This window comes from Podarcis pityusensis (assembly GCF_964106645.2).
Source record: "Podarcis pityusensis genome assembly, chromosome: 7".
In the NCBI taxonomy this organism is placed as follows: Eukaryota; Metazoa; Chordata; class Lepidosauria; order Squamata; family Lacertidae; genus Podarcis; species Podarcis pityusensis.
In genome coordinates, this window is record NC_138031.1 from 64,033,955 (window position 1) to 64,106,043 (window position 72,089).

Consider the following 72,089-nt stretch of genomic DNA (forward strand, 5'->3'; position numbering starts at 1 on the left):
ATAGCAAGGGAGAGATCAACCTGGCTCCAGCTGTCAGCCAAAGAAGGAGCAGCTGCAGGGAGTTTGCTTCCTACTCTTTCTCCCTGCCTGAACTTCTAGTTGCCCTGGGACTACAGAAGCAAGGGGAAAGCACATTCCGGCTCTATCCACTGGCCAAGAGAACAATAGCCACCAGCTGCTAGTCAAACAATAACTCCTGCTCATGACTTGGTACTTCATACTGGCCTTGAACAACTGCTCTTTCTCCTCTGCGTATCCCCTCCCTTTCCTTTCTGTGTCTTGACTTTTTAATTTGTAAGCTTAATGACAGAACCATTCTCTCTCTCTCTCTCTCTCTCTCTCTCTCTCTCTCTCTTTCATGCTCTCTTTTTATTATGCATGGGAGCCACTATTGGGAGACAATAATGGTCTGAAAAGCAGGATAAAAATATAGGAAGCAAGCAGATAAATAGTGCACAGCTGGGCCAGAGATGCTAAAGCAATAGTGTCACTCACCTCGAACCGACATCCCTAGCCTACGAGCCAGAAACACAGCTATACATCTGTGAGACTTCAAAGTATGTCCATCACATTTTTCATTTGACGTGTGTACAGTCTGTGCATCTGTACACAAACAGCTGAGCAGTTGTAACGATTACAATGTTAATCACAAGTAATGTTCAAGAAGTGTGTAGTCTATGCACCCTGGGTCCAGCAGGGCTTCCCAGTATGGCACCTCTGTGCACCACTACCTCAAATGGCATTCACAAAACATCACAGTAAACAATTCCTCAAAAATTCCAATGCATGGGAGATTTTTTTTTTGCTGCTCCTCCTCATTTCCTGTTTGTATGGGGATCAGCCTCTCCTACACTGAACACACGCACAACCCTTAAACATATCCACATTTCACTGGATACCAAAGTTGGGCACCCACTCTCTTCCTTTCTGAAGTGAGAAGTGCAAAGAACATCTCAATATGAGCGAGCATGGACAACTCATGCGAAGAGTCACCCTTTTCTGGATAACTATATTCCAGATTGAACAGAGGGAGATCAGCAACACTGCACAGAAAGGATGTATGCAATGTATATGCTGACATTGGAAACTGGACCAAAATAAAGCCTAGATCTGATTAGGTTTTCATATTAATTAGTATTAATTATGTTACAGAAATCATCATTCAGTTTGGGTACCTAAATTAAAAATTAAGATACCATGAAAACTGTCTTTACAGTAGTATCTCAGGTTAAGAACTTAATTTGTTCTGGAGGTCCGTTCTTAACCTGAAACTGTTCTTAACCTGAGGTACCACTTTAGCTAATGGTGCCTCCCGCTGCCGCCGCGCGATTTCTGTTCTCATCCTGAAGCAAAGTTCTTAACCCGAGGTGCTATTTCTGGGTTAGCAGAGTCTGTAACCTGAAGCATATGTAACCCGAGGTACCACTGTATTACTGTTATTATTATTTCATACAATTTATACGTCACTTTGTTCCTTTAAAAACAACAACACATCCGCAAAGTGGTTTACATATATACTAAATGCTGAGTATTTGGAGTTTAAGGGTGGAGAGAAAGCGAAATGAAGAATTCTAGAAACAGAAGCATGCCGCAGGTCTCACTTGTACAAAACGATTTAAAACGTGAATTGGATTAACATATGATACATACCCCTTATGTCTATTTCTAAGGCATGTTAAAGCAGTCACTCAGCTTCCTTTCATAACCATTTCTGTGGGAGACCTGGAGGTACACATCCTAAAGGAAATGAACTGTTTTGACTTTTCCGTTTGCAGATGGGGCAAGAAACACCAGCACCCTCCCTCTCCTCCAAAGTCATATTAAAATGATCTATTGTGTTCCTTAGGAGATTTCATTTCACCATCTTTTTAACCTTATCAGCAAGACACTAGAAGAAAGGATGTGCGCAGGGCAATTTTCTCGGTACACCATATCTATACCTCAGAGTTATCCAGATCAGAGGCATTTACTGAAAACTATGATGTGTTGTTATGGAACTTCAAAATACACTGCATCAATGATTTGTGACTGGATAGAACAGCGGTAGCTGCACTTTGCAACAAAGTGCATTTTTGTAGGACTGGTGGTGATGCAAGAGACACAGATAGTAGCTGACAGAAATCCTGTGTCCATGTTTTAAGATAACAGATCTTAGAGGAGCTGTAAGGCTGGTGGAGCTGTAAGGTTATTATGCCAAACAAACAAACAAAACATTACAGTTTGATTACACTTTCTGAGTTTCATCAGGTTCGTACTGGTAACGCAACCATTTTAAATGTGTCTGATTGACACATGAGTGCCAACGTGCAGGTCCTTTTTGACCCGGAAGAGGGAGGAATGGGGGCAGGATGGGGGTTGGCTTATGAACGCCCCACCGATGCAGGTCTTGACTCAGAACGCAACCCCCACGGAAATGGGGAGTTGTCTGTAGTCCCTTGCATATGTTTCTGGCTGAGAGTTGTCCTGCACTATGAGTTTTCTTGTAGGGATATTTCACCGTAAATTTTTGGAAGAAGGTTGCTGCAGCTGCCAATCTGCTAGTCAGAAGCATTCTCTGAAGACACGCTTTCAGCCCTAATAGTAGTAGTAGTAGTAGTAGTAATAACTGTACCCCATCCATCCGACTGGGTTGCCCCAGCCACTCTGTGTGGCTTCCAGGATATATAAAAACATAATAAAACATTAAACCTTTTTTTTTTTTTAGTTAATATTTATTAAAGTTTCACAGAAAAGGAATCACATTAATAAAAAAGAAAAATTTAAAAATAAAAAGTAAAATACACAATACAAAATACAAAAAGGAAAAAGAAAAAAACAATTAAAAACAATTCCGTCTTTTCATAACTTCTTTTACATTTACTTGTTTTCCGGACCTCCTCATACCCCCCTCTTTTGTATTCCAATTCAGTTTGTTAGTCCAGCAATTTCTTTCCCTCCTTTTTAGTCCCAATCCTTAATCCTAATATATTATAACATTAAGTTTTTACCTATTAAAAACCAATTTTTCCATTCGTTTAACCTTTTTAATCCTAATCCTTAATCTTGATATATTTATAACTTTAAAACCTGTACAGCTAGAAGCCACTTAACTTCAATCCAACATCACTCTAACATTCATTAATTTTGCAATATTTCTGTAAATAATCTTTAAATTTCTTCCAATCTTCTTCCACCAACTCTTCTCCCTGGTCACGGATTCTGCCAGTCATTTCCGCCAATTCCATGTAGTCCATCATTTTCATCTGCCATTCCTCCAGTGTGGGTAGCTCTTGTGTCTTCCAATACTTTGCGATGAGTATTCTTGCTGCTGTTGTAGCATACATAAAAAAAGTTCTATCCTTTTTTAACACCAATTGGCCAACTATACCCAGGAGAAAGGCCTCTGGTTTCTTCAAGAAGGTATATTTAAATACCTTTTTTAATTCATTATATATCATCTCCCAGAAAGCCTTAATCTTTGGGCACGTCCACCAAAGGTGAAAAAATGTACCTTCAGTTCCTTTACATTTCCAACATTTATTATCAGGCAAATGGTAGATTTTTGCAAGCTTGACTGGTGTTATGTACCACCTGTATATCATTTTCATAATATTCTCTCTTAGGTCATTACATGCCGTAAACTTCATACCTGTGGTCCATAACTGTTCCCAGTCAGCGAACATGATGTTATGTCCAACATCTTGTGCCCATTTAATCATAGCAGATTTCACCGTTTCATCCTGAGTATTCCATTTCAGCAGCAAGTTATACATTCTTGACAAATTCTTAGTTTTGGGTTCTAACAGTTCTGTTTCTAATTTTGATTTTTCCACCTGGAAGCCAATTTTCTTATCCAATAAAACATTAAACCTTAAAGAGCTCCCCTATACAGGGCTGCCTTCCTAAACGTTATATAATTACTCATCTCCTTAACATCTGATGGGAGGGCGCCACTACCGAGAAGGCTCTCTGCCTGGCTCCCTGTATCTTCCCTTCTTGTAGTGTGGAAACCATCAGAAGGCCCTCAGTGCTGGATCTCAGTGTCCTGGCTGAACGATGGGGGTGGAGACGCTCCTTCAGGTATACTGGGCCGAGGCCTTTTAGGGCTTTGAAGGTGAGCAACAACACTTTGAATTGTCCTCGGGGAAATACTGGGAGTCAATGTAGGTATTTCAGGAGCAGTGTTATATGGTCTTGACGGCTGCTCCCGTTCACCAGTCTCCCTGCCAATTCTGTATTAGTTGTAATTTCCGAGTCACCTTCAAAGGTAGCCCCGCATAGAGTGCAATGCAGTAGTCCAAGTAGTACTGGGAGCCAAGTGGAACATGTATTTGTTTTCCTTTCTGTTCTGCCTGGTGACCCCTTTTGTGACACTTTAAGCCTTTAACAGCCACCTGAGCTATTCCAGTTAAACGGCTCATGACCACAATTCCTCAAGGACCGCTTCTCCCCATATAAATCAACCCAGACCCTGCGAGCATCATCAGAGGCCCTTCTTCGTGTGCCTCCTCCATGAGAGGTTTTGGAGAGTGGCAACATGAGAACAGACCTTTTCTGCAGCGGCTCCCCATTTGTGGAATGCTCTCCCCAGGGAGGTTTGCCTGGCACCTTCATTAAACATCTTTAGGCACCAAGCAAAAACGTTCCTCTTCAACTGGACCTTTGGCTGATTGATATTCTACAAACCTTTTAAATGTGTTGGGGGGTTTTATTTTTTTGTTCTGCTTTGTTTTATTCTGACTATTTATTTATGCTTTTATCCTGTATTTTTTTTTCTTTGGAACTGAGATATTTGGATGATGTTTAGTATAGAAATTTAATAAATAAATTTTTTTAAAAAATATCTAAAAAGTGAGGAGCTCCAAAACTGCCCAGCCTACCCGCTCAATTAGCTCTGTCCTAAGGTATACTGGCCCCTTCATGGATCACTGCCTTGCCGTGGCGAAGGGGCTTGAAGAACTCAGAGAAGCTATGAACTATGCCGAGCAGGGCACCCAAGATGAACAGGTCATAGTGGAGAGTTTTGACCAAACGTGATCCACCTGGAGTAGGAACCGGCAAGCCACTCCAGTATCCCTGCCAAGAAAACTCCATGGACAAAGACAACAGGCATATAAAAGTTATGACGCTGGAAGATGAGCCCCTCAGGTCGGAAGGTGTCCAACATGCTACTGGGGAAGAGCGGAGGACAAGTACAAGTAGATCCAGAGCTGATGAAGCGGCTGGGCCAAAGCCGAAAGGACGCTCAGTTGTGGATATGCATGGAAGCGAAAGGAAAGTCCAATGCTGTAAAGAAAAATATTGCATAGGAACCTGGAATGTAAGAACCATGAACCTGGGTAAGTTGGATGTGGTCAAAAATGAGATGGCAAGAATAAATATTGACATCCTGGGCATCAGTGAGCTAAAATGGACGGGAATGGGCGAATTCAGTTCGGATGACTATCATATCTACTACTGTGGGCAAGAAATCCGTAAAAGAAATGGAGTGGCCCTCATAGTCAACAAAAGAGTGGCGAAAGCTGTACTGGGATGCAGTCTCAAAAATGATAGAATGATCTCGATACGAATCCAAGGCAGACCTTTTAACATCACAGTAATCCAAGTTTATGCACCAACTACTGGTGCTGAAGAAACTGAAATTGACCAATTCTATGAAGACTTACAAGACCTTATAGAAGTGACACCAAAGAAGGATGTTCTTCTCATTATAGGGGATTGGAATGCTAAAGTAGGGAATCAAGAGATAAAAGGAACAACTGGCAAGTTTGGCCTTGGAGATCAAAATGAAGCAGGGCAAAGGCTAATAGAGTTCTGTCAAGCGAACAAGCTGGTCATCACAAACACGCTTTTCCAACAACACAAGAGACGACTCTACACATGGACATCACCAGACGGGCAACATCGAAATCAGATTGATTATATTCTCTGCAGCCAAAGATGGAGAAGCTCTATACAGTCAGCAAAAACAAGACCTGGAGCTGACTGTGGCTCAGATCATCAGCTTCTTATAGCAAAATTCAAGCTTAAACTGAAGAAAGTAGGAAAAACCACTGGGCCGGTAAGATACAATCTAAATCAAATCCCTTATGAATACACAGTGGAAGTGAGGAACAGGTTTAAGGATTTAGATTTGCTGGACAGAGTGCCTGAAGAACTATGGGTGGAGGCTCGCAACATTATACAGGAGGCAGCAACTAAAACCATCCCAATGGAAAAGAAATGCAAGAAAGCAAAGTGGCTGTCCAACGAGGCCTTACAAATAGCGGGGGAGAGAAGGCAAGCAAAATGCAAGGGAGATAGTGAAAGATACAGGAAATTGAATGCAGATTTCCAAAGAATAGCAAGGAGAGACAAGAAGGCCTTCTTAAACGAGCAATGCAAAGAAATAGAGGAAAACAACAGAATGGGAAGAACCAGAGATCTGTTCAAGAAAATCGGAAATATGAAAGGAACATTTCGTACAAAGATTACCATAATAAAGGACAAAAGTGGTAAAGACCTAACTGAAGCAGAAGACATCAATAAGAGGTGGCAAGAATACACAGAGGAATTATACCAGAAAGATATGGATGTCTCGTACACCCCAGGTAGTGGGGTTGCTGACCTTGAGCCAGACATCCTGGAGAGTGAAGTCAAATGGGCCTTAGAAAGCACTGCAAATAACAAGGCCAGTGGAAGTGATGGTATTCCAGCTGAACTATTTAAAATTTTAAAAGATGATGCTGTTAAGGTGCTACACTCAATATGCCAGCAAGTTTGGAAAACTCAGCAGTGGCCAGAGGATTGGAGAAGATCAGTCTACATCCCAATCCCAAAGAAGGGCAGTGCCAAAGAATGCTCCAACTACCGCACAATTTCACTCATTTCACATGCTAGCAAGGTTATGCTTAAAATTCTACAAGGAAGGCTCAAGCAGTATGTGGACCGAGAACTCCCAGAAGTGCAAGCTGGATTTAGAAGAGGCAGAGGAACCAGAGACCAAATTGCAAACATGCGCTGGATTATGGAGAAAGCTAGAGAGTTCCAGAAAGACATCTACTTCTGCTTCATTGACTATGCAAAAGCCTTTGACTGTGTCGACCACAGCAAACTATGGCAAGTTCTTAAAGAAATGGGAGTGCCTGATCACCTCATCTGTCTCCTGAGAAATCTCTATGTGGGACAAGAAGCTACAGTTAGAACTGGATATGGAACAACTGATTGGTTCAAAATTGGGAAAGGAGTACGGCAAGGCTGTATATTGTCTCCCTGCTTATTTAACTTATATGCAGAATTCATCATGCGAAAGGCTGGGCTGGATGAATCCCAAGCCGGAATTAAGATCGACGGAAGAAATATCAACAACCTCAGATATGCAGATGACACAACCTTGATGGCAGAAAGTGAAGAGGAATTAAAGAAACTTTTAATGAGGGTGAAAGAGCAGAGCGCAAAATATGGTCTGAAGCTTAACATCAAAAAAACGAAGATCATGGCCACTGGGCCCATCACCTCCTGGCAAATAGAAGGGGAAGAAATGGAGGCAGTGAGAGATTTTACTTTCTTGGGCTCCATGATCACTGCAGATGGTGACAGCAGTCACGAAATTAAAAGACGCCTGCTCCTTGGGAGAAAGGCGATGGCAAACCTAGACAACATCTTAAAAAGCAGAGACATCACCTTGCCAACAAAGGTCCGTATAGTAAAAGCCATGGTTTTCCCAGTAGTGATGTATGGAAGTGAGAGCTGGACCATAAAGAAGGCTGATCGCCGAAGAATTGATGCTTTTGAATTATGGTGCTGGAGGAGACTCTTGAGAGTCCCATGGACTGCAAGAAGATCAAACCTCTCCATTCTTAAGGAAATCAGCCCTGAGTGCTCACTGGAAGGACAGATCCTGAAGCTGAGGCTCCAATACTTTGGCCACCTCATGAGAAGAGAAGACTCCCTGGAAAAGACCCTGATGTTGGGAAAGATGGAGGGCACAAGGAGAAGGGGACGACAGAGAATGAGATGGTTGGATGGTGTTCTTGAAGCTACCAGCATGAGTTTGATCAAACTGCGGGAGGCAGTGGAGGACAGAAGTGCCTGGCGTGCTCTGGTCCATGGGGTCACGAAGAGTCGGACACGACTAAACGACTAAACAACAACAACAACAAGGTATACTGGAAGGGACGTGGGTGGCGCTGTGGGTTAAACCACAGAGCCTAGGACTTGCTGATCAGAAGGTCAGTGGTTCGAATCCCCGCAACGGGGTGAGCTCCATTGCTCAGTCCCTGCTCCTGCCAACCTAGCAGTTCAAAAGCACGTCAAAGTGCAAGTAGATAAATAGGTACCGCTCTGGCGGGAAGGTAAACGGCGTTTTCGTGCACTGCTCTGGTTCGCCAGAAGCGGCTTAGTCATGCTGGCCACATGACCCGGAAGCTGTATGCCGGCTCCCTGAGCCAATAAAGCGAGATGAGCACCACAACCCCAGAGTTGGCCACGACTGGACCTAATGGTCAGGGGTCCCTTTACCTTTACCTTTAAGGTACACTGGCAGCACATCCCAACATTTAAAGCACATCCAACACACATTTGAAGCCCAGGACCCTCTTCCAAAGAACCCTGGGAACTGCAGTTAGTTAAGGGTATTATGAACTGTAGGTCTGTGGGGAAGGGAACTACAATTCCCAGGATCAATTGGGGGTAAATCATAGGCTTTAAATGTGTGTTGAATGCACTTCAGATTAGCCCTAAACCTGTGATGTGTGTATTCAAGCTGCCCCAGTCCTTGCTAGCTAGCCCACCTCCAACATTGCCCCTTCTCTACATTTTTCAGTCTAGGCACCTCTTAATCACTTTTCTATGGGCACCAACAGGGGCAAATCCTGCAATGCCTGTTTTTTTGTACCAACACTGTCTCAGAGTAGAGGTTCACTGTGCCTCCTTTTGTGCGGTAGTTGTGTGCGCACACGTTGTTTTTAAGAGCACACTATTTTTGGCAAGGGCTTTTTCCTCGTTCCCCTTTGTCAAAAGATATTGGATATTGGCACAATGCAAAATCCAAATGAGGAGCCACCACTGGCCAAATAACAAAGGGCTACTGTGCTTGGGAGGTGCAATGAATATCTGTCATCATTGCTTAAAGAAATGTGCTCAAGCCCTAAGGACAACTCTAGCTTTTGCCGCAAGCGAAGCAAGTCTCGGAATCTGGTGAAGCGATGATATGGTAAAAAGATGCATTTGTTTCCCTTCCCTGAAGGCGTGCTGAATTTTTACGGACATTTATCTGACCACTAGGCTGTGTGAGAGAGAGAAGGCGGGAGGTGGGCACAGTACAGGAAGGTGGAGTTATGAAGGGAAGGATTTCAGAGCAGCATAGTCACTGAGCACTCAGTTAAGTCTTTGCCATTTTTTGATACGAGCAGCGAGGTATTAAAATGCCCCCACAGAGAACTACGAGAGGGGTGGCGAGTGATTCAAACTCTTCTATATTTGTACAGTAGACAAATTATTGGACAGTTCTGCTTTATTGCTGACATTCTGCTTTAGCTGAGGGTAACAAGGCTGCTGTTAAGACATAAAGTCTTACAGCTTTGCCGTATCCAAGAGGTCCTCCCTTCCAGTTCTACGATTCTGTGGGGGGGAAAGGCCTCCGTGGCTGACTGACATTAAATTTGGTGTCCTATGAAGAAACATTCCCTTGCTTTGTGTTATGGCTCTCCTTTTCTCATACCTACAGAATGCCAAGAGCTTTCAAAATGCATTACCATGCAAATATCTTGGGTCCCTTTACTACACATTTATATTGCAGGGTAATCAATAAATTATTATTTCAATATTTATTGGAATCCCAGAATAAGAAAGAAGACAGATTACACAAATCCATCTCGGTTGATTAATGGCTGCTCCAGCAACAGGCATACACTGATGGAGTGGGTCAGTATGCAGACTATATTACTGAATATTTCAGCTGGGTTGTAAATATAGTATCTGTTTCTCTTAGGGACTGTCACACTGAGTGCAGTATAAAAGGCTATAAATTTCAACAGATTAATTAACTCTTTGGTTACTGGGGCTGTGTGTCACCTATCCTGGCACCTAATAAAAAATCCTTTAATGCCACGACATAAAGAAGGGCCTCTTTGGAAATGAGTTATTAACAGCATTTTGTGAATAGATGGAGAAATTGTAGCCCAGCCATTTAAGTGTCATAAAGTGCAGCGAGGGCTGCTAGAGGCCTCAGAGGGATGCCAAGCAATACCATAACAATCAAATCTGAGATGGAAGAGGGATTGAGCTGTCCACTCAGAATTTTTATATTGTCAAAGAGCAGCGAGGAAATAATGTGATCAAGAAGTGAATTAACCTTGTGTGTGGAAGGAAAGGGGATGATCTGATGGAAAAGGCAGTAAAGTAAAAATCACTCCATAATGTCGACATTGCAAGCTGGCCATCAGGGGCTCCTAATGTCTGCAGGCTCTCGGAGAACAGATCCAATCCTCTAAGTACCATAAACCTATTACCTACATTAGGTGGTAATTGGAATCCATTTATTCATGCTTTTTAAGTTCTTAAGGGGTCCTGCTGTTGTACACCCGTAACACATTAATTTCAACAAACAGTTTATCTTTTTTTTAGAAGAAGGAAAAAAACCTTGAAAAGACCGCGGTAGGCATTCTATGGGGGACAATTAATACTCCATGATGAATGAAAGAATTATGTACAGAATAAAAATGTGAATTCATTAGCCTATCATACCAGAGGATTTAATCCAGGTTTGTAGGCAACATTGCTCTCCATGTCCACCTCTCCTGGCAATAAATCCTAAAGGGCCATTACTGTGATTTATTTGATAAATCTTTATTTGAGAGCTGTATCAGGAGGAACAGTGTTCACAACTCAACCCCGTGACACGGAATCAGTTTTGGCGCTTCTGCAAAACAAGTAGGATGAAGCCAAACTTGATAAACAAATAAGAAGATGCATTCAGATGTCAGCTCATTAATACTTATTTATGTATGAAATTTCTTACTCTTCCTTTACCGTAATGTCCCAAGGCAGGTTACAACCACGACATGCACAACTAGAAAACAATTCTGACCATAAAACAAGGTAAAAGCAATAAAGAAATCAGTTCCATGTATAAAACAATTCAAATCAATTGCATATATAAAAACAGTTAAAACAGGTCCAATACAGATGCAGGCTGGGATAAAGATCTCCACTTAAAAGCTTTGTTGGAAACGGACGGTCTTGAGTTGCCAAAAGGCAACAGAGACAGGACTTGTCTAATGGGAGGGAATCCCCAAAGGGGAGGTACAACCATGCAAAAGTCCCGATTCATATGCCATATGGAACGGACCTCCCGATAACATGCTATCTATCTGCAGGAGGCCCTATTCTGCAGAGCACAGTGATCAGTTGGATATCTAAAGGATGACACAATATTTTAGGTAAAGAATCTTTTAGGTGTGCCCAAGCTGTATAGGGCTTTGTACACAGGTGACAGCACCTTGAACTGAGCTTGGTATCTAACTGGCAGTCCTATCCCTGTATCGTATGGAATGGTCTTTCTCATCGGATGGTATCGGCAAGAGGCCCTCTCCTGCAGAGCACAGTATATCACACAGAGTGCGTACAACTCTAACATGTTGAGTCCCCAAACCAGGGTACGAGTATTCCCGGCCGTGCTCCTGTAGAGGTCATGTGACCCACGCGAGATCATGTAGCCCAAAAGATACACTTTCTTCAGGGCCATACATTTTGGGGTACCATGCGAGATCGCTGCCCCGAAAAAATGTGCTTTTGGGGGAGGCCAGATCTTGGTGCAAAACTGTGCAAGATCATAACACCCAAAATGGCTGGTTACTGCCAGCTGGACTTAACTGTTATTCCCAAGCATGCTGCCTTTCACATTTATAGCATGGATCCCAGCTGGTTGGACAAATGAGTCAGGCTGTACACGCAGAGATACCTTTAAAGCACATTTTGCACCTCAAAGAATTCTGGGCATGGTAGTTAGGCATTACTGGGAATTAGGTGAACTAGTGTCCAGAATACTTTCAGAGAAAAAATGGGGTTCAAATGTGAAGTCCAGAGGAGAAATGACCGCTGGGAGGAGCGAAGAGAAAAGAAAGGCCATGGTACACCTGCAACAGCACAAGCAGACGCCTTCATCTGCCCCTGCTGCAACAAAACATGTCTCTCCTTTATCAGTCTCTACAGCCACAGCAGGCGCTGTAACCTTCCAACAGTTTGACTTCACTTCCAAAGGTACACTTTGCCATTGTCTCCCAAGACAGACGGATGCCAGCTGTTCAAGAGTATGGAGTAAAGTGAGAGCGGTTAAAGAAAATAAATGAGTGATTTTCCTAAGGTCTGTATGATGGTTTGGTGACCATAGTCAACAGATGATCCTAGCTAGTCAATAAATTTACATAGCAGAGCCCCCACTGACAAATGTGGAACTTGGGATATATTTCTGAAACCAACATCAGGTGAAGGTGAACGGAAGCAAAAGCATGTTCAAAGCTATTTATTTTATGCCAGGAGTTCCAGAAAGGTGGGGGAGGCTGGCATGCAGGAAATAGGAATTTGACTGGGTCACCTCCTACACGAATACACTATGACACCTCCCTTAGCTGATGGAATAATTCTTGAGAGGTGAAAACCTGAGGAGTTACTTTTCTTCCTGATAGATTGCTTTTGGAATTATGAGGGAAAGAGACTTGGTTGATGGTGGGGCGAAAGAGCCTATGGCACATAATGATTTCTTCAAAGGAGATTATGAATATTATCAGCTGTCCTATCAAATCAGAACCGATATAGCATCATCATTCCCAAGTTCTTTATTCACTTTCAAATATGTTTGTTGTTGTTGTTTAGTCGTTTAGTCGTGTCCGACTCTTTGTGACCCCATGGACCAGAGCACGCCAGGCACTCCTGTCTTCCACTGCCCCCGCAATTTGGTCAAACTCATGCTGGTAGCTTCGAGAACACTATCCAACCATCTTGTCCTCTGTCGTCCCTTCTCCTTGTGCCCTCCATCTTTCCCAACATCGGGGTCTTTTCCAGGGAGTCTTCTCTTCTCATGAGGTGGCTAAAGTATTGGGGCCTCAGCTTCACAATCTGTCCTTCCAGTGAGCACTCAGGGCTGATTTCCTTAAGAATGGATAGGTTTGATCTTCTTGCAGTCCATGGGACTCTCAAGAGTCTCCTCCAGCACCATCAAATATGTTTATCACCCACCAAACCAGACCTTGACTTTCATATTGTCACATAACATCTTTTTTATACTATCTACTTCCCACCTGTTCTGGAGCATCCAAGGACAAGAGAGTCACTCATAATCCTATTGTATATTTGTTTTCTGTCCTAGAAATGTTTACTTCCTGTTCAGTCTCTGCAAAATAGCTAGATCCAGAAACATCAGACTTTTGCAGGGTTTCAGTTACACCTCATATTGCAAACTTTGGCTTACATTCAGAGAATCCCATTCTTCATTGTTTGAAAACAAACAAGACTCTGCCTGGAGGGTGCAGACATAGACACCCATGAAAGCGAAGACTCGACTGCTAATAGCTTTATCTAGTTCTTCTACTGAAGAGCCAGAGAATGGACTGAATGCTTAGTTTAGTTCCATTTCCAACATGGAATACACAAATGGGTGACATGCTAGGAATCTCAACTATACATCTTGAAGCTCGCTGAAGGAAGGGTAATGTGGCAAATGTAGAGTCTGAATCCAGAGAAAGTTATTTCTTCTTTCTCTTCCAAGTATGCCATCAATTCCACTAACTCCCAGCCCATTCAATGCTATGCCATTTTCAAGCTGCACATAACTTTGAATTTGCAGCATAGAATCACAGAATTACAGAATTGTAGAGTTGGAAGGGACCCTGAGAGTCATCTAGTCCATCCCTCTGCAATGCAGGAATCTCAACATACGGTCCCCTGCCCAAATTGAAACCATACTGCACCCCAGAGCTGTGGGATGCAGGGGACATAATTGGAATAATTGTACAACAGGACTTATTTCTTAATGCATACGCTTGCCCTGTAAGATGGCGCTTCAAATTCAGTGTAATGGTTTCTCCAGTTGTTAATCAGGGTTGCACAGTGATTGAACAAATCATATAAATTCACTTATTTGGCTCCGTTTGTGGAATGCTCTCCAGAGGGAGGTTTACCTGGCGCCATCATTATACACCTTTAGGTCCCAGGTGACCTTCAACCAGGCCTTTGACCAATTGACATCTGTTGCCCTTTTAAATATGCTGTGGGAGGGAGGGGACTATAGGTTTGGCTTTGTTTTTATTATGTATTTTGTGCTTTTTACGGTGTAATTGTATGCTGCAAACTGCCCTGAGATCCACCAATGAAGGGTGGCCTGCAAATTTAATAAATAAAACGAATAATAATAAACAATGATTTGTCCAGAATGACAAGTGACCTGGATGAAAAGTTCAAAAGTACGAATGATATAAAACCACCGACTGCCCCTTACTTTATCCAGAATGGCAAGTGACCTGAAAGGCATCCCAGGAGAAAGAAATGAGCCCGGGTTAAACAAGACTTACTCCCAGGTCAGGAGGCACAGGAGCCAGGGTTGGGCAACCTGCATAGGTGGAAAGCTATTCTGAAAAGTTTCTTCTGTGATGTGCAATGCATTTCAGTCCCAGCAGCAACCAACACAAACCATTTAGCCCCAGGGACATTAATAATAATAATAATAATAATAGAATCCTAGAGTTGGAAGGGACCACAAGGACCATCTAGTCCAATCCTCTGCAATGAAGGAAAATTTTGCCCAATTTGGGGCTTAAATTATGAGTCTCATACTCTACCAACTGAGCTAGGCTGAATTGTTGTTGTTGTTGTTGTTTATACCTCGCCCATGTGGCTGGGTTTCCCTAGCCACTCTGGGCAGTTTACAACACATAAAAAATCGTAAAAACTTTTTTTTTTGTTAGCCCCAAAAATGGAAAACAAGCTGACAGAAAATGCAACTTAAGCTTGCAGACTTACCATATAGAATAAGAAAACAATAAGAACATACATTCAGAGAAGAAATAATTGTGTACACCTGAAAACGTTGGCAGCATTAAGCTAAATCCAAGTGTAAATTAGTTTTGATGGATACAGTAATGGAATATTGAATGGTTTGGTTTTTGTACAGTATGCAGGGATTTATGATATGCAAAAAGAACCATGGAAAGAGAAGGGAAATCACTGATAATTTAAGGATGTTAAAATGAGCATTTTAAAATGTAAAACAGAAAATTTAATAAAAATTATTTTTATGCATGTGTGTTTGTGTGTAGTAAAATATGAGGCATTAAAAAATTGAAGAAGAAGCCTAGACAACAAGGTGGTGGAGAAAGATGAGGGGAAGCATGCCCAGAGCATGCTTGGATCCCTGGAAAGATCTCTAGCTCGATGCGCGCTGCAGGGTCGACGTGGCTCGCGCCTGCCCCGCCCGCACAAGGCAGAGGCAGCGCCAGCGCCGCCAGCTCCCGCTTTGAAAGGCCGCTTCCAAGCCGCGGCGAGCGGCGCCAGGCGGAGCCGCAAGAGCGCCGAGCAACCAACCCGACGCTCGATGAGCTCGGCGCTCCCCGCCATTTTGGCCGCTTGAGGGGGAGCGGCGGCGGCGGCGGCGGGGGCCGGAGCGACGGTGTCCGGCTGCTTGCGCTCCTCTTCCCCGCCGCGGCCCCATCCAGCCCGCCTCTGCGGGTTCAGGTACTGGCATGGGCGCGGGGGGAGGAGGCGGCGGCGTGGGGGGGAGGGAGGAAGGGCCGCTTCCGGGAGGGCATCTCCCGAAGTTGGGCGGGGAAGGGAAGGCTGAGCCACGCCTGGCTGGGGGGGGGGCGGGTGGTCCGCGGCTGTTTCTTCTTGCGGCTTCCTCCACCCTCGGCTGCCCTACAATCACAGAAGGGACCTCCAAGGGTCATCTAGTCCAACCCCCCTGCGATCCTTCCCACCGCCGACCCTGGGTGGCCTCGAGCCACCAACCTTCTGCTTTAATAGCCAGAGGCTTTCCTCCCTTTCCACACCTTTTATTTGCAAACAACATTTGTTTTTAACCATTTTAAAACATTGCATTTTTAGGCTTCAGCTCTGAAAGAAACAGAAGCGATTTCTCTCTTTATTTAAAAAGTGTGAATCGCGTTTATTTTGTTTGCTTGAAGGTGTAAAAGGATTTAGCATTGCATTTTCAGGCTTATGCTCCGAAGGAAACGGAAACAAAACGGGTCTTGCTTTGGCGCGGCTCCTCTCCCTCCCTGCAGTCCTGTTTCCCATGGAGAGATTTGGAAAGGGGGAGAAGGGCAGGAAGGGTGGGTGGCTTCAGTCTGGAGATGGTTTCGCCAGCTGCTACCTCTGTGAACCTTCCCTTTCGGACTTAAAGGGAGGTTGGCTGATCAGGAATTCTAGGTTAGTGTTGGGGTTAGGAAAGTAGAATCATAAAATTGTTGAGTTGGAAGGGATCCCTAGGGTCATCTAGTCCAACCCCCAGGTGTGCTCAAGCTATCAACCTGGCAAACAGGTGCACTGACCCATAAGTAGCTTACGCTCAGAGTAACTTGCGCAAAATGGCTTTGGGCTGCCCCTTCTATTGGGAAGAGTTGAGGAAGCTGCTTTCAGTTGCCTTAATGAAAAGGTAGCAAACTGGTTTGTGATTTGTTGTTGTGTTCTTACTGTCTGAGTGGGAAAGTGATGGTCATGATCATCATCATCATTATTATTATTATTATTGCCTTGGCACCAAAATAACTTGGCTGGCTGTGCAAGGTTGGCCGTGGAGACACCATTTGCCGCTTTGCCTCAGGCAGCAAAATGTCTTGGGCCAGTTCTGCAGCCACTTCTGAAACCAGGGTGCATATTGCCTTCTATGCAATACTTAACATTTCCTGTTTCATAATTTCATGACAGAAATTCATTCCCTTCCCAAAGCTGGTGCAAGGAGAGGAAACTGGAAAGCGCATAAAAGATGGTGTTTTTCTCCTGTGGATTGAGAAGACCAAGAGCACCACCCCTTGCCTGTCTGCATGGCAGCGGCAAGGCAAACCAACTAGTTTTTTTAAAATTTTGTGAGGGGTGGAGAGACCGTTGGGCGGCTCTGTCCTCCACCTGTCTGGCACATGGCAGCAATGTCCTCTCTGCAAAAGTGGAGTGGGTTCCTGGGCTCCATCCTTCAGCCACCCATTCAGGTGTGCCTTTTTTATTTCTGAAAGGGTTGGGGGAGAATGGGACTTTCATTCCCTCACCCTTGCTGTATGGCAGCTGCAGGAGGCAAGGCCAGATGTCAAAGGAGAAGTGGGCTAGTCAGAGTGGATTGGGGTGGTGCGGTGGGCAGGAGAGCAGCAGGTAGCACCAATAAGCTTCTCTTTCTTTGAAAAGATGGGATGCAAAGCAGCGGCAGATACACTTACAAGTCACTGTTGTTGCGTAACTGGGTTTGCACCACCGCCAGCTGATTCTGAATGGGCCACACACATTTTGCGGGTTGAAGAAGTGGGGAGGAAAACAACCTGTTTCCTTCCAGTTATTTTCCTGCCTCCTTCCACCCATACATTTGCCCTGAAATTTCTACCTGAAATCACAGTGCCAAAGCAAGATTGGAGCAAAAAAGGGGGGGGAGGGGGGATGCGGAGATAAGAGGAAAGCAGTTTGCTCCTTTGCAAAGTGTGTGTGACCCACCATATTAGTGTTGGAGGAATGAAATGCCTCTGATCTCCCTGGGACACCCCCCCCCCCGCATTCACATGAAGTCATGGTTTTGCATTGCATGACCTGTGAACCAGTCCATTGTGCCTTTTAACAACACTGTAACAGAATGAAATATGCCCACTGCTACATATTATTGTTGGGAAAAGGCACATTCTTTTTGGCTGTTAAAGCAAGGAATTGTGTTGTGGTTGATGTGTTTGGCAATCCTAGAGCCATTTCTGCCTCGCCACAGTATAGCCACACCAGATTGAGACATTCCTGTAACAATGGAAGGACAATAAGAACTATGTGTGTATAAAACTCTTAATTTGATGGTGGAGGATATTTTGGTGAAAACATTCGTTCCAAATTACCTTTAATTGAACATGCATATTCAAGATTTGCTTGCAGCTCAATCCTAGACACTAAGAAATGACCTGCGAGATTGAGTTCTATGAGAATTACTTTCAAATAAGTAAGAATTGTAGCCCAGTATTGATTTCTTTGCCCTTCTGCACTTTACACCACCCATTTGTACTTACATTTACATTCTTACCAACGACTGTTATATGTATATGGGAAAACATTGGGACAATAAGTTTTATGTTGCCACTGAGCTGCATGCCTCTCTGTTTTCTTTAGAATGTTTTTTTTTTAAAATCAAAACATTTTCTTGCCACTTTTCTGGGCAAATGCCCATCCAAAACAGCTTACGACAAAAGCAACAAAAGACAAAAAGAAACAATATTTTAAAAAAACCTGCTGAAATTGTATCTCTGTTTAAACATGTTTCACCTGTTGCTGAGAGACAGAACACAGAGTATACAAAGAGCTAGCATCCTCTTCATAGAATCTTAAAATTGTAAAGTTGGAAGGGACCCCCTTCAGTGCAGGAATCTCAGTTAAAGCATCCATGACATATGGCCATCCAACCTCTGCTTAAAAATCTCCAGCAAAAGAGAGTACACCAACTGCCGAAGAAGTCCATTCCACTGTCAAACAGCTCTTACTGTCTTCTTGATGTTTAGTCAGAATCTCCTTTTTTGTAACTTGAATCCATTGGTTTGGGTCCTACCCTCTGGAGCAGGAGAAAACAAGTTTGATCCACCTTCCATGACGGCCCTTTAGATATCTGATGCAGCAGCAGCAAAAAAAGCTAATGCTATTCTAGGCTGCATCAACAGAACTATAGCGTCCAGATAAAGGGAAGCAACAGCGCCACTCTATTCTGCCATGGTCAGACCACATCTGGAATACTGTGTCCAATTCTGGACACCACAATTTTAAGAAGGACGTTGACAAGTTGGAATGTGTGTGACCAAGGAGGGTGACCGAGACGTGTTGTCAACAGGTGGTGCAGAGTTTGTGCAGAGTCCCTGCCACAGAAGTGATTTGTGGTCAACTCTCACAGGGAAAAGTGTTCATTCCTATGCCAGACACCTTTTCCATAATAAATTAGTTGACCCTTCTCGGGCAAGGGTCATCGGTCAGTGGTAGAGCACCTGCTTTGCTTGCAAAAGGGCCCAGATTACATTTCTAGATAGGACTGGAAGAGAACCCTTTCTGAAACCCTGAAAACCTGCTGCCAGTGTAGACATTGCCAAGCTAGATGTACCAACGGTCTGACTCAATGTAAGGCAACTTCGTATGTTCCTATCACACACATCTCCAAACATGTATTCTCTACTTTTTATAAAAAATATGTGATCAGACTTGGAAGATTTTTAACCCTCCATCCAAGATGACAGGTATTCTGATTTTTTCAATCTGAAGCTATGCCCAGTTTGGCACATACAGAGAATTTATCCGTTTTTGAAGAGCTGCTAGCCAGACTTCAGTAAGCATGCTTGTGACAAGGACAAAGGAGACAAGTGAAAAAAGATTTGGGGGGGAGAGTAAATGTGTTGATACACTTTCTATTAAGATGTGTGCTCATTTCAAGAGATCCATTATTTAATCATCAATGGCAGCTGTCAGTTTAACACATCCACAAATGAAAAGGTCGGTGTTCCTTGTTTTTGAAAGAGCAGCTGAGGATTTGTTTGGCAACTTGTGATCTTAACTCTGGAAAAAAGAAAGGAAGAAAGCATGTGGAAGAATAAGTAGAGCGGTAATGCATTCAGTTTGTAAGCGTTGTGATGTCAACACACGCTGAAGACTCACACAAGCTTTGTGCAGTAGCAATCTCCACTTGGATCCATTTTATTGGGGGAAGGCTCTCTCAGGTGGAGAAACACTTACCACAAAGTAAAGAACTATAAAGGGGATACTTGCATAGATAATCCCCAAATGCATAAAGTTGCATTTTACTAGTATATCCAGGCAAATGAAAATTAATTACTAACTCCTAGCTAAGCTGCTGATAAGAACTTTTAGAGAGCACTGACTGAACAGTATGTTTAGCCTGAAGGTGCAAAACAGAAAAAAAACTTGTCGTGTAACACAGTTAGCAATTACTGTATTAAGTGTTTTGAAGCAGTGTATGACTGACAAATCCAGCTAGGCATTCTGTTTAATAAATACATTTTTATTGCATATATAGTTCCTTACTTTCTAACCTGTTTCTTTTACTCAAAACACCTTGCAAGAAAGGTAGCATACAACAATGTTTAAATTCTCATTGTTTATCCTGTACTCACAGATGGGAATATGCACATCGTTTTAGTTTCACAAATTAAGATTGCCGTTTTATAGTAGCAGAGCAGGAAACTGTCTCTATCCAGCATCTATGGAGGCACATGGGATGCCCCTGCTGCAAGTGTATTTAACAGAAAGATGGCTGATGCAGCAAAAATGATAACTGATCTTAAATCCACCCCCACCTTTTTAGTGAATGCAAGGTGGGTGTGCTTCAATTTCAAGAAGAGGGAAGTGTGCTGGTTTCACATTTGTTGAAGCTTGATTTTTAAGCAGCTGTGTCGAGTTTAGCCAACAAAATTGGGAATTGTCAAATTTCTTATCTATAGTCAGTCTTATGTTAATTCTGCTGCCTCTGTAGAATCAGGATCAGAGATTTTAGTCATATAGAAAGTATGGTGCATGCTTGTCTACTTGGTTGGCATGGTGGTTTCCATAATAATGGAATTTTAAAAATCCTTCTACAAGGATATCAAGAAGATTGATTCAATTAAAATTAAAATTGTGCTTGGAATATGGGACTGTCGTGGTTTTCATTTGAATGCTGTCTTGATTCAGTCTAAACTTCTTTCTTCCAGCTTTCAAACAAACATCAAAGATTTCATCGCCACCGAATGCAGCAAGCTAGGAATCATGGATCTGAAATTCAATTCCTCTCGGAAGTATGTTTCTATCAGCGTACCTTCAAAGTCCCAAGCTATGTCGCCACACATCAAATCAGTAGATGATGTAGTTGTCCTTGGCATTAATCTCAGCAAATTTAACAAGGCTACCCAGTTTTTCATTTGCGTTTCTGGAGTCTTTCTGTTTTATCTTATTTATGGATATCTGCAGGTAAGTGTTGTAATTCACTGCTTGTGGTAACGTTTGTGTTTCCTTCTTCAGAATAATGTATTACTCAATAAAATTCTATTGTAATCCGTAGTGGCTTGATGCAGATATGAGGGCTTATTTTCTACTGTTACTTAATTTATTACCTGTCCGTCACCCAAAGGTTTCATGATAGGCCACAGCAGTTTGGAAATGCAATTATCGAAAACAGCTTAAAACAAATTACAGCCACAAGAATAGGGTGGGTCCTAAAAATGTCGAAGTGTCAGTTGTCAAAGTCCAGGGTGAAAAGGTGTGTCTTCATCATACAACAGAAAGCATATAAACAATATAGTGGAGATGCCACACGCAACACCTCTTCGGGGAGGCAGTTCCACAATTTAAGCGCTGTCGGTGAGAATGTCCTCTCCCACACTACCATTATCCTGAATGTCTTGAGGGCAGTAGAACCACGAGATGTCTTCCATCTCGCCAGACCCAGATCTTAGCTGCAGCTGGCAAGACACAACTTGGGACCTGTTGTCCTGTCTTCACATACACAGTGATGGGGTCTGAACTGGCTGTGAGTAACAAGAATTAGATTTGGGAATCTTGGTGTATGGAATGGAAACATCAGATTGGTGTGCAGCTTCAGTAAAATCTCCCAAGGCCATGTCTGAGATTATTAGAGAAAGAGAAACACCAGTAAAATGTGCCCATAGCAGATTGATATGAATAACACACTGAATAATGTGTACGGTTCTGGTTGCCACATCTCTAAAAAAATATACCATCGGCTGGAAAAGGTGCAGCAAAGAGTAATGAAAATAATAATAATAATAATAATAATAATTTATTACTTTTACCTCACCCATTTAACTGGGTTGCCCCTGCCACTCTGGGCAGCTTCCAACAGAATATAAAAGAACACACGAGACCTAAGACATTAAAAGCTTCCTGCCTTCAAAGGTCATATAATTGGTTTTTGATATCTGATGCGAGGGCATTCCACAGGGCGGGCGCCACTACTAAGAAGGCCTTCAGATGGCCTTACCATCTTAGTAAAGTTTAAAATGATTTAATGCTTTGTAGTTGAGGGGGGAAATATGACTAGGGGATGGAGGGCATGATAGGAGTTTATAATGTTATGAATGGTGTAGAGGAAGGACAAAGAAAATTCTCTTATAACACTAGAAATTGGGATCACCCAAGGAAACAGGTTGATAAGAGTCAGGATGGACTAAACAAAGAACACAATGCATAAATCATACAGGGAATTCTCTACAGCAATGATAGCAATGGCCAATAACTTAGAAGTCCAGAGACATAAATGGCTACATGATAGCCAAATGGAAGCTCCATGTTAGGAAGCAGTCTGAATCTAGATGCTGAGGAGCAAAGTGTTGAGAGTGGGCCTTATTTGTCTCATCAGTCTTAGAAATGGAAGGCAGGCCTAGATGGACTCATCAAGTAGGGTTTTTCTTATGTACTTATGTGATGCTGGAGTCTTGCACAAGAGGTGAGTAGATGAAGGGGACGTTTCTCTGAATTTAAAGCCCACCCAATGTGCCAACAAAATAGGATATCTAATGCTGGTGCTTGCTTTTCACACTGATGTTCAAAAACAAAGTACATGAATTAAAAACAAGTCAGAAAGAGTATTCAAATTAATACCAAGTCTTAACTTGACAGGATGGTTAGCCAGATTCATTAAGCTAATGATAATTCTGTTCAATATTTTTAAGTTGGGAGGCAAAAAAATGTTAAAGCAAATTTCTGAGTAAGTCTAATTTTAAAAGTTAAAAATATACAACATGGTCACATAGGCAATGTTTTAAATATAATGTTTCTCTGTTTTCCCTCTTCCAGGAACTGATATTTTCAGTGGAAGGTTTTAAACCCTTTGGGTGGTATCTTACATTAGTGCAATTTGGGTTTTATTCCATTTTTGGACTCATAGAACTACAGCTTATTCAGGACAAAAGGAGACGGTATGATATTATCTATATAGTCTTACTTTTTCAGATTATTATGTGGGTTAAATTTGATTAACTATTTAACCAGAAATTTGTGAAGTTGAATTGGGGCAGGAATCAGTCAAATATTATTTCTAAACATTTTGTCTGATTTAGTGAGATTCCATGACAATGCCCATGGTGTTGACTTGTGGAGCTGTCAGCCCAATGAAAAATGAGCATTGAATTTCTCTCCCTCCCCTCTTAATGTGGGGAGGTGCTTTAAGATCACTTAATTGGCACAAATTTTAAAATTAATAAAAACATAGCAACAGATGCATACATTTCTCGTTTATTTTATACTGAAAAAGAGAATCATTTTTCTTTGTGGCTTTTATAATCTGTTCACATCACATGCTAGATGTCAGCTGATTCCCGAGTTTCTGAAATATTTGAGTCGTGTTACAATGGAAACTCCTGCACAAAGGCTAGGATCCAACGGACTGTATGGGGAGCTTCCATGCATGAAGCAGACCTTACTGATCATAGATCTCCCATCCAGTAACTTCTAAGAAGTTACTCCTGAAATCTGGAAGACCTGTAAGAGCAGCCTTCCAGTTCAATCCAAAGGCCGCTCATAAAAGAATGTGGGCTGTTCATATCCCAACTCTTCTTTGGGCATTAAATTTTTTTTCTAGGGCTGTATAATATACAGAGTTCAGGGGTTTGAGGTTTTATATTATCTGAACCTACAGGAAAGTCAATATTCTCAGGACAGTTATTTTGGATTAATCCCACTGATTGGTACAGAATATGTTGTATTCTGCATGTCTGTGTAGGGCAATGAATGAAAGGCATGAAATATCATGCTTTTATATCTTCCGTTGTAAAACAGAATAAATCGCCAACATAGTGGCAGTAAATGATAATACAGTAGTTAAGTTTTCTGATTTATTATATCTAATTAAATAAAAAATAAATTCAGATTTCAGCACTATTTTGAATTCCATTAAAAGTCACCAGTTTGATTAATAATCTTTACTTGCCACAATATTAAAGCCTCTCTTTTAGTGTTGACATTTGCTCCCCAATACAGAGCTTCATTTATATTTTCCAGGATCCCAGGCAAAACCTACATGATAATAGCTTTTCTAACAGTGGGGACAATGGGTTTATCAAATACCTCCTTAGGATATCTGAATTATCCTACACAAGTAATCTTCAAGTGCTGTAAACTGATCCCAGTTATGATAGGAGGAGTCTTTATACAAGGTATGCCTTATTCTTGCTATTGAATGCTATTCATTTCAGAAAATAAACTTGTAAAGACCCAGCAGTGGTTTATTCCCTAAACCCTCTCTATCCATTGCCTCCCTATAGAGGTCTTAAGTTACTTTGAAATCCTGGATTGATTTTGAATTTGAGTCAGTAACCAAAATGAATCAAAACAAAACTGCAAAGGAGGCCTAGAAGCAGCTTGTAGGATGGAGAATCTTAGAATGTGATTGGGAAAGTATTTTTTATGCATTCCTGATTTAGACTGTCCAAAATGTAAATAGCTGGTAATTGAGGCAGAATTATTATCTGAACTTGCATTGAGTGTCTCTTGAGACCTATAGTCTTCCATTACTCTCTCTCTCTCTCTCTCTCTCTCACACACACACACACACCCCGTAGTTAACACTGCAGGGTTGAGTCTTGCTTTTGGGGAGGCTAGTGGTGGTGGCTTCACTTTGAAAAAGTTTGACATTTCTTGCCTGAGCCTAGAATAATTTATCTACTAACTCCATTCATGAAATCTCTAAGGTGCTACTGCTTTCATTTGATGGAGAGTGGCTCACTTATATGGGTTATTTTTACTCTATGAGAAACCTAGGAAAACCGCCTTTGGAATTGGCATTCTGCTGCTTTCAGTGTAGCAGGATAGTTTTTTTTAAACAGCTAAGAACAGTTGTAATAATTGTTGGTTTACTTAATGATAATGAAGTTTGATTTCAGAGATTGATTTCAGACTTGAAATCCTCTTTACCTGTTAAACTAAACATTCTAGGCTCAACACTTCTTAATACCTTTGAAGCGTCTAGAATGGGAGGTGAAACATACCGCCTGCAAAATTCCAGTATCCACATGCCCCAAAATTTTAGACATTGTTACAAAACTATATGTTAGAAATTTTCAAGTCTGGCAGAAAATGTATCTGTAGGCCACCTATTGTGATACTAGGTGTCAGGATATTGCCACCGAGGGCTGGTTCATATGTTCCTCCAGTGGCATGGTTGCTGCCTCTGCATTGCTACGTCACACAACAGTCCAGCAAATGTACGTACCACGGAGACAAAGGATGCTTCTCATGCCAGTACAGTTGCACCTTGGAAGTCGAATGGAATCTGTTCCAGAAATCCGTTCAACTTCCAGAACGTTTGGAAACCAAAGCGTGGCTTCTGATTGGCTGCAGGAAGCTCCTGCAGCCAATCGGAAGCCCCGTTGGACGTTCAGATTCCAAAAGAAGGTTTGAAAACCGGAACAATCACTTCCGGGTTTGCAGCGTTTGGGAGCCAAAACGTCTGTGTTCCAGGGCGTTCGGGATCCAAGGTGTGACTGTACTCTGGGCTCCCAGGGAGGGGGTGCACTGACACAGAGTGTAACTCTATCCATGGCTTCCATTGGATCTTTTTATTATATATGTTACTGCACTAGTGTGGAAAAAGGCTACACTCAAGCAGCAACAAGGTTGATAATGAGATTTAGGATTTGGCCCCAAGAACTTGAGTTAGGCGGTGAATTGAATATTTATTTACTTGCTGTGTACTCAGTACCAAATGAACTGAAGAATTAAATCTTCTATCATTGCATGGTGTCAACTTCTCCGTTTTTTCCTGCACAGGAAAACGTTACAATATTGCGGACGTTTCTGCTGCAGTGTGTATGAGCTTGGGCTTAATATGGTTTACTCTAGCTGACAGCACCATTGCACCGAATTTTGACTTAACAGGTAAAATCTTTAATGAAGATTTGTCCTCTGATAGGAATTGATGTGTTTTTGGAGAAGAAAACTGGCGTATCTCCAGCTGAGCCAGGCTGGGGGACGTCCGCTGGCATAGGCCAGCTGAGCTGGGAACCTGCTTGGCTGAGCTGGAGATCTGCCATGTCCTAACTCTCTCATCCCAGTGGATCTAGGATTATGGATCTAGGATTAGGACTGTGCCCTAAGAGCCACTGAGAAAATTTCTGTAGAGCTTTTTGGTCCAGTATATCTGAAGGAGCATCTCCACCCCCATCGTTCTACCCGGACACTGAGGTCCAGCGCTGAGGGCCTTCTGACGGTTCCCTCACTGCGAGAAGCCAGGTTACAGGGAACCAGGCAGAGGGCCTTCTGGGTGGTGGCACCCGCCCTGTGGAATGCCCTCCCACCAGATGTCAAAGAGAACAACAGCTACCAGACTTTTAGACAACATCTGAAGGCAGTCCTGTTTAGGGAAGCTTTTAATGTTTAAGGCATTACTGTATTTTAATATTTGGTTGGAAGCCGCCCAGAGTGGCTAGGGAAGCGCAGCCAGATGGGCGGGGTATAAATAATTATTATTGTTATTATTATTATGAAGGAGAAATTCCTTGTTGGTTTTACCAAAGAATAAGAAAGAGCTATTTTCATAATGGTTGAAGAAGTCTGGTTTGGAACCCATTCCCCTGAAGTAATACCAGCCAGCCATATACCCCTTTGCATTCTGCTCGCAATATAACAGAATGCGGTACTTTTCCATATTGCATCCTAGCTTTATTTTTTAATTAAAATTTCAATTTTAAATTAGACTTTTCCTGATTATTCAATACTTCACTTGCAGTCAGCCTGGGAATATACTTTCGCATGCAATTTTCTATGTGGAAAATAAAAATTAAAAAGACAGGAAAATGAGTTCTGCAAAGCAGAACCCTTTGCTGAATAGCAGTCGAACTCCACGACCTTTACAAGATGCATACTTAATGAAGCAGGAGACTATGCACTTTGAGGGCAAAGCTGATCCCATATGTCTGTTTCAAAAAAAAAAAAAAAAAAAGTAAAGCCATCGCTTTCCTTCAATGCTTAATATTACCGCTGGTTTCTACATGTGTGTATTTGCTGTACAAAAAAAGAGATGGTGTTTAGGACTCTGAGTAATTATAAACAGGTTTTTACTTTACTCCCAGAATTTGGGCATGTAATGCAACAGGCTTGTATATTTCTACTTTTATCAGTATTGTTATTATTTTCTTAAGAGAAATGAATTGTCAACCCATTAGGAGATGGAAGGAGGAACATATAACCCGTGGATCCGTACAATAAAGTAGCCTGAACGTGTAGGGATGGTGCCAGGTGTCCTCCCTTTTCTCTGAGGTTTTTGCTTTAACCCCCAGTCTTTATGCACAGCTGCAATGAAGTTTATGTAAACTGCATTTGCTCATATTTCTTATGTTGACCTTGCCTTCCCCCTTCATCTGTTTTGCCACTGTCCAAATTTAAATTCCCTTGAGATAGGGAGTTGGTTTTCTTTCTTCGCTTGTGCTTTAAAGTATTGTGTACATGGATGGTAGGGTGTAGAACATGGGTAGGTATACTAAGTCCCGGAGGCTGGATCTGGCCCAATCGCCTTCTAAATCTGGCCTGTGGATGGTCTGGGAATCAGCGTGTTTTTACATGAGTAGAATGTGTCCTTTTATTTAAAATGCATCTCTGGGTTATTTGTGGGGCCTGCCTGGTGTTTTTACATGAGTAGAATGTGTGCTTTTATTTAAAATAAGAAAAATCCTTCCAGTAGCACCTTTAAGACCAACTAAGTTAGTTCTTGGTATGAGCTTTCGTGTGCAAGCACACTTCTTCAGATACACTGAAACAGAAGTTGCCAGATCCTTCTATATAGTGAGAAGGTGGGGAGGGGTATTACTCAGAAGGGTGGTGGGAATGGGAGATTGGCAGATAGCTGAGATGAGCCTGCTGACGACTCTTAACGACTGTAATAGGTCTTACAGGAAAAGGCAAGGGGTGAGAAGGTGAGAAATGGCTTAGTCATGTATAATGGGATAAGAATCCAATGTCTTTGTTCAAACCAGGTCTCTCCATGGTTTTAAGTTTGGTAATGAGTTGCAATTCAGCAGCTTCTCTTTCCAGTCTATTTCTGAAATTCCTTTGTAGTAAAACAGCTACTTTGAGATCTTGTATAGAATGTCCTGGGAGATTGAAGTGTTCTCCTACTGGTTTCTCTGTTTTGTGATTCTTGATGTCAGATTTATGTCCATTTATTCTTTGGCGTAAGGTTTGGCCTGTTTGTCCAATATAGAGAGCTGAAGGACACTGTTGGCATTTGATGCCATACACAATGTTAGATGATGAGCAATTGAATAGTCCCGAGATGGTATGTGTGATGTTGTTGCTTTTATTTAAAATGCATCTCTGGGTTATTTGTGGGGCATAGGAATTTGCTCATTTTTTTTCAAAATATAGGCCGGCCCCCCACAAGGTCTGAGGGACAGTGGTCTGGTCCCCTGCTGAGAAAGTTTGCTGACCCCTGGTGTAGAACAAATAACGTTTACACTACAGCAGGAAATTCAGTCTGCCAATTCAGATGTCACAGTAAAACCAGGGTTGGGCAACCACCAGTCTGTGGGCCAAATATGACCCACCAGATCATTCCCCCTAAATGGCACCTTACCTTCCCCCCTCCCTGGTGTCATATGTGGGGCAGGTAGAGTGGGAGCTGATTCAGCTACTTGACCAAGTTCCTCGGCTGATAGGTGGCGAGTTCAAGCCTGCTTGGTTTGGCTGCAGAAGTTATCCACTGGGAACCTGTGCATGCAGCTGATCCCCACAGAAAGCAGGCTTTAATTCCCTCCCTCTCAGCTGATGGGCGATGGAGTTTAAGCCTGCTGATCGGCAGCACTTTGAAACACTGTGCAAACCTTCTGTAGTGCCGTGAAGTCACTATTTTCCTGCAACCCCATGGACCACCTTTAACAGGTTTGTGGGATAACTCACCTGATGTCATTATGATGGGTGGAGATGCCCACTTGTCAAAATTTGGTAGCAAAGTGGGGGAATATGAATAACCTAAAGGTTATCCACCCTTGCACTGACTTATAGTTTAGCATGATATGAACAAATCAGAACAAGCCTTGAGGTTAAACTCTGCCCTTTGTCCCTCCTCCACAAGGAATTCAGAACTGTTCAATTTTGTTTCTGCTTAACTGTGGCTTATTGCATTGTCAACGGTGGCTAATGTTAACATCACAAGTCAACATCAAACCTAAGCAAACGCTTCAAAACTCTTCCTTGTAATTGTGTGAGCAAGGAGCACAGAATGCAGTTTGATCTCATCACTACGCTATGGTTTTGTTGACATCCCAGTACGGCCGTTGTGTTCAAATTTGCCTTGGGTCCTGCTAAAAAATTATGTGTCTCGAGCAAAATGTTGTGCTGTCACTGTGCTGAAATAAAGTTTTCATAAGTCAGTCACAATGTCAAGTTCTTAACTTGCCTTGCAGTGCATGCAGCCCTATTCCTGGTCACTAAATAATATTAGATTTCCTTTCACTAGTTTATAATCAAATTGTTGTGGAAGCATTTACACTCAAGCTTGTATTATTCTTAGCTGAAGCATTTTTTGAGTTGCATAATTTAATCAAAATTCTTTAAACATTCACATTGTCAAGGGCAAATCTATTTACATGTGACAGCTTTTGCCCAAGGAGACAAAACTGAGCTTTGAGGTTAAACGGAACTTGTAATTTTTGCTGATACAAATGTTAGAAACATAAAAACTGAGTGAATTTAAAGTATTGGCTGTGTGAACAGTATCACCCATATTGTGTCCATCAAAGACTGGAAAATTAGATTTAAGGCTCTTTTAATAGTATTGAAGAACATGGTAAGCGATGTTGTGTAAAAATGGGGAAATACAATAAGCCTAAATATGCAGCAATACAGATTCTGTTAATTTTATTAATTAATTGATTTGATTGATTTAAAATATTTAAATGTTGTTGCACGTCAAGCAGTTGTTGCTTTCTTTGCTATCTGGAAAGAATATATATTGCAAAGTATATCCCTCTAAATGTTTGTCTTCCCTTCTGCTTTCCCCCCCCCTCAAAATGGAGAATATGGTTGCTTTTGTGTTGTTCTTTGTATCATATGTAAAAAGCAGGTCTTACACAGATTTTAATAGTGCAGAGAATAAGAGAATGTATAACCCTTGTTTTCTAAACTCCAATCAGGAGTGCCAAATTGGCCCCATGGCCCTGGCACAGAATTTTGTGGGTGCTCGGCCCCTTCATGGGGAACTTTGTGGGCGCTCAGGCACCCAGGGCCCCAGGAGGTTGGCACCTATGACTCCAATAGGTCTACATCAGAAGAACCATGGGCAATATTTATATGTGGCATCCCACTTGCACAAATGAGACAATTCCAGTTTTGGTGAGGAGGAGAGAGAGTTTGATCTGGCAGGCAAAAACGCTTGCACTGACAGAACAATTGCCTTAGTGCAACACTGAATTCTATCCATAATGTTAGAGTATGTGCCTATTGCTTTATTTTATGTTATGTCCTTTTCTGATTCCTTAAAGGTGTGGTCCTTATATCCCTTGCCCTCTGTGCAGACGCCGTTATAGGAAACGTTCAGGAAAAGGCTATGAAGTTGCACAATGGCTCCAACTCTGAAATGGTAAATGTTCCCCTTCTATAATTTCATTCAGTTATGGGAGCTGTGGGGTGGAGTTCTGTTCTATTTCTGTCTACTATTTTAAGTCGGTCAGCCATGATTAAAAAATGTGCATTGCACTGAACACATAGGTGATCTGAAAACATCACAAAAACATCGAGGAATGGGGTAGGGCAGGGGTGGAACAGAGTGTTTTCGGGCTTTGTTAACGGTGTTTCAAATATACGTGATTTCACTTTAGAGTGCGGTGCCTCAGAACATAACCCCCACATAAATGGAGGGTTGCCTGTACAGGAATAGTCCTGTCTGGTTGTTGCCAATAGTAAACATTTGTTGCTCTGGCCTAAGTTAATGGCAAGAGAAATTGTGAATTTAAAAATAAGAGACCGGAGCGCAACTTCAGACAGAGTTTTATTAAAAATTAAAAGATTTGTCTTCACAGCCAGCAACTACTGCTGTGTAAATTTGGTAAGGCCAATGCACGCAATTGCCATTTAATTCATGATAACTGTAACTATCACTCAGAACATGACTGTATAAAATGGCAGATCTGTTAACCAGAGAATCACCTTGTAAGTGTATATCAATTGCCAGTTGAGGCGTGTTTATCAAGCAAGTCACTCAGAAGCTAATATCTGAGGTTATTGCCTGTATTATACTTGAAAAACGTAACTTTCAAAAGAGATTACATTCTTCCAGCAAAGAGATGTGCTAATAGAGCGCACAATATATATGGCGTTTTAAAAATACCACAAGATTAAAATAATTTGTTTTTGTAACTATTCCAGGTTTTGTATTCCTATTCAATAGGTTTCCTGTATATTTTATTGGGACTGACATGCACTAGTGGCTTAACCCCTGCAGTAACATTTTGCTCAAAGGTAAATAATTTTTTTCCATTTAAAAAGTGTTATTTCCCCCCCATTCATGTGCTGTTAGATTATTTTTGACCAAATCACATTACTAGGCTTTGCATTCCTGCTTGAACATTTTTTTTATAATGCTTTGATGATTTTCACTGCACTTGATACTTTTCTTATGAGTTGGTGGTTTATAAATACTGCAAGAAAGAAAGGTGCATTAAAGTTGATTCTGTGATCCACTGACTTGGGTATTTGTACCCAGCCTCATCAGAAATTACTTTTATTCTTCAAAAAGTCCAGGAGTAATTTTTTTATCATTTCATTATGACTTTTCTCAATTTTCCAATAAGAATAAATAAAATCCTGACTGATTTAAGATTTAGTTACTTTGGTTTGGGCAGTTGATTAAAGGCATTTGTTTCATTTTGCGGTACCTCGGGGTTGTTTTGCATCTTCCTCCGTTTAATATTTTGTCTTGTTCCTGCAGCACCCAGTTCAAACATACGGCTACGCATTCTTGTTCTCCTTGACTGGCTATTTTGGAATCTCTTTTGTCCTAGCCCTGATTAAAATCTTTGGAGCTCTTTTAGCTGTGACAGGTACAGTTCATTTTTTTTACTTTGTTTTTTAATATAAGAATTGAATAAAAAATCCTGATTTGGGATAAAGCTTGTACATTATTCTTGCTCCGTCTCCTGTTCTTTTGTTCTGTGAATGGTTTAATGGGTTCATGTGGTGAGGGTAGATACGTACCGCTTTTTTTGTTTTGATCCAATGCTTTCACCTACAAGACTGCTTGCGCAAATACATAGATCATTGCAGCAGAAGTAAATGTCACCTTCCACACATTTGCAATTCAAAAATGCACGGCAGATATGTATTAAATGGAAAAGAAATGTGTATAAAAGCAAATGAGGTAGAGAAAAAGAAATGATTAAATTATAACATCTCTAAGCTCCTTGACTGTAAATTGGGGAGGGGGGGGAGTGTCTTTCATTTTTCCTTACTTCAACAGGATTCCAATTATATACGAATAAGAATTCTGTCAATTCAGTAGCATTAAAGCATTACATTCACTGCTCAGTTATACAGGCATGACAAATATGTTCTCCGAATCAATACTGAAAATAATTTGGTGGTGGGTGGGACCAAATATTAACCTTAGAAAGGGGGTGGGGTGAGAAGCTCTAGAAGGATCCTAGACCCATCTATCAAGCAGATAAAAGTCTTGGTTTGGTTAAAAAAAGGGAGGGGGATAAGATATTAAGCTTTATCTTTTTCTCTCTAAACCTTAATAAAATTTATTTTAGAAAAATGCATCAAACAGATTTCTGGGGCTAGTCTTTGTATATTAAAAGCACATGTTGCCTTACTTTAAATCCACATCCAAGAATTTTCCCTGACAGCATTGTAGGCTTGGAAAGAATGATCAAGTGACCCACATTGGACCAGATTGCACTGGTGAGGAGATGGGTCTTTTGGCCTTGTACCCTATAGTCCAGCGGGCAGGGGGATGTTTCCACTTGCCTGGAAACATTTCCAGGCATGCTTAGGTCCAGAGGCAAGGAGTCTGTGTCTGCACTAGGACAGAGAAGGTGAAAAGGATTATTTACCCCCCTACTCCAAGATGTTGGGCTCCAAGCCCCCATCAGCCCCCGCTGGCATGGCCAGTGGTCAGGGCTCATGGGTGGTGAGGTCCAGACACATCGTGAAGAGCCACAGGATCTCTAATTTCTGCACTAGGGTCTTGGTCCTAAGCCTGGAAGCAGCTGTATATGCAAACCCATTTAGAGAGGAGTGTGTCAGCAAGGATAGAAAGGGTTGCCATCTGCCTGGTTGTTTCTGAAGGCTGTTGCGGTCACTTTGACTGGTGCCAGCACCAAGCATGCTGCAGTATAGTTGTTTAAATGGCACACAGGCCAGTGCTGCATATTACTTTTCCATTTGTCCAGCAGAGGATGCAGTTTTGGCAGCTATACAAGTCTCCACTTTTATACCACAGCAGCTAAAGTGTGGGATTAGGCTGCCCAATTGTCAGCCTTCATTGAGCCCTGCCATTAGGTAAATGCAGTTAAGAGACCTGGAAAAACAATGCTTTTTTATTTTTAAAAATTGCATAAATAGGAGGAACAGTCTCCTCCTCCCCAATTAAAGTCAGGTTCGCCTTTTCATTCTAGCAACAAACACCTGAATAACCTTGGACAAATCGCTTCACCTTCTCATGCCTCCATTTTTCATTTTTTATAAAATGGGAATAAAATATTTAACACATCCATAAAGAAGTGCTTTGGCTATCCATTGAAGAAGAAGGGGGGGAAAGTTCTGTGTTACTGCTGCGTATTATTTCATTGCAGGGGATTGTGGCAGAATGAGACAGATATACGGTATGGTGAAAGGCTGATAAGACGCCCTATAAAAAAGGCTTCATAACTACAAAATCTTCTGCTCAAGCTGAAGACTGACAGGCAGCCTGAGCAACATAATTTGCTGACCTTGTTGTGCCTGCAGGGGAATTCCAGCATGCACAGTCATAGACCCTGTGAAGTCTGCTTGGGTGTATAGATGCCTAAAGGTGCTGTGAACGAGGAGCTTACCATGGGCTGGAGCTGTAGTAACCAGCCAGCAATGCTGCAAGATTTATTAGAGCAACCGATCCAGTTGATAGATTGATCATCTGCCTTTTTCCCAGTTAATCAGTTGAATCGGTTAGACAGTAGGTGCCATTTTGAGATACTGAAGGAAGGAAGAGACTTGCAGTTTACAGTGGTACCTCGGGTTAAGTACTTAATTCATTCCGGAGGTCCATACTTAACCTGAAACTGTTCTTAACCTGAAGCACCACTTTGGCTAATGGGGCCTCCTGCTGCCGCCGCGCTGCCAGAGCACGATTTCTGTTCTCATCCTGAAGCAAAGTTCTTAACCTGAAGCACTATTTCTGGGTTAGCGGAGTCTGTAACCTGAAGCATATGTAACCCGAGGTACCACTGTATTATAGAACCAAACCTTACCACTCACAGTTAGGCAAACTACCTTTAATGCAATTTTTTAAAAAAACAACAACAACCCCTATTGCAGTTATGAATCATGATCAAAACAAGCATAAAGCATAACTGGAAACCTCACCAATGACAATGTACTCTTGTCAATTAAAATTGGTTCCCCATTGATTAAGCAACTAAACCTTTTGCTGACTGATCCACAAATTTAAAGCCCGTGTTATGTAGTTAGACACAAGAGATCCCATGCAATGATTTTGGTCTCTCTAGTTCCTTTTCTTCACCACCTCTGGGCGACCATGTATCCCAAAAATTTGGGACCCCTTTAGAAGCACCTTCAAGCATTGCACATCATCATGCCAGCTGAGAGAGCCTGCCATGAGAGCTTTCTTCCAGCATTGGATCAAAGCTCTAGATCAAGCAGATTTTTTGTGTGTCTCTTTTTTAAGAAAAGGGTTATGGTTTTTATATTGTGACTGCAGCCTGGTGAATGTTGATAAAGTTATTATTGGAATAACTTTACCTTGATGCTTTGCCGTTACATAGACCGCACACTGTGGCAGATGTAAAGCAGCACCCATGTGGCCACCAGCCCTCTAAATCCAGAGAAGATTAGTAAAAAATCAGATGTGAAAACAGTAGAATAAGTTGGTGATACCTAACTTAAATGCCATTCATTCTGATGGAGCTGAAGTGCAGCTAACTTTCTCTGTATTGGGGGCCATGATGTCAGTCTATTGCAAGTAAATGCAAGCTGCAGTAAGGCATGAGGTTGTAATTACCGCATTTGCCATCCTTTGCATGATGCTTCTGTTCTGGTGCATTGAAACTGTATTTTAGTTGGGATGGAACTAATGTTTTAATGGACTTGTTTTCCTTCAGTCACAACAGGAAGAAAAGCAATGACAATTGTACTTTCTTTTCTGTTTTTTGCAAAGCCATTTACATTCCAGTAAGTATCCATCTACACGTATTGACTTTAATTAATACACCTAATGTATGTAATGTTGTGATTTAAATGTAATCACCGAACGCATCCTATTAAAATTTTTTGATAATTTATGGCCCACCTGCAGGGATTTTTTTATTTATTAATTATTTTCCACTTGTATCCCACCTTTCCTCCATGGAGCCCAAGGCAGCCTAGATGACTCTCCCATTCTCCATATTGTCCTCACAACGATGTTGAGGGTTAGTGACTGGCCCAAGGTCACTGAACTTCCGGGTCAAGTGGGGATTTGAACTCTGGTCTCCCAAGTCCTAATCCTGCATTCTAACCACTACACCCCATAAGCAAGCCTATGCTTTGCTACACCCACAGTGGGATTTCTGTTTTTGTTCCGTCCTTGACTCGTGTGGGGTGCATGAGCTTAAGACATGAAGAACAGAAGCAAGAACAGAACTAAGGGGCACTTGGATAAATTAATTTTACATGACTATAAATGGGAGGTTGTTACATTGTTTGGCAGAAACCCCAAAATGATATGCCATCACAAACGTAAACGGACTTTTAAAATGAATTAAGGCCCCACCCAAAGAAGATGTGTGCTTTGTTATGTGTTCAGGAGCCAGCGTGGTGTAGTGGTTAAGAGCGGTGGACTCGTAATCTGGTGAACCGGGTTCGATTCCCCACTCCTCCACATGCAGCTGCTGGGTGACCTTGGGCCAGTCACACTTCTCTGAAGTCTCTCAGCCCCACTTACCTCACAGAGTGTTTGTTGTGGGGGAGGGAGGGAAAGGAGTTTGTTAGCCGCTTTGAGACTCCTTAAGTGAAAGGCGGCGTATCAAATCTTCTTCTTTTCCTAATCAGTCTTCACCGGGGTTGATAATGTTTGCCCACCTCTCCACCAGGTACGATAGGGGGGGCACTCAGTTGCTCTCCATACAGAGATGGAGCTGAAGAGCCCTCCCCCCCCTCATAGAGAGCCGCCTCTTTTTTGTGTGTGTGGCATCCTTCCTTCCAAGACCCATACACAGAAGCTGGGATGCTCAGAAGGCAGGCAGTGCTTATTGTCACTGACAATAAACCTTTATAGGTATAGCAGCGAAGTGTGCACCCAATTTTTAGAGCAAAAACAAGTCCTAACTCTCACAAAATTTGGAAAACGCACATTTTGTAATAGCAGTGAACTGACGTGTGAAATAAATGGAAACCTTGGTTTCGGAGAGAATACAAATCGAACTTGCTATATGGAAATTAGAAGATGCATTATAAATCTTAGAATCATAGGTTGGAAGGGACCACAAGAGTCATCTGGTCCAACCCCTTGCAATGCAGGAATATTTTGCCCAACATGTGGCTTGAACCCACAGCCCTGACATTAAGAGTCTCAGCTCTACCGACTTCAGCTACCGAGGCAGATGAATACTTACAGAAGCTAATTTTTTTGGTCTACCATAATCCTCCACCCCTTTACAAATTCAATTTTAAATTCTGGGACTACTGCTTTGCTTCCTACAAGACCCTTGCCATACATACATACATACATACATACATACATACAGTTGCTAATGTGTTTCTCCACCCCTCTTTCTCCATTTTAGGTACGTGTGGTCAGGCTTGTTGGTTGTCCTTGGTATATTCCTCAATGTTTACAGCAAGAACATGGATAAACTCAGACTCCCTTCAGTGCGCAGTCTCTGGAATAAATGTACCGAAGAAAAACAGACAAGGACGTTGTCTCAAACGGTGTAGACAGTGGCTTGCGCCGTGTGTTGCGCTGGACTGTTTGTTTCTGTTACTCCATTGCAATAGTCTCCAGCTGACTCGTTTTCCAAAGGGAATGACACTAAAACCAAAGGAGTCAAAGGCATTTCGTCAACTTGCAGATGGCGAACATCAGCGTCTCTGTGAAAACCCTCTCTTGGAAGCTCTCGGGTCTCATCCTGTGTGGGGGCCCGGTCTGGATAATGGCATTTGACGATGGGCTCTGAGGGACAGTGGTTCTTGTGTGAGCTGTTGAAATCTTCACTCCAAATAGGGCACATAGGAGAGGGCGTGTGTGATTAATTTGGGCATTTTAATTGCTGCTGCTCTTGAAATCAAGTGGGTCTTTGTGTTTTATTGTTGGGATCAGTTTATTTAAATGTAACGCTGTTTTGAAACAAGATAGAAACTAATCAGAACCTGATTGACTAAACTGAAAGGTTAAGCCGACGAGGTTTTAATTATTATGCCATAACTTTTTTATTTTTGATTTTTTTAAAGAAAAAAGTCTTAAAGCTTCTATTCCCATTGTTTTTGGTATTGAAGGTTTTCTTCTGAAGGAAAAAGCAAAATGAAATTCTCTTCAAGTGGATGGCTTTGAGACACGTTTAAAGGAACCAGCCTCCTGTCTATGCATTTTCTCTCTCTCATTGATTCGTACGGAATGATCCTTCACATTAAAGTATCAAGAAGGTCTTAATGCACCGGACAACGCATTTCCTTGCTACCTCTCCATATTGTAATGAAATGAGTGGGACCTAGGAAAGTAGCTAAAAGAGTGGAGGATGGATTACTTTGATTATTGCATATTGTAATTAGCTTAGAAATGGGCTCATTCAGTGGAGCGCTTTCTATACTGTGCACTTTAACAAATTCTGTGCCATGAAAAGCTGAATTCCGCAACGTGAATAAATTCTGCACATGTGTGTATTTGCTTGTTTTACATTCTTCCTTTTGCTTCTGCAAATCATGGGGAACTATAGTTCTGTAGAATGTTCGTGCCAAACTTTTACCTGTTACTTAGCTTTCCCTTTTAACTTCTTAACACATTTAAGCCTATATATAGACTTAGGAGCTAGAAGTTTCTTTTAAAGAAATATGAAAATTCTCAGGGTGCTGAATGCTGCACATAATCCCGGTTTTCACTTCCTTGGGTTGCAACTGAAAAATATAGGCAATCCTGACATTGGTTTATAATCTCATGAGCTGTTACAGTCACTTCTGTACTGTATACAGATATTCAAAACAGGTATGGTTTTGTCTTTTACCAGATTCTTTTCTTCTTAGCTTATGCCAGAGATGAGGAACCTATGGCTTTCCAGTTGTTCAACTACAGATCACATAAACCCTCACCATTAGCCATGCTGGTAGGGGCTGATGGGATATGGAGGCCAGAAAAACTGGAAAGCCACAGATTCTCCAACTCCAAAAGGAGAAGATGACATTTTGTGTCTGCATGAAGCCATGTGAAGCTATTTACATAGATGTGCATTCGTATTGAGGTTAACCATCGAGGTTAACCATTAACCATCTTGAGAGTTGTTTTAAACTCTTAGAGAGAAGTGGGAGACTCTGAAACCTGAAGAACTCAACTGGAGGTGTGTGCAAACTAACAAAAGGTTTTACAAGGCACCCCCAACAACTCCACAAAAGAGGAACAAAATAGAAACAGATGTATTCAGAGCAGACCCTAGAAAAGGTAGACATTTGAAGTATGATGTACCAAAACAAGCACATATATTGTAACCTTTTATTGATCTGTCTCCTGCCTTCAAAAGGGATTGATATGTATGCATTTGCAAAGTGAAACAGCCAGAAATCTCTAAATATACACAGATAAGAACTACTCGCCACTGTGCATTCTCTACAGTACTTCTCATTATGTAGGGCTTAGACCTTTAGCCTCAGCTGTCACTGAATGGCCTACTTTTTTACATATAAAAATGTAAGATATTCATTCCAGAATTGTAATTCCCAACACACGTAGACTTGTAGTAGCAGAGAGCCAGGAATGACTGCAGTTCACTGGGGTGCCTACATACAGTGGACAATACATGCTGAATATTGAATGTGTGATATAACCATCACTATTTTCTTTACCTAGAAAAAGGGGGGTGGGAATCATCTTTAAAATGGCAAATAAGACTAGGTCCTTGTGAAGAAGATTCAGACTGCTACATTAAAACACTCTCTTTATTCCATCCCTTAGTTGCTGCCTTACCATGTCCAAGGACAAATAGGGAAAGCTTGTCCCTGAAATAATGTAGGTAATGGATGGGCTGCCAGTCCTTCCTGCTGTGGCAATTTTGAGAGGATGATGTGTTATACAGCACCTTATTTGCTGTTGTGATGAGCTTTAGACGTCTCCCATTATTTATTGCACAAGACAGAGGAAATAGTAGAGGTCACGCAAATTAGATGAAGGGGCAAATGGGAGAAGAGAGAGACGAAGAATATCAGGTATTTTCAATAACGGGCTAAAAAGCGAGGGGAAAGAAATGGTAATAGATTACCATTGCACCACTATCTCTTAAAAGTTCTTTTTTAAGATGAGAAGGATCCTTAATTATCTTTCCTGCAGCAGATACCCTGCCCACCTGCCAAGGTGTGCTTTTTAGAATTTTGAACAGAGGAACTGGTGAAACGGAAGTTTGAACCCAATCAATGTAACTTTTTAAAATAAAGAGTAAGGAAATAGACTGTTTGCTGGTGGGGGAGACAGGAGACGCTTCCTTTTTGTTTTTATATGGAGTAGATGGTATGAAGTCCATCGTTCTCTGACAGTTTATTTACCTGTATCCAGGTCCAGCTGGGCAACATAGTCTGGGCTGATGTCTTACAAGTGTGAGTGGTCCACTGTAAATCTATTGTTCATTGTTCATCTATTATCATCTATTGTTCATCTATTAACACAGACCTTTCCTAATGATGCTTTTTACTGTAACCATCTCAAATAGCAGCCAAACAGAGTGTGTACAGTTAAGAAGTCTCAAAAAAAACCGCAAGTGATGGACACACATGCAGAGAAACAGCCCAGTTAATCTTGCTATAGATGGAATTTAACTCCTGGAATAACTATATATACAAGTATAGCTCGAATTGCTAAGTGTTTGCCACTGGATTCTTCCTCACTCCCCCCCCCCCCCATCACAAGTCACTAATACTTTGTGAATTGTTCAGCTGTGAATCAGTTTTGGGTCTGCAGCAATTGAAGTAAGAGAGCCTTCTGCTCAACTACTTGTTACACTGATTACTAGACCCTTCGGCCATTCCATGGTGGGCTGGATTCCTTGTGGTAGTTCTGTGGCAAGGGTAGCCAACATGTATTTGTGGACTAGAGGTATCATCCGCTCCAGCCAGCATGGCCTATCTTGGATGATGGCAGATACAGTCCATAGTTTTAGGAGAGTACAGCATTGGCTACCCCTGTTCTGTGGAACTGAGCCCATACTGTGCAAAGGAGCAGCTGCTGAGCATTGAATTCAGCCCCCTCATTGTTTTTATGATGTTTGAAATAAAATAAAAATATCACACTCATCTGTGAGGGGAGACAGTTTTCCAAATGTTTGAAATCCAGTTTCTATAGATATCTTGATTTTTCCTGTGTTGATTCTTGGCTATTGTGCTGATGGTCCTGAGGGTGGGGTATTCTACTGCTTCATCGAAAGAGAGAAAGCTTTTATATTTTGCTAAGCCAAAAGATAACACTTAGCATTTGGCAGCTCATGCCATTAAGAGACAATTTATTGGCAGGGGGAAGAACAGTACCTTCTCCCTGTCAGCAGTTTGACTATACATGCCATGAAGTTTAAACAGATCAGAACTGATGAGAAATGTTATGTTCCTCTTGCTTTAAGTGGAGGCTTTCATGCACGAAAGATGAATGAATATGAATATTCACAGTTGGAGACACAAACACCATTTTTCATTTCCACTAGTAACTTTGGATCCACAATGAGGCTGGGTATCAAGAAATCCAAAGGTGGCCTCCGTGGTGGCAAAGGAGTCGTATTGCAACTAAAAATACAGCAAAGTACTCTTAGCATGTGACAAATTTGTGAAAAAAATGTTTAGCATCCAAATCTAAAGAGGCTCAAAGTTTTGAGTGTTGAAGCAGAAACTGCGGGAAGACTTGCCAATGATTTATGTTTTCTCGATAAATATATATAGCCTATCCTACTGTTACTTAATAGAGACGCGGGTGGCGCTGTGGGTTAAACCACTGAGCCTAGGACTTGCCGATCAGAAGGTCGGCGGTTCGAATCCCCGCGACGGGGTGAGCTCCCGTTGCTCGGTCCCTGCTCCTGCCAACCTAGCAGTTTGAAAGCACATCAACGTGCAAGTAGATAAATAGGTACCGCTCCGGTGGTAAGGTAAAGGGCCTTTCCATGCGCTGCTCTGGCCACATGACCTGGAAGCTGTACGCCAGCTCCCTCGGCCAATAAAGCGAGATGAGCGCCACAACCCCAGAGTCGGCCACAACTGGACCTAATGGTCAGGGGTCCCTTTACCTTTACTGTTACTTAATAACTAATTAATATACTGAGTACTACCAAAACAGGCTTTTAAGTGGTTTACATGTGTGAAATCCAATGATGCAAGCATGAAAGTATATTCATCACTAATTAAAACGCATAATAAAACAAGCCCTGTAAAAGGGGGGGGGGGGACATAGCAATTAAGAGAGTCAGATCAAGAGTCAGGGGAATGTAAACAGGAGCATCTTCAAAACCCAGTGGGATTCCAATGCAGATGAGGCCTCTCTTACTTCCTCAGGCAGTGTATCCCTGGTGCCAGAAGTGAAAAGGACTGCCTCCGTGTCACCACAAGTTGTTGTTGTTGTTTAGTCGTTTAGTCGTGTCCGACTCTTCGTGACCCCATGGAGCAGAGCATGCCAGGCACTCCTGTCTTCCACTGTCTCCTGCAGTTTGGTCAGACTTATGCTAGTAGCGTCTATAACTCTGTCCAACCATCTCGTCGTCTGTCGTCCCCTTCTCCTTGTGCCCTCCATCTTTCCCAACATCAGGGTCTTTTCCAGAGAGTCTTCTCTTCTCATGAGGTGGCCAAAGTATAGGAGCCTCAGCTTCATGATCTCTCCTTCCAGTGAGCACTCAGGGCTGATTTCCATCAATTGCACTGAGAGAGTGTGCTAAAGTTTGTCCATTGATGTGTCGTGTTCCACCTAGAAGACTTTGTTGCTAGTCTCCAGGCCCCATCATCCTTTACAATTGACCATGCTGGCTGAGGCTGATAGAAGTGGAGTTCGGCGGGATCTGGAATGCCTCAGATCCTTCACCTCTGGTGGTCTGTAAGGACAAGGGGTCCTTACAGACCATTAGCTCCAGGTGACTTTTGCCCACAAAATGCCCACTGTAACGCTGGTGCAGTTCTTGCACTAAAGACAGCCGATTATTTTGGTTTTGGAAAATAGAACTGTGCAGTAGAACAAGCTGACTAAATAAAAGCTGTTTATGTAACTTTACTGAGTCTGTGAACTGTATTTCAGTCACAAAGTTGTGTTGGTTGCAGAAACGGGACATTTTTTAAGGACGTGATTCTAGAGCACCGGGTCTCCTTATTCTGATAAGTCAGGAGTGAGGAACCTGTGACCTTTCAGACATTATTAGACCCCCAACTTGCCTCAGCCCCAGCCAGCATGTCCAATGGAAAGGAATGATGAAATCTGTGGTCCAAGAAAATTCAGAAAGAGCACTATCAAAAAGAATAATGTGGTTTTGAGTAGCTTCAAATGCTGCCCATCTGTTTAGTTTGTGGACTTTCTGTTGGGACTAGAAACACACTTCTGTCAGAATAGCAGGTGTAATATTTTGCTATTGACTACACCAGAGCCAGCATCTTAGACTTGAGTGTTAGCGGAAATATGACTTCAAGTTTAAACATACCACACACAACGAGGGCCCAATCCACCTGTTATGTCCTTCTGCACAAGCCCCACTGAAATGAAAGGGACTTTCTCAGGATAACTTCCTGCCCTTGAAGATTTACCAAGAGGTTTGGAAGCTGTATATGTTCTTTTTCATGTTTGCGCAGTAAAAATAAATAAATAAATAAAAATCCACCCTTTCTCTCTTTCAGGTCAGTTGCCTTGTCAGGCGCGCACAATACAAGCCCACAGACAAAAAGGGCTGAAGGCGAGGCGGGGGGGGGGGGAGAGAGAGAGAGGAAGAGAGAATGAGTTCTTCCATGCACTTCATTCATGTCAGAACTCAACAACTTTAACAGCGCAAATATTCTGCAGTCAGTCATGAAAAGAAATTTTTAATAATAAATATCTAACAATTAATGGGCTGGTAGCTGCAGTTGTCTTGAGGGCATAATATCTAATTTCCTTGCAATGTCTCATATCCTTACTTTTCACGCTGCAACAGTCTATCATTAAAACCGAATGCAGGTTTCTATCACTTTTATTTATTTTTCAAATCAACTTATAAATCAGTGCCAGGCCTTGTTACAGATGAGTTCCAATAAATTATCGGCGGTGGACAAATTCTGAATGTTAAACACTCTGTTCTCTCTCTCTCTCTCTCTCTCCCCTCCCTCCTCCCTCCTCCCTCCCCCCTTCCTCTTTTTTCTTTCTCTTCCTCTCGTGCTTCGCTGTAGCCCTCTGGGCTTGGAATCATAGCACAAGCTGGATTTCCCTCTCCAGCAGCCAAGAACCTTGCGACTTAATTACATGCCATTTAAATAATGTAAAAGGGCATTTGTATTTCTGTAAAAATAAATACATACAGTAACAATTTGAAAGTCCAGGAACAAGATTTACCTTTTTTTGAACTTAGCTGCAGGTAGTCTTTTTTTTTTCTCTCTCCCTCCCTTCATCCTGCTGTTCTTCTTGCTGTTGTCATAGACTCCTAGCTTCCTGCTGACAGGGGGAAGGTGGGGAATCTTGTTGTATATTTACCTCAGCAGCTTCTCCCAGGGCAAAAGGGGAGGGGGTGAGTGAAGTCTCCCTTCTTTTCTCATACGCTTCACACATCCTGGGTTTCTTCTCACAATTATTTACTGTGGATTACTGGCACGCAACGGATGCTTCGTGTTGCTTTGTTCTCACATCTCATAGCTTCTATGCTTGGCTGTAATACATACATCCTGCTCCCCTCAGGTGTGACTTTTCTATGGAATCAGAATTCAAAATTATGACAGATTATAATCAAGAATAGGGATGGGGCAAAAAAAAAAAAAAAAGGATTCGATTCAGTTCTCCTTTAAAGGCAAATTTATTATCTTCCAAAAACAATGAGAATTGAAACACAGGCATCCTTCAAAATTCGTAGTTATCTGAATTTTGCAATGCAGTTTTCCAGCCAGTGTTTTCAATAATATATGTGCTAGGCAAAAGTGGACATAAGAAATGAAGATGTTAGTGAAAATAACATACCAAAATGAATTATATTAAAAGAAATTTCTTGCAAAAATGTGTACGTTTGTCAAAGCTGCATACAAAAACGTGTTTATCAGGAAAACAACTACACTAAAATGCTGAATGATTTTAATGAGGATTTTTCTTAATAATAATAATGGCAAATTGCTACAGAAAGGTGGGGAACTGAATTTAAGACTGGAAAGATGAGAAACTGAAAAAACCTGGAAATTGACAGATCCTTTCATTCCCAATTCAAAGTATTTGTCACATTTGTAACCTGTCTTTCCTCAAAGCAGCTCAGACTCTAATGAAGTTATGCTATTTTTTATTCGAATTACATCTGCAGGGTAAGTTAGGCTTCCTTGTAGTGATTTGCCCCACACCACCCAGTAGCTTCATTACTGAATGGAGCTTTAAACTGGGTCTTCCACATCCGTGCTCGGGCCTCCCTAAATTTTCACACTGTTGTGCCTCTAATTAGGCAGGCAGGGGAGTGTTTGGTAAATGTCCAGTGCTCGCTCATTTCTTTATGATATCTCTACCTCACCTTTCTATTAATAAAGCTCTAGATGGCTAGCAACAATAAAATCCTCAGCATTAAGCCAATCCAGTGAAATAATAAGGCGTTTCCACAATCAACCTGTATAAAAATGAGGTATGAGTTGGTTAATATGCTTTACTGCAAATGCCAGCCACTTAAAAACAGAATTTTACAAATGCAGATTAAAACACAGAGTGGTAGAGAAAAACTGAGTTTTTTTGCCTCCTAGTGGAAATCCAGCAGTGAAACAAGTCTCCCTTAGTAGGGATCTGGGACTTTCAGGAGTTCCTGCCAAACACAAACAGGCACAACCAGGAGGAAGGCTCCTCTGTAGGATTTTAAGGGCAGAAAGTTCTCAACTATTTCTTGATAGCCACACTGGGCGGCCTCCTCCAACACATATAAAAATACAATAAAACTTCCCTGCCTTCAGGTGTCTTCTAGAATAATAATAATTTATAAATAGCTAGTTTTTGTTTGAATGAGTGGAGCTCCTCCTCCTCCTCTTAACAACACAAGCTGAGCCCTGCTGGATGAGGCCAAAGGCCCACCTAGGCCAACATCCTGTTTGTTCATTGGCCAACTAGATGCCTACGGCAAGCCCTCAAGCAGGACCTGACGCAGAACTGGTGTGGGTGGTGGGGCAGAACTCCCCTCCCAACACAGCATTGGTGCAGCTTCCCCGGCTGAGGTTGGTCCGTGGTGGCAATGAGGTTGGGGCCACCAGAGGGGCCACCACTGGCCAATCGGGCACTTCCAGAGGTGCACCTGCACATTGACCCCACCACCCTGCTCCCCACCCCTTCTAGGTTAGCAGCAACGGTGTTGGGAGGGCAGCCCTGCCCCACCCCATGGGCTGCCACTGGAAATGCCCACACGAGAGATCATTTGCCTCTCTCTTAAGGCCAAGCATGCATGTTTACTCCCATGTCAGCATTTATGTACAGTGGTACCTCTGGATACGAACTTAATTCATTCCGGAGGTCCGTTCTTAACCTGAAACTGTTCTTAACCTAAGGTACCACTTTAGCTGATGGAGCCTCCCGCTGCCGCCACTACCGCGTGATTTCTGTTCTCATCCTGAGTTAAAGTTCTTAACCCGAGGTACTACTTCCGGGTTAGCGGAGTCTGTAACCCAAAGTGTTTGTAACCCAAGGTACCTTATCCTTTGCCCATTGTCGCCCTGCAAAGAGGATCCTTGAAACCTATGCATGGAATTGGGGCTGGAAATTTCAAGGTTGCTGCACCAGCTAAAGCACAAGCTCCTGCAAAATGGTGCTGCTTAGATGTGAAAAGTCATGTCTCCGGGGAGAGTGGTTTCTGTTTCCATGGGGCAAAATTCTCTCCCACCCACCCCTTAACCTTCTTGTTGCAAACAACTTCCTTAATGGAATGTATAATTAATTTGCAGAAGCATTCAGTAGAGTGTGTGTTGGTGAAAAGCAATGCATTAACCATTTACCATTATTATTGGTTCACATAAATCCCCCCTCTCTTTTCCCTTTGTGTCTTCAAGTGGTCTCCCTGTGTTTAGCAAAGGGCTGCATTCAAGATTCCTAGACACAAGCTGTATTAGCAGACAAAGGAGCAGGTCACACTGTTATTAGAGCAGAACTCTTTAGCATGTTAATGACAAATTCACACCAGTGGCTCTTTTTGTTCTCAGAAGTAATATAGGATTTGGATAGCACTTAATGAGAAGGAAAGTGGTGACACAAAAGTCATAGATTGAAATGTAAGATTAATATTGGCACAAGGGATAGTATCAAAGAGACAATGTACATGGACTCACCTTTTCATTGGTGGCAATTAATAAAGGTTAACTATTTGCACCATAGTTGGGAGCCTGATTTTTTTCCAACTTTTCACTCTTATACACTCATGTATAATAACCAAATATAGGCCACTCAAAGAAGCAGTGTCCATGCATAATATAAATGGAGCGATATTAAATATGAAAGGAAAACAGCTTGGTGAAAGCACCATAGGTGCCCGGTTTTTCCCCTCATAGGAATATATTCACAATCTTTGAGCAAAGGGAAGACATATCAGTACCATGCAACCACCGGCGGAGAAAGAGGCGTGCGGGGGGAGCACACTGCCCCCGGCAGCGTGATCCCAGCAGGGTGCCATTGCGGCTGCCCCCCCCCCGCCTGCGCTGGGCGCCCCACCCCCAGGACATGCGCCAGCCCCGCCCCTGCCTACCAGAAGCTCTGCCACTGCATGCAACTGTGGAATATTTACACTGCAGTCAAACCAACAACGCATGTTTCCTAGATAGGCTAGGGTTGCTATGTGTCTGGATTTTCCTGGGCATGCTCTCTTTTTCAGGGCTAAAATGTCTGTCCGGGTGGATTTTAAAAATTTGTCAAAATGTCTAGGTTTTGGCAAAATGTCCGCTGCTGGCTCCCTCCTCCTCCTCACCACAAAACTCCAGAAAATGTCACCTCAGACAGCCCCGTGCTAGCTTCCTTCACTTCCACTGCTTCCCTTGTTAACTCCTCCTAGTCCAGGGGTCAGCAAAAAAATTTAGCCGCAGGCCGGTCCACTGTCCCTCAGACCTTGTGGCGGGCCAGAGAAACAGCACGGGGGGGAGCTGGAAGAAGAGGTGAGGGGGACAAGTAGTCCTCCTCCTCACCCACCGCCAACCCCAGCCCCAGCCACTGTGCTTACCTTCCCAGAGGCTGCCGCCGCTGCCGCCACTGCTGTTTCATGGGTAGGCAGAGCAAACTCACCTGATTGGGCATCGAGCAGCTTTGCAGACTCTGGGGAGGAGCTGGTTTTTGTCTTCAGTCATTGTCCTAACATGCAAACTAAAACATTACAAACTATCTGGTTTGAAAAGCATAGGATTATGGTTGATCATTTTCAAAAAAATTTGCCTCGCCTTATAATCTTAATGAGGGATTTAATAAAATAATAATGCACAAGCGCTACAACAGAGGAAAAATGTACCAATCTAAACCTAATTAGAAGCTCGCTAGAAATAACAATCAAGAAGGGGGGGGGGTGGCTATTTGAACAAGAGCATTAACAGCCTATGCCAGTAAGACATCTACTTATAAATCACAAGGTCCAGTCAGATGATTTTCACATATACCGAAAGCTCTGCACTTGTTTAGAAATCCAGTAAATCCAGATGTGCATGACTTCGAGGCAGACATCTGTAACGTTTTTTAAACAAATGATGAAATGACTCATTAAAGAAAGAAAAATCAAAACACCATTAGCTGTAACATAAAAAGGTTCTTTGAGCAGAATTTTGACTTCACGCTATTAGGCTCAAACTACGTGTTGTAGTGGCAGAGCCATATGCTTAAAGATCTATTACAGTCATGTCTGAAGCAAGGATTAGGTTCTAATTTAAAGAGCAAAAAAAGGTGCTCCACTGAGGAGTGTTCAGGCTTGCACACCCATCCAGATCCTCTACCCCCAACAAGACCCCTAAACTGCCCAGGCACCATTGTCCCAGCCAATCTTTCTATTAAAGCCCAGCTGAGAGAATAGTGGTTTCATTGTGTAGACTATAGCAGCGTACACATTACCCTTTACTTTGTCTGCAGTGCATGCGCACCATTGGTGTTTGCAACCATGATTATGGGACTTGGGTGGCGCTGTGGGTTAAACCACAGAGCCTAGGACTTGCTAATCAGAAGGTCGGTGATTCGAATCCCTGCAACGGGGTAAACTCCCATTGCTCAGTCCCTGCTCCTGCCAACCTAGCAGTTAGAAAGCACATCAAAGTGCAAGTAGATAAATAGGTACCACTCCGGCGGGAAGGTAAACAGTGTTTCCGTGCGCTGCTCTGGTTCGCCAGAAGCGGCTTAGTCATGCTGGCCACATGACCTGGAAGCTGTACGCCGGCTCCCTCGGCCAATAAAGCGAGATGAGCGCCGCAACCCCAGAGTCGGTCACAAGTGGACCTAATGGCCAGGGGTCCCTTTACCTTTACCTTTGTTGTTGTTGTTTAGTCGTGTCCGACTCTTCGTGACCCCATGGAGCAGAGCATGCCAGGCACTCCTGTCTTCCACTACCTCCCACAGTTTGGTCAAACTCATGCTGGTAGCTTCGAGAACACTGTCCAACCATCTCGTCCTCTGTCTTCCCCATCTCCTTGTGCCCTCCATCTTTCCCAACATCAGGGTCTTTTCCAGGGAGTCTTCTCTTCTCATGAGGTGGCCAAAGTATTGGAGCCTCAGCTTCAGGATCTATCCTTCCAGTGAGCACTCAGGGCTGATTTCCTTAAGAATGGAGAGGTTTGGTCTTCTTGCAGTCAACGGGACTCTCAAGAGTCTCCTCCAGCACCATAATTCAAAAGCATCAATTCTTTAGCAATCAGCCTTCTTTATGGTCCAGCTCTCACTTCCATACATCATTACTGGGAAAACCATGGCTTTAACTATATGGACCTTTGTTGGCAAGGTGATCTCTCTGCTTTTTTAATCCTTGAGAAATGCAGCTATTTGGTGGGTCCCCCCCCCCAAAAAAAACCTGCTTCCACCACATTTGAAAACGTAGGCTGCATTCACTTTGCAGTTAATCAGAGGGGCATACATTTGAGACAGCCATTGCACATTCTCAGATGAGAGGAGTTGGGGCAGACGGGGGTACAGATGTGGAGAAACCAAATCAGGTGAAGACAATCCCATCCCCTCTCCGGTGTGTACAGCAACATGCACATGTGACTTGAACGCAGCTGCAGGGAAATCACCTCCATGCATCAAAAGCCGCTAATGTGTACATAGTCCATGGGAGGATAAGGTGCAAGTGGGGGAGATTCAGCGCACACTGCTTATGTGCCCTTTTGCTTTTAAAATTGGACACACAGACGCAGTGATTGGTACGCGTTCAGGTTTAAAGACGTGAGTCTATTGCTGTCATCTGTAGTTTCAGCCTAAGGCTAGCTTGTCTTCATGAAAGAAATTTGTGTAATCCCTCCTTTATGGACTCAGTCTTACTTTAGCAGAAAATACTAAAAGTATGTATGTTCTGGATCAAACTCTGCCTGAACAAATAGATGCGTTTCAACAGGGGGAGAAATACCCTGCACAGTTATCTTCTCCTCGTCACCCAAAAAGCAATTTAACGCACCAGCAGCATTTGCCTATTATTCAGGAAAGGGGGGGGCAAGAGTCTAGGAGGGCGGCTTCAAACGCAGGAGATAGTGCTATTATGTATTGCTTGCAAAGTAAACAAGCAACATCCATGTAGTCATTTTCTAATTACAGGGCTATTTCATACACCGTAAATGCTAGCATGGGAGAGGTAAATCATAGCAATTTAATTAATAAAACCATTTAGACAATTAAACCCATATGTGCACATCTTAAGGCACAACATCAATAATAAAAGCTTGCAGGCATATTTTGGAAAATTTTATGCAATCGTTTGTAGATCTTGGAGTCAATAATTGGTACAAACAGCTTTAACCCTCCTGTTGCCTTGCCTGAGATGGAACATTATTGGTGGCATCGTCGTCACCATAGACTTGGCTAATGGATGTTGCTACTGTTATCACAGACTTTGCTATCATGTTATTCTTACATTTGCTGGATTTGGGGGGGGGGGTGGAATATATGCCTGTAAAATACTGCCTCCTAGTATATATGTGTGTAGTTGTGCATTATACATTCCTACAGGTCCTGTCTGGGTGACACTAGGGGCTGGAGGCAGTGTCACAAAACACAGACCTTGAGCGTGTGCTCCCCATCTCAGGAAACTTGACGTCAGTAGCTGAAGCTTTGACCCTGAAGATCAAAAGCTTTGAGCCTGAAGTCCAGGCAACTGCTAAAGGGTAGCCCTCCTGGCAATATTTGTATCAGGTTCAATAGGTTCATGGAACCTGCCTAATGTTGCAGACTCCCATAGGAGCCAACTCCTAGGGGCCGAGGGAGTTTCGCCCCCACCTCAATAAAATAAAAAGGTCCTCAAGACCTAAGCATCTTGGTCCTGGAAGACCTGCTCCCTGCCTTGTAGGCCTTATTTCCACCTGGCCTGGAAGGGTGGGGCCCTGACTGACTCCAACTACAGAAGCTGAGGCGGCTGAGGAGACCCTAGCTATCTCTTAGCTATCTCTAAGTGCAGACCCAGGTCACTGAGCCTGTGCTTCCACAACCACCATCGGCCATGACCACCACTGGCATTTTATATTTGACTTCCTTTAGCAATGTTTTTTTTTAAAAAAAAAAACTTTAATATTTTAGTTTTCTGTCAGTTATGTTGCTTTGAATGTATCCTTGACTTTCTTCTCTAATGTTTTATTCTCAATTGTTTTATTTGATATTTTAATGTAGGCTGTAAACTGCTTGGAGACTATTAATTTTTCTTAAAAATATAAAGTGGTATAGAAACAGAATGAAAAATAAATAATGGTAATAATGAAGCACTGCCATTCTTGACAGGGACAGAAATCTGGTTAACTGCAAGTCCGGGGAGTGCTCTGAACATCCTCTTCTAATATGTACTGACTAGAGAACACTCATGCAATGTCCATTTGCAGACAATCCACTGTTACTCTTTTCATTTCTTTTTCTTTAATCTTAGGAGTTAAGGCGACCACTGATGCCCAGTTGCACTAACCGGATGAGCCTTTCTGAGGAGGGCACTCCACAACCAGGGCGCCACTACCAAAAAGGTGAAAATCCAACCCACCCTACCTCCATTTGGTAGAAGCACCCCATACCATGATTTGGTTTACTCATTTCAAAAAGTCTGTAGGATTCAGGTAGCGTTTGCAATTGGGAAGCTGTGGCACTCCAGGTTTTGTTGGACTCCCAACAGCTCCATCCAGAACAGCCAATGTCCAGGTATTATGGGATTTGCAATCCAACAACATCTGCAGGACTTCATCCCTGCGATAGAGGGTAACAGGATGTTTCAGGCATGTAAGTCTCATATGTAGGTTGTAGACCAGACTTAGAAAACTGTTTTGCATTATTGGAAATTATTAACATTTATTCTGTTAATTACCTAATTGCTGTATGTTTCCTGCTATCAATATTGTTTATGTTTACTGCTACGTTTATGCTTACCATTTTGCACGGCGTAGCAAATTGGCTTTTAGTTCAAACACTGTAGGATGGAATTCCAATATTCTGATTCTAGTCACAATTGGCCGGAACTGCAGCGGCTGTTATCAAGTAGACAGCCAATAAATAACGACAGGTGTTTGATTCTCTCCTTCCCCCCTCAGCCCAATTCCAAACAGTAAGTGCAGCTGTGATTTGGTTTGTTCCCTTTGTCATAACATGGAACGGTGTCAACATGAGTAATGTTGAAGTGGCTACGGGCAGAATGTCATGTCATGTAACGCTCTTACGTGACGTTGTTAAGATGCAAATCCTGATTCCGTTCATCAGGGTTTCTACCTCTTCTTATAGTACCTTGCAGGCTCTGATAAATCACCTGGAGAGGTTTCTGGTGTTGTTACTCCTGTGAATCTTAACATCTTAACTAGTCTGCTCTCATTAGTTAAAGATTAATGGACACCCCTGCTATAATGTTCCAACGCCATGTAGCCCTGCTAGCAAAGAGTCGTAATAAAGCTGCAATGCAACTGTGCTGGGATGCACAGACCTTTTAAATAGCTATTAGGGTGGGCAGTGTGTCCTATACACTAGGCACCAGCAAAAGGCTAATAATGTAGTTGAAAAGACCACCCTCCAAAGGCCATGGTGCACCCTTAATTTGGTAGCTTTCCAGTAAGCCCTGAAATATGTGCTCACAGGCCTATTGGGGCTGCCAAAATTGGAGACTTCCAGCTGCCCTGCATTTATATGCATTAAAAATATCAAAAGTATACCTTTTTAATTCAAGACTGATTGCTGTGTGGTCCCGTGCACAACATGATGAAGGCAAGCTTGGAGGGTCAAACCCCCACCCTCCATTGTGCTACTGATAAGATACTAAAAATAGGATGGGGGCATTAGCAAGTTAAACAGAGGTTAAAAATAGTACTTCCCTTCCAGTAATTTTTCCAAGGGTGCCTTCAGTCCCCTGTAGAAAAAGCAAGATTATTTAGAAATGGGTGCAGCAGGCAGGGAATCCCTGACCTGGTTCTCTTGACAACAGAGTAGACAACAGCCAGGATGAGGTTTCAGGGTGAGGTCTGCCTTTGTTGGCCCTTAGTGAAATCATCACACAGGCATACTTGCGTGGTGTCATGCTCACTATGTGTTCTCTGATTAGCTGGGATCACCCCAGAAAGGAGGAGAAGCCCTTGAAATTGGAACTCGCCCACCCTGTCGAAAACACACATTCCTCCATCTTCATTATGGTGCTACCCCCATTCCCTGTCTCCTCCATCCCCAGCAATAGCACATGAAATTCCAAATTGGCAGGATTGTCAGTGGGAAGAAGGAAGAAGAAGAAGAAGAAGAGTTTGGATTTGATATCCCGCCTTTCACTCCCCTTCAGGAGTCTCAAAGCGGCTAACATTCTCCTTTCCCTTCCTCCCCCACAACAAACACTCTGTGAGGTGAGTGGGGCTGAGAGACTTCAGAGAAGTGTGACTGGCCCAAGGTCACCCAGCAGCTGCATGTGGAAGAGCGGAGACGCGAACCCGGTTCCCCAGATTACGAGACTACTGCTCTTAACCACTACACCACACTGGCTCCTGTGACAGGAGACGGTCACATGGACTTCAGCAATGAAAATCAGCTGACTCACCTTGAATGCCTATTGGGAAAAGATGATCTATAAATAAGTGAGGTAATCAATGCACACCACATCCCATAGGATTAAAAGTTCCCTCTTGATAGAAACCAGGACAACAAGCAACAGACTGGACTATAATATCTCTCTCTGCTAGAGGAACATTTAAGAGAACATTAATATGGGGGAATATTTAAAAGACAATGGTCACTTACAACCCAAAATGGCACTCCACAACCTCAGGATTCTACTGCTTCACCATTCTGCTCTAGACCAGACCTTGTAAAAGAACTTCAAACTTTTTTAAAAATTGTAAGTAGTGATGAAGGAGAAATGCATACAGTACACATTTTAATGAAAACCCGCCTAATCTGCATTTTCTGAACCAATATACAAACGGAAATACTGTGATCTTCTGAAATCCACATTTGTTTGAATGTGTACAGGTGTACATGAATTAAAATAACATACTAAATGTGTTATATTAGGAGAAACTGACTTGTGAGGGAGCATGTATTAGGCAAAGGTGCAATCAAAGACATGCATATGATTTTTCATGGAGATTTGGGGCAGACTGGGAAAACGAGAAAATGAAAGAAAGAAAAGTTGGCAGGTATATCTATCCCTTCTAATAAGTGACATTTCCTACTGCCATGGGTCGCTTTTCAGTAGCAAACAAAAAGTTACTTCTGCAGCGATACGTTAATAGCAAGTGCAGACAAAGGAAATGCTATTATTCTAATTGTGAGTGTCTCTGTTTCCCTGGAAAATAGCACTTCCTATTACGGCATTTCTCTCTCTTTGCCCCTCCTCCAACCTTAATTAGTGCCACTAATATCTTGTGATCAGCATTGAGGACCATCTGCAAAAATGGACTTTGATCTCCCTAACTAGTATATAGCCTTGGATACTTGCGCTTAACTGCTGAAATAATACCCTACAGCTCAAAACCAATTCATATAAGGTTATTAAACTGAGATTGCCATGCTCAATCAACTTCATAAATACATATTGTGGAATTTTTATCCTCCCCGTCACTGCCTTTGAGGATTAGATTTTTATTGAGTTTGATTTGTAGCAGAAAAGCATCCGGCATGATTTAGATCAGGGACAGCAGAGCAATGAAATGGAGAAACTACTGTCACTTGTGGAATGCTAATGGGAGCTGTGGAACTGGTCCTGTTGTATGAATGAAGCTGTCTTAAAACTGGGTGAATATAGCCATTTCCCAATGGGCAGCCTTTTTTGCCATGGCCAAGTAGAATCCACAGTGAGCTGAGCAGAATCTTATCACCACACTCATGATTGCCAGTTTTCATTCAATATGGGTGTGTGGTAAAAAAGAAAGTTTTAAGCCGATGGATTTAGATGGCAATGTGTCTTTATTGCTTCAGTTACTTCAAAACATGGCTATCTAGGAACCCTCCGGCACATTCTGCCAAGTGAGGACCGGGATGTTTGCCCCAAAGGTTTGCACCAATGACCCCACTGAGAATACCAGCTCTCCGTGTGGTTGAGAGCTCATCTGTATTCAACCATCGCACATTCTTCGATCATGGCCAATTCTGCTGTTTGTTCCTTTGTTTTGTATCACATGTATAGAAGTTGCAGATCTACAATTGCAACCAGAAGGTTATCATGAGGTGTGGGGTGGGAGCCAGAGAACCTTTCAGCATCCTTCATCCCAAATCATTTGAAAGCCCTGGTTGCAACAATTACACTGCCAAATAATTGTGATTTGGTCTCCTTTTACTGGTTCTGGAGAGCAAAGCAGCCAGCCAGCCAAGCTTTGTGAATATCAGACACTTTGCACTTGATGCAAACCCCTGACCCCTTTGACATCTGCAGTAACCATCTCCCAAAATCGCCATAGGTTTCCAGTGCAGTGAAGAAATAAGAGCAACATTAATGTATGCAGTCCCGTGTGACATAGTAATTAGGTTGCCTGGAGGCTCTTCAATGGTTATGATGATTCAGTGGAAAGAAACAGGCAATTAAACACAATTTAGGGGTTGAGTTGTGTGCTCTCATTCCTAGGCAGTCACCCAAACTGAATTCAAAGAATCCTAGAGCTGGAAGGGACCTACATGGTCATCTAGTCCAGGAATTTGGAGAGGTGCACATACAGAGATTCAGATGTGTCTATAGTTGAAGATTCAGACATCACCTGGAAATATAAAGGTAGAATAAACAATGGTGTCAGCACTTCCTTCAGAGCAAATCCTTTCAACTCAGAAGGACTTACGCAGAAATGGATTGCCAATTCCATTGACATCAAAACGAGTTAACTAGTTTCTGAAGAAAATCTTTTTTTCCCCCCTACATTTTTTAGCTTCATGATACCACATATAATCATACACAGTGGTACCTCGGGTTACATATGCTTCAGGTTACAGACGCTTCAGGTTACAGACTCTGCTAACCCAGAAATAGTACCTTGGGTTAATAACTTTGCTTCAGGATGAGAACCAAAATCATGCGGTGGCGGCACGGCAGCAGCAGGAGGCCCCATTAGCTAAAGCGGTGCTTCAGGTTAAGAACAGTTTCAGGTTAAGAACGGACCTCCAGAACGAATTAAGTACGTAACCAGAGGTACCACTGTATCATTGAATATGTGTATATCGGATGCTATACTTATCAGTAAGGGAGGAAGGGAAAAAGCTGAAATTAAAGTTAATAGGGGTAGGAAGTATGATTAAAGTAATATCTTCAGCAACCCCTCAGAAGGAAGTTGTTATGCTAACCAGATGAGAAAGGCAGGCAGTAGGACACTGGACTGACTGTTTGGATTCAGTTGGATGCCATTTTGAATCAAGATGGTGGACTGAACTTTTCAAAACAGCACAGATTTATTTATTTTTATTATCCTGGAGCAAGACCACACATGGTGCCGCTAGCATTAAATATACTAGCACTGCCCTTTTGTTATCTAAACCCTGATATCTGACAATACCTTCATATCAAAATCCTGGGTGCTGCCTCAAGTCATTGCAGCCCATCAGGTTTTGTTTTCCTGCAACTTCAGGTTGCCTGGATCGTTTGGTAAAGGGGACAAATATAATTGTTTGAAATCATGCCTAATAAAGTCAGAAAGTTGTTTTTCTTTGTACTGTCAAAATCCCCACTCTTGTTGAAGATTTTATTAAATTAACACACACATTTTTTTATGCAACTTACCAAAAAGCTAGTTGTTTTGCAATAGCTACATGGCTTTGGCTATCTCTCTCTGTAAATTATAATTTAATTTCCAACTATTTAAAGGTCATTCTGAATAATATATATATACTGCTTAATAATCAGTTAATAGAATGGCAGCCATCTAGAGCAGTTTCCTCAGTGTGGGGCAACATTTGATGTTTTCATTTGTCCGGAGATCATAGAAGTGAGAGAGGGAACACTTGCTTCAAAAAGCCCAGCTCCAGAGTTCTTCCTGTCCCCTTTTTATGTCTTTCTGCCTCTTCCATTTTTAATGGGACAAACAAAAATCAGGGATAATCTCTGCAAAGGTCTTTTCATTTCAAAATTTATAAGTGTTAATTAATTACATGCCCTCTGTATAAATTAATCTGATTGAAGGGCAATGAAGACTATGAATCTATCTACAGTATCATCTATCTATCATCTATATCTATCTATCTATCTAGCTAATCTATCTATAATATTCAATATGAAGATCCCTCTGGAAGAAAGAAACCTAGGCCTGGGAAAATCATTGCTTGATTGGGTTACTAATAAGAAAAAGGCTATTAGGAATGCTCTTGGCTACATTCGTCAAGAAAAAGGATTTGGAATGAACATAAGGAAAAAAAACCTATTCACTGTATAAGCTGTTTGATAATGGAATGGTCTGCCTTGGAAGGTGGTAGACTCTCATTCATTTGAGGTTTTCAAGAAGAAACTGGCGATATTTGATACATCTTTCGAGGATGCTGTAGTAGTGGGTTTCAGTGGTGGCTGTTGTCCATTGGCAGGCAGGGAGGCCACCAGTATGCATAGCTGGAACCAGTGGCAGTCAGAGCCAATGATAAATGGAAGCAAATAATTCTAGTTTTGTCCCCATCCTCTTCCTTGCTGACTACTGCAAGTGCAACACGGAGATGGCAGAAAAGGAAGCAAGCAGCTAGTGCCACTCCCTGGACTGGTTAAGGACAAACTGAGGTTGGTGGGGCAATGCCCTGTTTGCCTTAATGGACCCTCTTCCCCAGTGTGTTTCCTACATTGACAAGGGGGCTGGTCTAGTCATTTGTGGTCCATTCTAGCTCTAAGAATCTGATATTATGCACCCCACAAGTCAGCTCGCCTTAGGCAAAGAACTCATTAATCCCCTTCGCTCTCCAGCATGGACAGGAGCTCTGTCAGAAGCATCTCAGCTTGACTGACTACACAAGCAAAGACACAGGGCAGCGGAGCCACTGTAAAGTGATGTTTCAAGTGCCAGAATAAGTTTGAGGAAACCCTGATCGAATCCTTACTCAGCAATGAAGTCCACTGGTTGACCTTGGGCTGGTCACTGTCTGTCAGTGCAACCCATCTCACAGGGTTTTGGTGAGGACAGAAATGGAGAAGGGGAAACCTCTGTATGTGACCCTGAGTTGCTCTGAGGAAAGGCAGGATATGAATGTCATAGGTAAAGGTAAAGGGACTCCTGACCATTAGGTCCAGTCATGACCGACTCTGGGGTTGCGGTGCTCATCTCGCTTTATTGGCCGAGGGAGCCAGCGTACAGCTTCCGGGTCATGTGGCCAGCGTGACTAAGCCACTTCTGGCGAACCAGAGCAGCGCACAGAAATGCCATTTACCTTCCCGCTGGAGAGGTACCTATTTATCTACTTGCACTTTGACGTGCTTTCGAACTGCTAGGTTGGCAGGAGCAGGGACCGAGCAACGGGAGCTCACCCCGTCACGGGGATTTGAACCGCCGACCTTCTGATTGGCAAGTCCTAGGCTCAGTGATTTAACCCACAGTGCCACCCGGTTCCCTCATGAATGTCATAAATAAATGCAATAATAGTGAACTATTGAGGTACATCAGAGAATTCGCACCAGAGAGGAGTGTCCTTTGCATCTCTTGGCTCTCACGAGAATGAATCGAAGTCTGGCAGAGCCAAAGTGGTTGGTGCTTCAGCACTTGCTAGTGTGGCCCAAGTTAAACATTAGCTGGTGATTTGGCTGTAGTCAAAAGCTCATCTGACCAGGCTGGAAAATAAGGAGTGAGCTGCCAGTGGCAAAGTATATCACAAATCACAACCATTATGCTTGGGGGCAGGGGAGGTAGTGTAATGTTGCTATCAGGTTTCTGCCTTCCCCATGCCTTCTCAAGGTTCACTGCAGTTTCAAGGTTGCTGCTGCCTCTTCCTAGGTGTCCCTAATCAGTATCCAGGAGAAACCCCAGATGTTGCTGCCGCTGTGGCTTTAATTAGATCTTGGGCTGTTCCAGTGGCAGAATGATATGCAATTGTGACTGACAATTACTTTACGTGATGCATTAGCATATTGCTGGTAAGGAAAGGCAGAGGAGGACATTGGTAGGCGATGACAAATTATCTAAATTAACTTCTAATTTAAAGGCCTCTTTTCTTATTATAAACTGTTCTGGTTAATCAAATGTTAAATTCACCTTCTCAGCGTACAAGGACTAGTGTGGAGCCAGATGAGATAGCAGGGATTTTTTTGCATCTTGTCAAGTACACACACACACACATGTAAAAATATGGTCAGTTTATAAGATAGGGTTTTCCTTGCTTCAGGAAATAGATGGTATATAGAGTATGAACCGCTTTCTCAGTGACTTGAGAAATCCATGATCACAGCAACATTAGGGCTAAAGACAGAAGGCAATCACATGTAAAAATCACCACCCTAGTCCCAGAGGGAAGATTTCCTTAACCACCAACAACTCTCCAAGGTCTCAACTTAAGTAATATTGCAGTTCTGGTGCTGCAGAAGAGAGGAGACAGCCCTACCATTCAGCAACAAGCTTGAGGCTGGTGGTGGAAATGGTGGAGCATAAAAAAAGACAAAAATTGGTACCCAAATGGTACCTATATTAAGTCACCCAAGCTACCACTTCATAGCTTGACAGGGGGCATCAATGAAACAGTTTAAATTGGGGAGTTGTATCACAGCATATCAAACCTCTCCATTCTTAAGGAAATCAGCCCTGAGTGCTCACTGGAAGGACAGATCCTAAAGCTTAGGCTCCAATACTTTGGCCACCTCATGAGAAGAGAAGACTCCCTGGAAAAGACCCTGATGTTAGGAAAGATGGAGGGCACAAGGAGAAGGGGACGACAGAGGACAAGATGGTTGGATAGTGTTCTCGAAGCTACCAGCATGAGTTTGACCAAACTGCAGGAGGCAGTGGAAGACAGAAGTGCCTGGTGTGCTCTGGTCCATGGGGTCACGAAGAGTCGGACACAACTAAACGACTAAAGAACAACAATCACAGCATAAATTGCAAGGGATCCTGGGGCACTCCTGTGAATGGAAAAACCAAAGAAACTTGTAGTGATTGCACTTCAAACTTAAAAATATGTTGAACCAGCTTCCAGTCTATTTTTATAGGAACCATTTGATTTAAGAACATAAACTATGAAGCAGGGAGGGCTGGTCCTATTGGGTTAATGAGAAAGCTACACTGTGTGTGCGACCACAACACTTTTTCAAATTCTGGTATTTGTGTATTAAATGGTCCAATGACTGACATTGGCGCCTCAGAAAGTATCTGTCAAAAATTTCCCAAAGCTCTTCAGACAGTGATGTATTTTCTGCCTGGTAAGTCTTTCCATAAGGCACTCAAGATCTCTACTCCAAGAGAGACAAAAGGACAAAATCAGAACAAGCTCCCAAATTCCCCATCAATTAAGATTTTAAACATATTTTCTTACATTGCAGACATTTTATTTTGGTTTTAATCTGTCGAAGTAAAGTGCGAGTCATCTTTGGGAACAAAATGAGTCTGACAGTTTTGTGTTGGTGCTTATATTTTCCCATTACTGACTCTTTTCATCTTTGTCCTGGAGCAAAAATAAATTTCCCTTTTTAAGCTTTTGAGGATAAAAATCTCATCTGTAGCCTCATAAATGATCCTTTATTATCTATATTAATAATGAATAAATGTCTGTTGAATACCCCTGATCCTCACATTATGTATTATGGATAACCTTTTGATTTAGCAGCACAAACTATGAAACAATATTAAATCAGTAAAGAACTGATCTTATCAGAGTCGCTAAGGTCAGAATTATAATTTTCCCTTCTTCATTTTTATTTGTAAATTGACCTGTATGCAACATGAACAGCTATCAATAATATTTACTTGTCTCACAAAAACCTAATGGAAATAATAATTAAGAAATATACCTTGCACAGACTTCGCCTTTTCATTTCTATTTTTTCACTCATCCTCATAGAGTCCAGCTTCTAGAGTTATATATAGTTCAGAAATCTTTCATAGGAGAAATATCTCTTGGAGCAGTATAGCTATCTTCCTATTCCAGAAAGGGCATAGAATTACAATAGTGGGATCTTTATTTCTAGTTTCAGAGGGAGAAAAGAAGTCTGATGAGGTTTTGTTTTGTTTTGGGGTTTTTATTCTCACTATTGCATTTATTTATTTGTTTCAGCTCCCTACTTGAAGAGTTTTAAGCTTCCCCCCCCTCCCCACCTTCCCTATATACCTGCTATGTGCAAGGGCAGCTTTCACTTTCTCTCAGGTTTTTTAAAAAGTTCTTATGGTTTTATTTAATCCCCAGTGAATGAGTTGTGAAGTCCTGCTATGAATCTTTTCTCTCAGCCATGTGGTTTCACGCTAGCTGCTGCCTTAGTCTCTCACATCCAGTGTGAGGGCAATCCTCACCTTTCTTCCAGGGTTGCTGCCATGATATTTGAATATATCAACATGGTTAAGTGAGGAGAAGTTGGTACCAGAGCAAAACAAGTCCCACTGATCATCTCTTGCTTCCATGTTTACGTGTTGGGGTCCATCTGAAAAGAAAGTACCTAAAACAGGTTAGGCCTAGAGCAGTGGCTGGAGTCTACCTTGGTCACCTTTGTGGACAACTTATGCTTGAAAATGGATGGACAGCAATGTGACCCTATTGATTCTCCCAGACCTCTCAGCAGCATTTGATAAAGTAGACCATGGGTAGGCAAACTAAGGCCTGGGGGCCGGATCCGGCCCAATTGCCTTCTAAATCCGGCCCGTGGATGGTCTGGGAATCAGGGTGTTTTTACATGAGTAGAATGTGTCCTTTTATTTAAAATGCATCTCTGGGTTATTTGTGAGGCATAGGAATTTGTTCATTCCCCCCCCCAAAAAAAAAATAGTCTCCCCCCCCTTGAAGGTCTGAGGGACAGTGAACCGGCCCCCTGCTGAAAAAGTTTGCTGATGCCTGATGTAGACCATGGATGCATACTTCTGAGGTTCCATGTGGAAAGCATTTGTTTGTTCGCTCAATACCTTCCCCACCCTTTACCATAAGGTCCCATGGTGGGTAACAACCATGAAATACACAATTATAAAACAACAACTGTAAAACAAGAAAACTGTAAAAATAATTACAGGAACGTAGGAAGCTGCCCATTATGCGTGGCAGTGGTTCTTTGTCAGGTACTGGCTGGATGATAAAGAGTGGTGGGAGACACCAGCCCAAGAACCCAGGGATAGCACAGAGGGAGAAGACTTAGACCCAGGACAGTGGTAGTGGGACACTGAGGACCGGCCTGTGGAAGGGACAAGCTGGGAGGTGATAGAGGCAGGAGATTTGAGTGAACATGGAGAGGGGGGTTTCAAAAGAAGAAAGCTGTGCAAGGACAGGGCACAGTGCCGAGGGTCTTAGTGTGAGCTCAGACTCTGACAGAGAAGAGCCAGATGGACAGTCCCACTTTAGCTAGCTGTCCTCCTCCACTGACACCTGGATCACGAAGAGCCTTGTGACTTGCTGAGCAATAAGCCAGAAAGGCCCAGAGCTTGCCGCTGCTTGGGAGGAGTCCAGAGGGAGAGAGCTAGAGAGGGAAGCAGGAGCCAGACACCAGTCCCAGCAACGTCTTCAACTAGGTCAGATAAGCCTAGATGAACTCTGTTGTGTTTTTATTTGTGTGAATAAAAGCTGGTTGTACTTCGCATCTCGAGTCCTCTTCCTGACCTGTGGATGAACCTGCATTCCTGACAGCCCCTTGACACTCTTCAGGATCTGGACTTCAGACTGGGTTTTCTCTAAGATCAACCTAAAGATGTGAAGGATTGAACCTGGGGCCTTCTGCATGTGACGCTGATACTCTACCACTGAGCTACGGCCCTCCCTCTTGCATAAAATATTTCAAAACAACTCCATATGTGAAAAAGTAAAAATAATTCTCATACAAATGCAGACTTGGATAAAGATCTCCACTTCACAGCTCGCTGGAAGAGGATGGTCTTCTTTTTAAAAAAAAAAATATATATATATTAATTTTAACATATAAATTATAACGTGTACCACAAAACTTATCACTTATACAATCTTTTTAGACTTCCATCAGCACCTCTGATGATCCACCGTTTTAACCACTTCTTATGCATTTCTAAACTTTATATTGCCTTTACATCTCTTGACAAATCATCCTTCCCCTTATCCATTTTTGCAATAATTCCATTAATACTCCTCACAAAACTTCTTGCAAACCTACAAATGTCATCTGCTCTTCACAAATACTTTTCAAATAGTCCATAAATTTACTCCAGTCTTCCATGAATTTCTGGTCCCGCCTGTTTCGAATCCTTTCTGTTAGCTTATCTAGTTCTGCATAGTCCATTAGCTTCATCCTCCATTCCTCAATCGTCGGTAATTCTTCTTGCTTCTATTTTTGGGCCAATAATATTCTTGCTGCTGTTATTGCATATAAAAACAGCTTACATTCCTTTCTATTTATGGTCTTCAGTAGAGGATGGTCTTCAATAGAGGCCAAAAAAACCAAAACAGAGATGGAGCCTGAGATGTACCCAGAAGAATTTCCATAGGGTAGAATACCCTCCAACATGTCAATACAAAAAACTGGGACATGTGTCTTCTGGGGCTGCATTCCCGTGTGAGTTACATGACCCATGTGAGATCGTGGTCCCCAAAGATGCATGGTTTTTGGTACTATGCTCTCACATGAAAAAACAGGGTGCCCCAATTTTATCAGGACAGTTGAAGGGTATGGGGTTCGTGCCACCACACTAAAGGCAAGACTCCTATATTGTATGGCATGGACTTACAGTAGGCCCTCACCTGCACAGAACAGTGATTGTCTGGGCATATAAGGGAGTAGAATGATCTTTTAGACATTTCCCTCCGCCACCTTTTGGAGCCAGCATTCTGCTATACTAATGTAGCTACAATTGTCTTTAGAAAGTAGGTCCCAAAAGGCAGTACAGGAGAACTGCTGCTAAGCCCTTTAGACTTTGGCTTATGAACCTGCACTGAATTCAATGCAATGTATTTAATAACCAAAGTAAATGTTAATAACAAAAATAAGCTTAAAAATCCATTCCTTCCTTGGCTTTTATCTTCACATTTCTGCCGCCATCCACAAACATTTTAATCTCCTCCAAAGAATAAAATATTAATAACAGCTGAAGAATAAAATAATAATGGCCTATACAGAGGGTGAAAAGAGAGACATTGTTTGCTTGTTTTTTTAAAAAAATGAAACAACATCCTCTGCATGTATATGTCTGAAATATTGCCGAGCCTGCGATAACCCAGATGTTGCAGATGTATGCGTATTTTTCCCTGCAAGAAAAATTGGATTAGTCACAATCTTGTCAACTAATGAACACACTCTGTGATCTTTAGAGCTTCATTTACTGGGTTAATAGTGCTTTGCCTGAGTTCCTTTGCGATAGTCGGGGGGTGGAGGGAGGAGGAGGGACCTGTAGGAAGAAATATTCTGGGTGCAGTCCACAGCCACTGACACGAGTAATATCGTATTCATCACAGACAGACCTCGTATCTCATTACTGTTGAAGAGTTTGCCCCCAGGGCAACCGAGCGCAGTCAGGCCAGGCCCATCATGTGGAACCGTTCAGGTATATTGTGAAATGATTTAATGTGATAATAATGTCCACTTTGTGAGACAGATTATGTTTTTTATAGTGGCTGATGGTTAATGAATGATACATTAGCAAACATCACTAAAACATTATTGGGAAAATGCAGATGAAGAGATAGCCGTAACTCTCTGATTCCTCTCCCCACCCCCAAGTCCAGCCTACCAATTCCTTCCTCATCATATAAAGATGAAAAAGAACGAAGGGCAGAAAAACTTTCTCTCTCTCTCTCTCTCCAGTTCATGTCGCCAGTTCATGCAGCTTCTCCCTCCCTCCTTCCACCTCTCTCCAAGCCGATACTAAAAATGTTGCAGACATAAACTGAAATATCACTTCTTAAATCAAATGAGAATCAATGAATGTGTAAACTTGAACAAATACATTATATGTTGACCCAGTTTATTAGATGAAGCCATTTACCCTGATTTGATTTATCTTGCCGTACGCTGCTCAGCTGTGAAATGAGATAAGAAGAACCCATTCACCTTATTTACTACATCACAGGGGTGGCTGTTAACCCAGCTGTGGTTAAGGGTCTCCCAAACAAGTTCTTCTAAACATCACTTCAGCTGTGTGGTGGGATCTGCTTTTCCTCGAGCAACTGCTGCAGCAATGTTTAAATTGCTTAGCAGTGCAAGTAGCGAACTGGTCATATGGGTCCTTCCCCACAGAAATGGAACCCGCCCCCCCTAAAGGTGTTAGTTCTGTGGCTAGGACCTGGCATGTCCATCTAACTACCTTTACATACCAAGGCTGAGAGACTGCCCATTTTCCGCTACCATAAACAGAACCTCCAGTGTGAACCTACTCAAAGTGCTGCTTTTAACCTTTGAAGCCCCAAACAGTTTGGAGCTGGGTTGCCACACTAAGATCTGCTTCAGAGACCCTTCTCAAGGTCCCCCACCAAATGAGGTACAGTGGTATCTCAGGTTAAGTACGTAATTCGTTCCAGAGGTCCATTCTTAACCTGAAACTGTTCTTAACCTGAAGCACCACTTTAGCTAATGGGGCCTCCTGCTGCCGCCGCACCGCCAGAGCACGATTTCTGTTCTCCTCCTGAAGCAAAGTTCTTAATCTGAAGCACTATTTCTGGGTTAGCGGAGTGTGTAACCTGAAGCGTATGTAACCTGAAGTGTATGTAACCCGAGGTACCACTGTATATTGGGTAGCCACCAGAGAAAGGGGCTTTTCGGCAATGGTACCTCTACAGAGAGGCTCCCCTTCTACTGATGTTATCGTCTTTTCATCACCAGATGCAGACCTTTTCATTTCCGTAGGTGTTTCAAGATCATTTTAAGTTCTTCATGTTTTTTCTTCTACTGTTTTAAGTTCTTTTTGTTTAGTTCTTGCTGCTGATTGTTTTATTTAGCTAGCTTCAAACTGAACTGTAGCTTTATTCTGTTTGATTCTTAGAGTTCGGCTTTTTCATGGTTATGTTTTATTGTTGTCTGCCCAGAAGATATTGTTAATTGGTGGTATACAAATGATGTTAGAACTGGATATGGAACAACTGATTGGTTCAAAATTGGGAAAGGAGTACGGCAAGGCTGTATATTGTCTCCCTGCTTATTTAACTTATATGCAGAATTCATCATGCGAAAGGCTGGGCTGGATGAATCCCAAGCCGGAATTAAGATCGACGGAAGAAATATCAACAACCTCAGATATGCAGATGATACAACCTTGATGGCAGAAAGTGAAGAGGAATTAAAGAACCTTTTAATGAGAGTGAAAGAGGAGAGCGCAAAATATGGTCTGAAGCTCAACATCAAAAAAACGAAGATCATGGCCACTGGTCCCATCACCTCCTGGCAAATAGAAGGGGAAGAAATGGAGGCAGTGAGAGATTTTACTTTCTTGGGCTCCATGATCACTGCAGATGGTGACAGCAGTCACGAAATTAAAAGACGCCTGCTCCTTGGGAGAAAGGCGATGGCAAACCTAGACAGCATTTTAAAAAGCAGAGACATCACCTTGCCAACAAAGGTCCGTATAGTTAAAGCCATGGTTTTCCCAGTAGTGATGTATGGAAGTGAGAGCTGGACCATAAAGAAGGCTGATCGCCGAAGAATGGATGCTTTTGAATTATGGTGCTGGAGGAGACTCTTGAGAGTCCCATGGACTGCAAGAAGATCAAACCTCTCCATTCTTAAGGAAATCAGCCCTGAGTGCTCACTGGAAGGACAGATCCTGAAGCTGAGGCTCCAATACTTTGGCCACCTCATGAGAAGAGAAGACTCCCTGGAAAAGACCCTGATGTTGGGAAAGATGGAGGGCACAAGGAGAAGGGGAAGACAGAGGACGAGATGGTTGGACACTGTTCTCGAAGCTACCAGCATGAGTTTGACCAAACTGTGGGAGGCAGTGGAAGACAGGAGTGCCTGGCGTGCTCTGGTCCATGGGGTCACGAAGAGTCGGACACGACTAAACGACTAAACAACAACAACAACAACAAATGATGTTAGTGAATAAATAATAGCCAGGGCCAACACTCAGAAATGTCATGGCCCAGCTTCCCCATTTTTGCGTGGAGCAATGTGAACAAGGACCTTTCTCATAATCATTTACACACAAACGCCTCATTCTAAAGCAATATTCTTTGACCTTAGATAATGGCCACAGACACTAAGAGCTGTAATCCAGTAGCATGTGGGGACTTCAAGGCTGAGGAACATTGTCCTTGAGGTTCTACAGTGAATCTATACATAGCATAGAAAAGCCACTCACATACATGGACAAATAACACACAGGGGCACAATATGAGAAGCGGGGGGGGGGGGTAGCCTGTAGCCCTCCAGATGTTGCCAGACTCCAACTCTGATCAATTCTCATCCAAAGGTGAAGGATGATAGGAGCTGTAGTCCACACACATAAAAAATGGGTAGCATCCAATGTAAAAGACAATAAAAAGAACTGATTTCAAGCTCTCCGTTTCTGGATCTGAGACGTCATACACACAGAGAATTTGCCCTTGTGAGAAAAAGTGAGAATTTACATCTACTGAGAAACCATTACAGATTATATTCCACAGACAGAAATGTCACATTACTTCACCTTAAATAATTTTGAAACTACTGCACTGTGGTTGGTATTTAATGTTAGTCCTACTCAGAGTAGACCCATTGAAGGTAATAAACATGACTCACTTAGGTTTATTGATTTCAATGCGTTTACCATGAGTAGGACGTAGTTGAATGTCCTACTCATTTCCCAGTATTTCTGTTTAGCTGACCATTAAACCAAGTTTGATGTCCCTGGTTTTAGACACATTGGTCACAATCCAACGCTGAATCAGGCATGATTGACTGTACTGAAATCAACAGGTTTAAGCATGCCTGAAGTCTTTGCTCTTGTGACTAATTGGTATAATGGCTATTGACCCAAGTAATGTGGAAATATTATTGTTCGACAAAGACAATGTACACGTTATACACACCATCAACTGATGAAACATTGCATTATGTTTTTGAATGATACACTTTCACATGGGAAACACCTGAAGCAATGACATGTTTGGTTATAGCTTTGAATAAAGTGTTTGAGGCTGTAGTCTTAAGCCCACTTACCCCATTGAACTCAGTGGGACTGATTTCTAAACAGAAAGGCATAAGACTGCACAGTAGTGTTTTTTATAACAATTAAAACAGGGATTATCTAGCATAATTTTTGCTGTGATCACAGTACAGTGAAACCTATTTCCAGTCCTACCTACTTGAATGTAATTATTGCAAATCCACTACCAAGATTATGGTTGGGATGGTTTACTGTAATGCTCTAAGTAACATGCTTTTCTGAGTTCATCAGGCTTGTTTTGTCTGGAAAATGAATTATGTAAACCTTCACCATCTGAAACTGTTTCAAGTCAATTAATTGTTGTAATTACTTAAGATTTCTTTTTAATGAATACGACTCTCTGGAGATTAGATGATATCCTGTCATCCGTAGGCCTGATAAATGAAATGTGATTTGTGACTCTCTGTGAACACTGAGCAACCTTGTACGTGTTCCTCCGTGTTCATGAAACTCTGCGAACACCGAGCAACTTTGTATTTGTCCCTTCATGTTCATGAAATGGAAGAAATGTCCTTGACAGAGGAAGAAACATTCGTTACACGGTTGTTCCCAGTAATGCTTGATGCTGAAGTCCAATTCATACCGCTCTAGGTAAGGGTTAGTTGCAGGAAAGCTGTTTGAAAATTTTGCATGTGCTGCCTTTTCACATGTTACTAAGTGGTTGTAACATTTGCTAATCAGGATTCAGCTTTGAGCACGTCAGCAAATGTGTCCTTTGTTGTGGCTTGCCAGGAACTGTATCATATGCACTGCACACAACTGGCTGCCATTAGGGTCTCATGACCCCTCAGTTTCAAGCTCAGATGAGGAGCAGAAGTCAGCCAGGCACATGGCTGGTGGGCAAGTGGCTGGTGAACTGGACTGGGCTCCTGGGGGGAGGCCTGAAGCTAGAGGTCAGGAACTGGCTGAGCTTGGAATTGGTAGACAGGAAGAAGAAGAGGAGGAGGAGGAGGAGTTTGGATTTGATGTCCCGCTTCATCACTACCCTAAGGAGTCTCAAAGCGGCTAACATTCTCCTTTCCCTCCCTCCCCCACAACAAACACTCTGTGAGGTGAGTGGAGCTGAGAGACTTCAGAGAAGTGTGACTAGCCCAAGGTCACCCAGCAGCTGCATGTGGAGGAGCGGAGACGCAAACTCGGTTCATCAGATTACGAGTTTACCGCTCTTAACCACTACACCACACTGGCCCAGCAAACCACAGCCATGACCCTCATGAGCACTTTCTCCTGAGCTCAAAGAAGCAAGTGCCTCCTCCACTTCTGTTCCTGTTCAACTTTGCAGGGAGCAGGCCGCATGAGAGGCCACAGAGAGAAGAATCACCTTGTCTTTAGGCCTGGGAGTTGGCCCTTTAAGAAACTATATTCTCCAAGCAAAGGAGTGGAACTTATGAGGGATGGACTGAAGACAGGGGCCTCCACCTCCAGCCTCTATTGGAGCAAGCTGTTTATTGTGCTGTAGCTACCAACCAGCCGTGCTTACCATGCCTCATAGATAGATTAGCAATGCTACCATGCACATTGAGACTGCCCAGCTATGCTATGGTGAGGTGTCTCTGTCTTAGCCCGTCTCCACCCCCATATGGTGGAGAAACTCTAAGGTGCTACTCTAAAATACTCTCGTCATTTGGAACATTTGTCCGTAACCAGTCCTTTTTTCTGGGGAGATGCAGGGGTCTGCATACCCCTAAACATTTTGTGAATCTAAGTTTGGCCTCGTTGAGGGACAGTATTTCAATATGAGTAGGAAAATGAGAGTACCCCTAAACATTTTTTTTAGAAAAATGCACTGTCCGTAGCTACAAGTATGATGTTGCACAGGCCGACGCTGCATGTATGGTGGTGACATTCTAGAGAGTCTACTACAGCTAGCAGAAGATTAAGGAGAAGAATTGCAGACTGAAGGTACCAAGAGTAGGTTATGTGGAGAAGGGTGAAAAGGAAGAGTAAGGAGGCAGCAGCTATGGTCTATAGTAATTAATGTAATCATGAGGAAGTGGACTCTTTTTCTTTAGCTCAGTTGCCAACGGCCACTGGTCATGTTGCTGAATCACACACAGAACAAGATCTTCTTGTTCCTTTCCTCTCCTTTGCAGCATAAAATTAAAAACTACTTGAGCTAAATGTGTTGCCTACTCTTTGCCATTGCTATTAACTTAGCAGTTGCCTCTTTCATCTTCTGTTGCATTCGCTGAAATGTGAAATATTAGCAGTCCATCATCAGTGCAGAGGAAAAGCCTGTGCTGTAATGATGAGTTAGTTGTTTTTCTTCTCCCTCTGTCGCTTTCCAGATGGCACTGTCATGTTTCACAAGTGTGACATTGTCCTTTCCTATTTTGTCCACCTTGCCTTACAAGACTCCTTGAGAAAAAGGAGCTTTCTGTTAGTGAAGATGGAGAGAGCACACACACACACACACACACACACACACACACACACCAGCCATGGAGCCTGCATTGAATTATTATAAAGCAGTACCACCTTCAGGTAACATCCTATTACCAGCTCATGACAATATAATCACCAAGACCAAGTTAGAGGGAAACAAGTGGGGAAGTTCTTTATTTAAATGTTAACCATCTTTAACTGGAGATTGGTCAGATACCCACTGAATGTAGTAAACCCCATTAAGGTGAGTGTGCTAAGCTCAAAAACCAAAACATAACAAGTTTTCTTCTACTACAGGAATATCTCTCAATATGTTTATAGACATGTGTCTTAAGGACTGCACTACACTTGGCATTAAATACACCTTTGCATCTATCACACAGAGTTCTTAAAAATGCAGAATACAACAGACAGGGAGAGGAGGGGGTAGCTGAAAAAGGACCACTTGACTTATATCCTTACCCAACCACCGAGGTCTTGGGGGAAGTCACTGTTAATGGGACTACATAGATCTGCTCGTGTCCACCAGGTTCAGTATTGTGGGCCCAATTTTATGGCATTATTTTATTGAGTCACTTGCTTAGAAACGATTGTAATGAAGTGATATATACATTGTTGAAATAAAATAAGCAAAATAAAAATAATTAATGGGATTAGAACATTCTGGGATTAGAAAATTTCCTACAATGCTGTGGTCCAGAGCGGGGGGGAGGGTGATCTCTGTTCTGCAGCTATTTTTTGCACTGGGATGGAAATCGCCCATTGGCTCCCAAGAGGCACATTTATGGGATAAAAATGAAATTTTAGGAAACCAATTTTGTTCTGATTACGCCCCCCAGAATTTATTAGAATGGTTGTGTTTGGACTGGAGTGTAGGCGTGTCACGAGAATGAGATTATTAAGCAAGAAAAGCTGCTAAAACACTAGAAAATATAAATTATGTACCATGCAAGCTGCTATAATATTCCACCTATAACAGGGCGGACAAAGGGAGGCCTGAAAAGAATGTGAGCTGACAAATGTGTCATATGTCAAGAAGATGAAGTAGATAACAAGAACTGACACGTCGAGAAAGAGCCTTTGTCAGAATGCAAAAAAAAAAAAAAAAAGTTTCAAAGCTGAGGGACACCTTGCTGACGGCAGTTGAGGTTAGGGAAGATAAATATCTCATCCCC

General features: G+C 42.4%; 1 protein-coding gene across 1 annotated transcript; it reads left to right on the forward strand.

The window, feature by feature from the left end:
- Positions 1 to 15,542: 15,542 nt before the first annotated feature.
- On the forward strand, positions 15,543 to 38,235 carry SLC35B3 (solute carrier family 35 member B3). Its single transcript, XM_081014936.1, has 10 exons — positions 15,543 to 15,684; positions 20,868 to 21,123; positions 22,969 to 23,090; positions 24,172 to 24,326; positions 25,939 to 26,046; positions 30,645 to 30,742; positions 31,528 to 31,620; positions 32,090 to 32,201; positions 35,481 to 35,550; positions 37,143 to 38,235. Exons 2-10 carry the CDS (start codon positions 20,923 to 20,925, stop codon positions 37,291 to 37,293), a joined length of 1,110 nt encoding a protein of 369 aa, XP_080871062.1. The 5' UTR covers positions 15,543 to 15,684; positions 20,868 to 20,922; the 3' UTR covers positions 37,294 to 38,235.
- The last annotated feature ends 33,854 nt before the right edge of the window (positions 38,236 to 72,089 follow it).

Excerpts from the sequence above, each read along its gene's own strand:
- SLC35B3 (XM_081014936.1), top strand. The coding sequence starts at position 20,923 with ATGGATCTGAAATTCAATTCCTCTCGGAAGTATGTTTCTATCAGCGTA. Across the intron at positions 26,047-30,644 it reads ACCGAATTTTGACTTAACAG|GTGTGGTCCTTATATCCCTT; the intron begins GTAAAATCTTTA and ends GATTCCTTAAAG. Across the intron at positions 35,551-37,142 it reads GCAAAGCCATTTACATTCCA|GTACGTGTGGTCAGGCTTGT; the intron begins GTAAGTATCCAT and ends TCTCCATTTTAG.